At 47.3% G+C, this 67,146-nt stretch overlaps 7 protein-coding genes and 1 long non-coding RNA gene across 19 annotated transcripts in view; 3 read left to right on the top strand and 5 right to left on the bottom strand.

Annotated features, from left to right (window-relative positions):
• Positions 1 to 26,844: 26,844 nt before the first annotated feature.
• Positions 26,845 to 46,395, bottom strand: LOC119135412. Its single transcript, XR_005100554.1, has 2 exons — positions 46,308 to 46,395; positions 26,845 to 27,049 (listed from the first exon to the last, which is right to left on the bottom strand). It is a non-coding gene; the product is annotated as an uncharacterized LOC119135412 (long non-coding RNA).
• On the bottom strand, positions 27,065 to 31,111 carry LOC119135402 (tRNA (guanine(10)-N2)-methyltransferase homolog). Of its 3 annotated transcripts, none has more exons than XM_037272947.1 (13): positions 30,995 to 31,111; positions 30,496 to 30,561; positions 30,322 to 30,395; positions 30,132 to 30,213; positions 29,963 to 30,055; positions 29,567 to 29,701; positions 29,305 to 29,461; positions 29,125 to 29,205; positions 28,842 to 29,006; positions 28,622 to 28,694; positions 28,415 to 28,549; positions 27,458 to 27,578; positions 27,065 to 27,376 (listed from the first exon to the last, which is right to left on the bottom strand). In XM_037272947.1, exons 1-13 carry the CDS (start codon positions 31,070 to 31,072, stop codon positions 27,251 to 27,253), a joined length of 1,386 nt encoding a protein of 461 aa, XP_037128842.1. In that variant the 5' UTR covers positions 31,073 to 31,111; the 3' UTR covers positions 27,065 to 27,250. The 3 variants fall into 3 exon arrangements, with proteins under 3 accessions (XP_037128842.1, XP_037128843.1, XP_037128844.1); XM_037272948.1 differs by lacking the exon at positions 30,995 to 31,111 and adding an exon at positions 30,871 to 30,959; XM_037272949.1 differs by lacking the exons at positions 29,963 to 30,055; positions 30,132 to 30,213; positions 30,322 to 30,395; positions 30,496 to 30,561; positions 30,995 to 31,111 and adding an exon at positions 29,789 to 29,887.
• Positions 32,017 to 34,365, bottom strand: hint3 (histidine triad nucleotide binding protein 3). The gene is made up of 5 exons (XM_037272957.1): positions 34,192 to 34,365; positions 33,667 to 33,784; positions 33,532 to 33,601; positions 33,064 to 33,190; positions 32,017 to 32,889 (listed from the first exon to the last, which is right to left on the bottom strand). The coding sequence occupies exons 1-5, from the start codon at positions 34,315 to 34,317 to the stop codon at positions 32,842 to 32,844; spliced, it is 489 nt and encodes a 162-aa protein (XP_037128852.1). The 5' UTR covers positions 34,318 to 34,365; the 3' UTR covers positions 32,017 to 32,841.
• Positions 36,963 to 46,238, top strand: LOC119135397 (pleckstrin homology-like domain family B member 3). Of its 5 annotated transcripts, XM_037272937.1 has the most exons (17): positions 36,963 to 37,097; positions 37,215 to 37,270; positions 40,519 to 40,661; positions 40,773 to 40,883; positions 41,025 to 41,168; positions 41,609 to 41,740; positions 42,284 to 42,457; positions 43,041 to 43,151; positions 44,084 to 44,185; positions 44,251 to 44,344; positions 44,623 to 44,773; positions 44,857 to 44,938; positions 45,025 to 45,123; positions 45,250 to 45,454; positions 45,538 to 45,623; positions 46,006 to 46,140; positions 46,174 to 46,238. In XM_037272937.1, exons 3-16 carry the CDS (start codon positions 40,521 to 40,523, stop codon positions 46,138 to 46,140), a joined length of 1,767 nt encoding a protein of 588 aa, XP_037128832.1. In that variant the 5' UTR covers positions 36,963 to 37,097; positions 37,215 to 37,270; positions 40,519 to 40,520; the 3' UTR covers positions 46,174 to 46,238. The 5 variants fall into 5 exon arrangements, with proteins under 5 accessions (XP_037128832.1, XP_037128833.1, XP_037128834.1 ...); XM_037272938.1 differs by having other exon boundaries at positions 41,612 to 41,740; positions 46,006 to 46,210; XM_037272939.1 differs by having other exon boundaries at positions 44,263 to 44,344; positions 46,006 to 46,210.
• LOC119135391 (B-cell receptor CD22-like) lies at positions 46,264 to 54,533 on the top strand. Of its 3 annotated transcripts, XM_037272928.1 has the most exons (12): positions 46,264 to 47,039; positions 47,122 to 47,185; positions 47,582 to 47,826; positions 48,100 to 48,226; positions 48,730 to 49,044; positions 49,817 to 50,074; positions 50,202 to 50,462; positions 50,585 to 50,851; positions 50,959 to 51,261; positions 51,342 to 51,423; positions 51,486 to 51,558; positions 51,768 to 52,417. In XM_037272928.1, exons 2-12 carry the CDS (start codon positions 47,137 to 47,139, stop codon positions 52,074 to 52,076), a joined length of 2,289 nt encoding a protein of 762 aa, XP_037128823.1. In that variant the 5' UTR covers positions 46,264 to 47,039; positions 47,122 to 47,136; the 3' UTR covers positions 52,077 to 52,417. The 3 variants fall into 3 exon arrangements, with proteins under 3 accessions (XP_037128823.1, XP_037128824.1, XP_037128822.1); XM_037272929.1 differs by lacking the exon at positions 51,768 to 52,417 and adding an exon at positions 54,507 to 54,533 and having other exon boundaries at positions 46,264 to 47,185; XM_037272927.1 differs by having other exon boundaries at positions 46,264 to 47,185.
• Positions 54,534 to 56,361: 1,828 nt separating this feature from the next.
• On the bottom strand, positions 56,362 to 61,178 carry LOC119135396 (sialic acid-binding Ig-like lectin 16). The gene is made up of 9 exons (XM_037272934.1): positions 61,089 to 61,178; positions 60,579 to 60,677; positions 59,758 to 60,165; positions 59,349 to 59,648; positions 58,798 to 59,058; positions 58,026 to 58,307; positions 57,820 to 57,931; positions 57,698 to 57,752; positions 56,362 to 57,306 (listed from the first exon to the last, which is right to left on the bottom strand). The coding sequence occupies exons 2-9, from the start codon at positions 60,631 to 60,633 to the stop codon at positions 57,019 to 57,021; spliced, it is 1,761 nt and encodes a 586-aa protein (XP_037128829.1). The 5' UTR covers positions 60,634 to 60,677; positions 61,089 to 61,178; the 3' UTR covers positions 56,362 to 57,018.
• Positions 61,179 to 62,625: 1,447 nt separating this feature from the next.
• Positions 62,626 to 67,035, top strand: LOC119135394 (nucleolar GTP-binding protein 2-like). The gene is made up of 16 exons (XM_037272931.1): positions 62,626 to 62,864; positions 63,093 to 63,174; positions 63,287 to 63,381; positions 63,565 to 63,704; positions 63,814 to 63,998; positions 64,155 to 64,221; positions 64,299 to 64,457; positions 64,550 to 64,663; positions 64,741 to 64,869; positions 65,033 to 65,137; positions 65,236 to 65,394; positions 65,662 to 65,769; positions 65,835 to 66,283; positions 66,389 to 66,453; positions 66,628 to 66,719; positions 66,857 to 67,035. The coding sequence occupies exons 1-16, from the start codon at positions 62,801 to 62,803 to the stop codon at positions 67,004 to 67,006; spliced, it is 2,163 nt and encodes a 720-aa protein (XP_037128826.1). The 5' UTR covers positions 62,626 to 62,800; the 3' UTR covers positions 67,007 to 67,035.
• Positions 66,511 to 67,146, bottom strand: part of LOC119135405 (axonemal dynein light intermediate polypeptide 1-like) — a 2,401-nt gene continuing 1,765 nt past the window's right edge. For 2 of the 4 annotated variants that reach the window (XM_037272952.1, XM_037272954.1), the window contains one exon: positions 66,511 to 67,146. This exon is cut by the window's right edge and continues 168 nt beyond it. In XM_037272952.1, coding sequence (XP_037128847.1) covers positions 67,111 to 67,146 — 36 coding nt within the window. In that variant the 3' untranslated portion in view covers positions 66,511 to 67,110. The other 2 variants (XM_037272953.1, XM_037272955.1) reach the window with 1 other exon arrangement.

Here is a 67,146-nt window from a genome sequence, read left to right as displayed (position 1 = left end):
TTTCCTTAACTTGGAGAAAGTGGCCAAAGCAAACCATGCCCTTTCTTACTCAAGACTACTTTGTAACGCCTTTTGGTGTGTTTCTGATGGATGTGACAAGACCGGAAGTGGTCGCCAGCCAGTCGCAGAGTCGAGACCAACAAGCAGTCAGTCAAACATCCTGAGGTGGAATCCGTCTCACACAAGTTAGGTGAGTGTGCGTGCCCTAGTCATGTTTTTAGATTCCTTTGCTAGCACTATTCACAAGGAATTCCCAAATCCCAGTCTTCTTTACATGTGAGCTAAGAATGGGATTTGATTGTCAGGATCAGACAGCTGCTTAGAGAAGAGCTGCTTTCTTTGTTTGAGAACAAAAAAATGGATCTCTCATCAAAAAGACACAAGGTGCAAAAGCTGCATCGACATTCATTGGCCAGCTGAGCTTCAGGCTATGATTGAAGTCGTTTGGAGACAAGCTCAGCTTGAGCCCAGTACCGACTGTATGCTAGGGGATACGTAGGATTTGGAAGAAAGCGCTCACTTCACAGAGGAGATCTGTGACATCCAATGCTTGGAAAGCTGGACCCAACCAACCTGTCATGGCACCATTTGTTAGCAAAGAGCAGTGAGGAGAGGAGAGGAGAATGCTGAGGAAAGTTCAGCAGATGAGCATTATCAATCTGAGGGATAAACACAAAGTCAAGTTGAAATCCACTCCTCCATCTATCCAGAGCTGATAAGAGATGGGAGGTGAGGTGCTTATTATCATCAGCCGTTCTCAAATTAACTCCCTATTCAAGCAAACAAATCAGGATGGGAATTTGGAGGGTCCGTCCGTCCGTCCGTCCGTCCGTCCGGCCGCCCGCCCAACCGGCCGCCCGCCCGCCCGCCTCTGATAATGAGGCAAGGCGCGCTGTGCAAACGTTTTGCAACACTGCTCCCATGCTGACACACTGGGCATTTACATTTTCTTCCACGTCATGCTGCAAACATTGAGGCCTTTTTATTTCCAGCAGCTGTAGAAGCACACATTCACTTCCTCAGCCAAGGCGGTATGAGCTGGCAGCTTATCTCTATTTCCATCAGGTTAGCCATCCACCCAGTCTGATCAATCTTCACACTGGAGGAGTGCCGAGGCATGTCTGCATCGACGTATATACGTTTACACTTTCCACCAAGGCATGTCTGCATCGACGTATATACGTTTACACTTTCCACCAACCTACAAAGGGCAGCTTTTGTTTTTTTTCTTCTTCTCACGCACTTTCAAAAATGGAGTAAAAAGCTGGCGACATCAAAGTGAGCAGTGTTACCTGAACATCCTATGGCAGTAGATTGATTATCTGGGGGGGGTAAAATGATGACAGCATACTGGAAAAAGATCTGGCTAGAGTGTTGTGTATGCTTGAAAGGCAGCACAATGCAACATTTTTGAGGACATGTCATTGGTTTGTGCTTGCGTGTGACCTTGAATACGTGGGTGTGTTTATCTTTCGACCGCGTTTCCTGCAGTCCATTCACAATAGAGAAAAAAAAAAAACCTGCACCCATCCAGGAGTTGCTGTGTAACAACATGATGCTGCAGGAATTAAATCATTCCTGACATTCTTCTCAATGTCCTGTGCATGCATGCGTGCGTGTGTGTGTGTGTGTGTGTGTGTGTGTGTGTGTGTGTGTGTGTGTGTGTGTGTGTGTGTGTGCGTGCAGATTTTCAAACTAAAGTTAAAAGTTAAAGTTAAAGTCCCAATGATCGTCACACACACACATCTGGGTGTGGGGAAATTGGTCCTCTGCGTTGAACCCATCCCCGTGTGATTTGGATCCATCCCCTGGGGGAGAGGGGAGCAGTGAGCAGCAGCAGCGGTGCCGCCGCCGCTGCCGCCGCCACGCTCGGGAATCATTTGGTGATCTAACCCCCCAATTCCAACCCTTCATGCTGAGTGCCAATCAGACTAGATCAGACTAATAATTAGAAAAATATTGCTAATGCAAATGCACGCTAGGTACTGCTAGTCATTATTAGAAGACCAATACAGGCGATGGCAATTTCACAGTCAGGCTGCAAGATTTGTGTGGAGAAGCAAGCATGAAGACATCAAGTCATATTTTCTTTTGCCAAAAAATGTGACAATTTCCTAAGCGTCGAAATCCAAAGTAATGAGCAATTTGTGTTTCCAGGAGCAGAATGAAAGGTTTGCCAAGTGTGCTCTTCCGGATGATCCCTAATTCGGAGCTGGACAGAGAGAGGAAGCTGTCATCTGGATTCAATGAGCTGTCCCGGAAAGTCTCTGTCTCTCTCTCTCTCTCTCTCTCTCTCTCTCTCTCTCTCTCTCTCTCTCCCTCTCTCTCTCAAATTTCACTCTTCAGCCCTTGTCTTTTTTTGTGCGCCGCTTTTCCTTTCAGTCCATCGTCAACATAATAGGGTCAAGATGGTTTGAATCAAACACGGAGCCAGTCTTTTTTGGCGAGTGGCTTCGAAAACACTTGATGAAGAAGACCGTCTTAAGTCATTAGTGTTAATGTGACGCTGGCTGGCTGGCTGGCTGGCTGGCTGGCTGGCTGGCTGGCTGGCTGGCTGGCTGGCTGGCTGGCTGGCTGGCTGGCTGGCTGGCTGGCTGAATGGCTGGATGGCTGGCTGGCTGGCTGGCTGGATGGCTGGCTGGCTGGCTGGCTGGCTGGCTGGCTGGCTGGCTGGCTGGCTGGCTGGCTGGCTGGCTGGCTGGCTGGCTGGCTGGCTGGCTGGCTGTCTGGCTGGCTGGCTGGCTGGCTGGCTGAATGGCTGGATGGATGGCTGGCTGGATGGATGGCTGGCTGGATGGATGGATGGCTGGATGGATGGCACGCTGATACATCCACTCTGGCGTGGCATTTGGAGTGGTGCGGTCTGAAAATCATCTCAACGAAAAAGGCAAAAGGGACTCAAATTGACCTGTTGCCCAACTTCCAAACCACACATACTACATGAGGAGCGAGGCAAGAAAATACACAATACGTTCTGCGGCTGCTGTGAGGACAACTAATTGGCGGCCGGGGACATGATTCATTCTTAAGTTGCCTTCGTGTTTGGCTGGAGAGATCAATTTTCCTGCTTTTCAACTATTTGACGTAACAAACATTTTTCTGTTCCAAGCCTCCATGTTGAAATGCATCTGGTGTTTTGTCAACACCTCATCCACAAGTTGGGAAATAAATCAGCCAAGGTTAGTAAATGATGGTCAAAGAAAGAAAGACAACAAGAAAAGACAAATCATCTGAAACTCTGTCAATTTGTTTTTCTCTTTGCTTCCATTTGTTTCAGAGGCGAAAGAAAAGTGATTTACAGTCAGGGTGTCAAAATGCCCAGTGTGTTGTGTTGTGTTGTGTTGTGTTGTGTTGTGTTGTGTTGTGTTTGGAAAGCCGGCCGCTGCCGCACTGATAGACTTGCATTGTTAATGCTTGGCCAAAGGTGATGATGGCTGGAGAAACGAATGGGAACCATTTTGTCTGATATCATTATTATAATTATTATATTCCCTCCTTAATTCTTTTCTCATCCTTCTCTTCTAGAGGATGTTTTTCCACCTCCTCTTGACTGCTTCTTCATCCTACCTGCACTCACTGACTGTGTCTGTGTGTGTGTGTGTGTTTGTGTGTGTGTGTGTGTGTGTGTGTGTTTGTGTGTGTGTGTCTGTCTGTCTGTGCAAGCCCCAGCAGCCTCGTTAAGACCTAATCTGTCTGTCTGTCAGTGTCTGGTAATTGGAGCTGTTGGGGGGCCATCCGACCAGGTGGGCGGGCGGGCGGGTTAATGCGATGTGTGTGTGTGTCCTTGTGTGTTTGTGCCGTTGCGTTTGCGCTGGACAGGAATGCAGGAATCAGTGGTTGGTTCCCACGACGCTGCCACCACCCATGAGAAAGACATGAGTACTTCAAGACATTTCACAGGTGCAGTAAAACCATTTGTAAATAAAAGTGCAACATATTAGAATATATATTTATTTCTCTGCAGTTGTTCAGTGTAAGTGACTTTTAAGAGAGGGAGGTGGGCGGATGGGGTCAATTTTGCCGCTCCGTCATTGGCCAGCAGCCGTCCGTCATTGTCAAGCGTTCCTGTTCTATGTTTGTTGCCACGCTGATCTTGTGTCTTCACAAGCACAAAATGGAAGCACTGGGCTTCAAAACCTCATTGAATCTTTAGCAATAGATAATGTGGGATTTAGCGTTGAAGCAGCCAAACTTTGACAAATGTGTTAAACCCTGATACAAATTGCGATTGTTAGGTTAGGGGGAAGCTTTTTTTTTCTTTTCTTTTATGGCACTGTTACTGTTGCTTGTCATTACTATATCAATCTTTTTGTCTGAGAACCTCCTAAAGGTTGTTGACCAAAAGGTCTGGTTACATCCTAACTTTGCAGTTGTGTGATTTAAGATGTCTGTAACCATCAAGCATATTGTTTTTCATTTTAAAGATGACTCCTCATGCTTGAGTTATGATGCGGATTGCAGACTCTTTAATTCAAACAACATTTGCCCATACCCTACCACAATCTTTTATTTCGTTTTACTCACTGATTATTTTCTCTCTCTCTCTCTCCCTCTCTCTCTCTCTCTCTCTCTCTCTCTCTCTCTTTTGCCCTCTGTTTGGGATCTCCAATAATTTATTGTGACTCACGCGACGCAGTTGCGGTGGCTTGCTAGTTATGTGACTGTTTATCTCCTGTGTACACCACAGTGGGACACAAATGGGAGTGTTGCAAAAATGCAATCAGATCATCATAATTGATAGCAGCAAATCATTTTCCAGATAAAAGTCAGCAGGGATAGAGTCAACCATCAACATCCATTTTTGCACCCAATCCAAATGTCAAGAATAATGGCCTATTGCCGCCAAAATCCCTGGAACAGGCACGCACACGCTGGAACGCTCCAAAATACCCAGGGACAGGTATGTAACGTTGTGATTGAAGCGCCACGTTTTGTCTTACGCCTTGTGGTGACTTTCATTGTCCCGTTTGCTCTCATTTGAGGTGCTTTGATTTTGGAGCTGTGGACTTCCCTTTTCTCTAAGCAAGCGTTTGGCCTCCTGACTAGGTTTCCTGCCTTGGGACAGCCTTCTGCGCATGTCTGCCGATGTGGATCTTTTAAGACAGCAACTTTTGGAGATGCGACAGCTTTGAAAGTCATGTACTTGGCTACCAGACTTTTGAGGACAGGGCTTCTAGTCTTCATCTCATGTGGTGTGTGTGTGTGTGTGTGCTTCAATGCATCCTTTGTCACACACAAAGTGATTGGCTCGCTCCATGGGAATTTTCGCAGAACACAATAAGAGCACACTAGCGGACGGCTATCCATGCAGGGGCCATCCGGGCGGGCGGGCGGGCGGGGCCTATCGTACTAGTCGAGCAAAGAAGAGGCCTTGGCTAGAGCAGATCATATATTCATTCCACTAGTATTGACTTACACAGGTGAAGCGAAGCCAAATAAATAGCAGCTTTGGAAAACTTGCAATTGTTGTTTTTACAGGCACATTTGTGATGAATGTCCATTGATTTAGGTGATAGCGTTCATGACTTTCTGCTCCTATAATGTTTTTTGGAGCCTTTTTGGTGGAAAATCCCAGCGAGTGAAAAGGACAACCTATGCATGTGTGCTGTGCTGTGCTGTGCTGTGCTGTGCTGTGCTGTGCTGTGCTGTGCTGTGCTGTGCTGTGCTGTGCTGTGCTGTGCTGTGCTGTGCTGTGCTGTGCTGTGCTGTGCTGTGCTGTGCTGTGCTGTGCTGTGCTGTGCTGGTACAGTACACGCACATTCTGGGTGTGTCACGTGTGATTTGATGGGCAGATAAATCAAGGAAATTGGCATCACGATCACGCATGGAACAAACCGAGTCCACAGTAAATAAAGTCAAGATGGAATAATAAACAGTTGGCGGCGGCAGCAGCGCTGAGACAGATGGAGGAGAACACCATCTCCTTTGAATTCACATTGAACAAACTGTTGCGTGTCAGTCAGCACTACATGCAAGTTGATAGCCGGAGCTACTGTAATGGAGCTGGGACAATGGCGCACATAGGACGGATGACGTGCATGTAGGGGCTCACCATCGGCCGTCACTTCGTCAACATGTGAAAAAAAGCCAAATAAAAAAAAAAATCTTAAATGTCAGATTCCACCACAGGTCAAAAACCTATACATCACGACTATCTTCTTGGCTAACTGATGTGGGAGCAGCCATCTTTACCTGATCAGGAGCCCAAGGTGTGTGACCAAAGGCTGTGTGTGTCAAAATAAAAGTCCAGGGCCCAAGGCCAGCAAATTTCAACCAAAGTTCAAAATGAAGCTTCATTGATGCATTTGGATGTGTCTGGTTGAGTAATGTATGCGTGTGTGTGTGTACCTGTGCGCTTGAGGAAGAAAGGTATCGATGATTGCCATCAATCATCCACTTCCTGCATGGCTGCCTGCATGGCTGCCTGCATGGCTGCCTGCATGGCTGCCTGCCTGCCTGCCTGCCTGCCTGCCTGCCTGCCTGCCTGCCTGCCTGCCTGCCTGCCTGCGTGCCTGCCTGCCTGCCTGCCTGCCTGCCTGGCTGGTTGGCTCAGTCAACAGCTGGTATGCAGGAAAGCTGTGAGATTCATTCATTAGACAAGCTCATGCACTACATCATTACTGTCAACAGCTGCTGAGCAGGCCATTGGAGCACCCAAATAACATCATTATCGCAAGGATTCTTCAACAATGTGCCCCCCCCCCCCCCCCACACTTTCAGTCCTCTCCCCTCAACAACTTCTTGCCCTGGTCCCACCACCCGCACCACAGGCCCACCACCTTTCTTCACACTACCGAGGTGGCCTTTGACCTTCGGGGACGTGTCAGGGAGAAGTCAGGGGGAGCGCCTGTCAGTCGACGCTGGCTCAGGGGGGTAAGAGAGCGCCGGGTAATGAGTGAGAAGCGTGCGTCAACCTCTGTTTATGTGCGCCTTTAAGGGGAGGGCTTTTTTTCTTCTCATTGTTTGGTGTTTACAGTCTGTGTACGCCATGTAAAGCGGTGCAGATGTATGCCTTTGGAGGCGAGATACAGCTCATTTAGGGGTGAAAGTGTGTGACCCTCTCGTTAATCACCGCTGTCAAAGTGGAAGAGTCAGTTTGAGATTGAATTTTCTCTCAGCTCATAAATCAGAAGCTGAGCGCACACACGCACGCAGGCACGCACGCACGCAGGCACGCACACACTCCACCCATTGTTGTCGCTTGCTCGGGACTGACATCCAATATCGGGTGTCCTGCGTGCGTGTTGACAGTGTTTGTATGCTGGAGGTAGAGCCCTCATTTGACATCCATGGCCAGTTCATCTGGTGACTGATGGTGCTATGTGGGTTGACACGCGTAAACAATTCAATCCACTTACGTACAAGCGAATCCCAGCCGCCGTGTTGTCTCAAAGGCTATTCACGATGTTGACATGCGTCAATCTCGGGTTGAAGGTACACATTTGGGTTTGTGAGACAATAAGCCGCTTACGCGCCTGAAGGACAGCCAAAGCAGCAACAGAAAGTCACTGTACCTGTTTGCCAATTGAAACAAAACGTGGTAGCGTTTCGACCACGTGACTTACGGCAACTGAACGGATGTGGAATCAAGCTTTCTTTGCCATGTCCAGCTGGGGATGTTACTGAGGTCCAGGGGTCAAAGCCAATCAGGTTGTTAACTTACTCGTTTCCCAAGAGAGATGGGAGAAAGTGAGCAGATCAGATTCTGCCCTTGGAAACCAAAACAATACATTCCCCTTTTCCTCAGTAGGTGCTGAGAAGTTCAAATCTTGCCTTTGAAACTGACAACATCAGTATGATTCGGATGCTTCTAGTTTGTTTGTTTGTTTGTTTGGTGGCATCAAATGTGCCCTTTCCAGGTTCAGCTTATTCTCAGCCAATTCCAGTTGCCCCAATGTTTGTTTTATTTCCAAGGAGTCATAAAAAAAGGACATGGAAAGCACTCAGCCAGAACAGTCAAGCATCCATCCCCCTGAAATCCTAGCTGGCCATTAAACGAATGGGCCCAGCTGCTGGTATCATTTGCTTCACAGGCAACATGGGACATTGGAGTGTTTTGGTGGAGCGCTGCGCAATGAGCCGGTCGGCTTGGCAGATCATTCAGGTCGTTGGAATGGCAGAGCGTCACATAAACACGATCAAACCGAGGGGTCGCTCGCCGTTATGGCTTTTTGCCAGAACCATTTGCCACCTTTGAATTGATAAAGCGCTCGACAGACAGCGAGCGACACAGTTCAAACTCGTGTGGTTTTCAAAGTAGGACCTTTGCCGCTTGCAGCCCCAATGTTTTGCTCTCAGAGCTCGAGACTTTCTCCTCGTGAGAAAGGGCAGGTTAACTGCAGCTTTGTACACTCAAAACCATTTACTGTGTTTATTCATGGTTAGCAGGCCACATGCACACACACACACACACACTGACTTCAGGTGCTAGGAGATGGTTTACTCCCACTCTCTCATTCCGTGTGTTTGTTTGAACAGGAGGAGGCAGGGAGGGTGGTCATGGGCTGGGGGGGGATCCCATCCTCAATTACTGGGGAAGAGCTTTTTTACGAGCCTCTCTGGCTATGCACGCAGAGACGCAATGTGAGTGTGAACTAATGAATTTGGAAAAGTCTTTACTGACTCATTTACAACCGACTCCCCATGTTGGCTGGAGCTGATACGTTGAAAGTTGCCCCTCCATCATTTTGCCCTGTCTTATGGAGCATGCCAACTTGAGAAAGTTGTGTGCATGTAGTTTGCGTGTTGCAATCGATCTGGTGCCAAACGCACCAAACGCCTTTGACACGACATCAGCAGCAGAAACGGACTGGCTGAAGTACTTGCAAGAGCAAGACGCACGCAAAAAATGCCTGAAGATGGCACACGGTCTTGCACCCCCATTGTTGGTGCGTGTGTGTGTGTTTGTGTGCGTGTGTGACACCCCCACTCGGCGGCTGAGCTGTAGCACAAGGAGTTTCAAAAAATCTTAAAAGGAATATTTCAATTCATTGATTTGGACAATGATTCCAAGGCTTTTATGCACACGGTTGGGTGTCATGGTATTTATGAGTGGAATATCCTGATCTCCACCACAAATATCAGCGGCGTGCACAATCTGCCACGGCACACCGCAACTTTGACGTGCTCTGTGCTGGTCGAAAGTCTTCTCTACTTTCAGCCAACAAATTGCTATCGTGCGCGAAAACAAAAAGGTCTTTGGTTGGCCGGCCGGCCGGCCGGCATTGCACGGCGCAGTCTGCCAAAGTACCAAAAATGGTCAACTAAACTTGCCCTGGCATGAAAATAATGATGATGATGCGCCAGCAGGCAGTTTTTACGCCACGCTCAGAGCACACAAAGTCGAGCCCTGGAAGGGAAAAGTCTTGTAAAATGCTGATGTTTCTTTCTTTCTTTTTTTTGTGGTCATTGCGATGTAGGGTTGCGACTCATTGTGTGTGTGTGTGTCTGTCTTGTGTATTTAGCCCTTGAAATTGATAATAGATAAGAAATAGCTCAATAACATAGGCCCCTTTTTACTTTCCAAAAACAATGCATTTGAATCAGTTTGCTCATTTGAAAGCTATCCCTTTCAAGGCACTTAAGATGATGTTTCACACACTGCATCCATAAAAAGGCATTGGGAGTAATATTGGGCTAACATGCTGGTCTCCAAGGGTGGGCTCTGCTCTGCTCTGCTTTGCAGTGTCAGGTGGGCAGCACTAAGTGTATTCAATGACTGCAGCGCAAGTTTACAAGCCTCGTCAACTGCTCCAGACATCCTCCCAAAACATACACAGGGTGCTTTGCTTGTCAAACAGACGTCATGCTGTATATGTGCTGCTGTTTCCTATGCACAATGGCAACTGCCAGGCCCACAGAGCCGGCCGGCCGGCCGGCCACAAAACAGCAAGACATTGACTACGAGAGATCCTTTACGCCTATCCGATGAGGCAAAACAGCAAGACGTTGACTCTGACATCGTTTACGCCGCGCTGCCTGCCTGGGGGGGGGGGGGGGGACATGGTGGAAGATACTGTGGCAATAGTGCATACAAAACCTTGCACTTTCTATACTGCAGCTATTTCAAATGGGTTTGACGCTCCAAAATATGCCTGAGACTAGAGACTCGCCTCTGGGAGCTGTGGAGCAGGAAAAAAAAAAAAAAAAAGTGATCTCAGCGAACCCTTGTACATACTTGTCATAAAATGCTGCACATCAGGATGATAGTAAATTCCTGTACACTTTATATGTCATCGGGAGAGTCTTACCGAAAATTCCTGCAAGGAAAGAAAGCAGAAGAAAAAAAAATCAGCAGGTTTGAGTTGAGTTTTTGAGCCTTGGTCACATTGGGCACCATGAACAGGATGACGGGAAAGTGACACACACACACACACACACACACACGCACACACACACACACACACACACACACAAACACACACACACACACACACACACACACACACACACACACACACACACACACACACACACGACTTGTGAATGTGCTTTGGTGACCACACATTTGGCCCAGGCAGTTTCCACCAGGTCTTGGCAAGACTTTCATGTTTTCGTGCACAAACTGGCCATGTTATGAAATCGAATCTTCCCATTCTAAACACGTTTGATCATAATTGAGATGCTTTTCAGACTACCGAACCACAAGTGCTGTGCTCCGAGGTGAACATGCCAATATGATGCTTTTAGCTTGTATTTTTGATTTTATGCACTGATCGGTTGGCACTTTTTAAATTTCGTTGTACATGTGTGACAATGACAATAAAGATCGATTCGATTCGATTCTATGCGTTTGTTCTTGTAAGCCAAAAACAAAGTCCAATACATTTTCTGCTATACTGTGGACCAAGTTGGCCCGCCAATCATGAAAGTCTGCGTGTAGTTGAAGCCCATTTAACGACATTGATGGGGCATTCTATAGGTTTTATAATAATCAGCCAGTAGATTGCTCATCCCAAAATCGGCATCAGCCTCCAAAAACCCCATAACGGTGTGGCCCTCATCGGATGAGCACAATTCGCATGCATGCTTTCAGCCTTGTGTTTGAGATCATCGCTGGCTGTCCAAATTGTACATTAACATGCCCATCTATTTCTCCATTGGCTTGAAGCTTCACATGATCTTTTTCAGCGTGTCGCAATGGTAATGCTATGTGCCGTGCTATGAGGATGTGTTGAAATGCAAAGTTATGAAGATCAACAATGATTTCTATCAATGGCTTAGCGAAGAGTCCATCCAATAAAGTGAAAGTGCCATTTTAGGGTGCAAGAATTTCCATGTTGCCTGCCCATTTAAGGTGTTCCTTGGGCAAAACTTTCCTCCGTTTGTGTGGTTTCTCAGTGTCTTGGAAATACGTATCACCGGTGAATTCATAGTTTGGCTAAATCCAGGATCTGCAATCGGGTGGGTCTAAAAGAGCCTTGGATATTAGGGCTGCTTTATAAAAAAGGACATTTCTTCTTCTGCTGCCTTGATGCCAACAAAGGCCAACGTTGAGAGGGACGTCTTTTCATTGACGTCCTATGTGAATGAATGTATTTTGAAACTGGCTGTATTCGATGCGGCAGTAACATCGGGGCTGCGCTGATATGGCTCTTTGCACGTTTAGAAACACACTAGCTTGACTTGGAATTGAGAAAAAAAAATCTGGAGGGAGGGCAAAGGAATGCGAGAGGAGGCTGCAGCTGGCAAAGAACCTTTGAAAGTCCCAGCCGTCCGTCCCAGCCGCCCGTCCCAGCCGTCCGTCCGTCCGTCCGTCCGTCCGTGACCATACAAGGCGCTGATGACAAGGCCGAGATGGCATTTGCTGATAGGGGCTGCTCATCAGCACCTTGATTTCAAGGTGCACAGGTGGGCCGGGGGAGAGACAAGTGGCTGCAAATAGGCAGAGCCATTGTAAAGTCAATGCCCTTTATGGCTGACTGACTGGACATTTTATGCCACCAATCAAATTGTCGACAAAAAGTCATACAGGTGATTGGAAAACGACACATGAGTGATCAAAGCCTCACCAAAATACAGAGAAACACATTCAACAAAACCCAGTAGGCATCACGCATGCCATTTGACAGTTGATGGACGGGTGAGACTTGGGTGCGCATCCATCCGTCGGACCTGACCAATGCTGTCTTTGTTCAGCTGCAGTACGACATCTTCTGACCTCAGAGCATTTAGTCCCTTGTTTGTCATCATTAAATAGCACCGAGGTATACGAACCTCTGACGTTGAGAAATACAGCCCTGCCACAGGTGGAGGTCACTTTGGTTCCCAATGCTGACAAGGTCCAAATAAAGCCTCACTGCCTCACTTGCTCGGTCGGAGTGGGCCCAAAGCGGATTCCCAGACTGTGACAGACTTTGACTCTCCTCCTCTAAAGTAGCAGGAATAAACAACAATGGTAATTGCGCTTCATGTGCTACATATACAGTATGCCAGCCAAACAAAATGCCTGCATACGTGTGTGACTTGATGAAATCCACAAATGCAGCAGCAGCAGCAGCGCCGCTGACGGACGTCTTTGTTTCCTGCCTGCTCCACTTTCTCTTGCTCTCTCTCTCTAAAAAGAGGTTTTTAAACAAGTGGTTCTCTCACACGGCCAACATCAACATCTAATAAAGCCCAAAGATAAACATGTCCGGACCTGTGTCTACGGCAGAGTTGATTTCATCCCAAACAGCAGCACTGGCCAACTCCTGTCCGTCCGTCCGTCTGCCTGAAAACAAACCTGCTGTATCAGAGCTACACGGACGGATGGCTTTTACTTTAGCGCCTCAGGAAAATGATGATGTCTGTTGTTATCACAGATCACCACTGCATCACCGAGTAATAGTAAGTAGTACAGTATCAAGTGAGGCCCAAAAAAGTGCAAAGAAATAAAGAATCCTAAAAAAAAAGGAGGCAGTGAAAGCAATATAACAGTAGTAGTTATATTGTGAGGAATACACAATAGTGAGGAATTTCTTTTGAGCTATTCTATTCTATTCTATTCTATTCTAGTGAGGAATTTCTTTTTTCTTTGTTGGAATGGATTTTAGCACAGTGCAAAAAATGCAGGTGTTCCATGTCTTCCCAAGCAGTTTAAAAGTTCATCATTTGAAGAAAAACATGAGGTGGTGAGCTTCATAACGTCTGACAGTTAACTACTGCAGACATCTGGCTCCTTCTTCATTGAAAGACACACACACACACACACACAAATCAATCTTTCTTTTGAGTATGACATTATTGGGGCTTTGTGAATGAATGCATGTTTGAGGCTATTTTGGCAACTCCAAAATGAAGGACTGTTCATTTGAAAAAAGTGGACAAGCACTTGAAGTCTGTACTGTACTTTATACTTGTGGTGCAAATGACTGGCGTTGATCATTCTGCCAGTAGGTGGGAAGATTAGGAGTCATAGTTGTGGAAACGCAAATCCACGGACAGAGAGCCTTGGTGATGTCCAGGGTAGAGTCAAGTATGTCATGGCGGTCACATTCCCACTCCCTTCCCTTCCCGTCCTTCCCACTTTCTCATTGCCCCTCTCAGTGTGAAACACATAGTTGTTGTGGAGCCACGCAGTGCCGCGGGACCAACCGGCTTTTGTGCTCAAAGCCCCACGTCCAATTTTAATCATCCAGCTCCTTCCACTATCGGCCTTTATCTAATTAAATCTGCACTCGGTGGGTCCTGGCCTATGGAAACGGACGGCATTGTGGGCTCTCTGGACAAGCAAAACAAATGGAGAGCCCAGCATGGAGAGATTAGAAGCAGACCTTCCATGCGGCTTTATTGTGCGCTGTGGAAGAAAAAACACAGCCAGAAAATGCGCAGGATGACCGATGGACCCAAAGCAGGTGGGGGGGGGGGGGGGGGAGTGTAGAATGTGGAGCATGAGCCAAGAGATGAGAGAGCATAAAGACAACACATGATGGGTCCTGTGCTAAAATAATGCGATGTGCCTAGTTCATATCAAGCTGTGTAAACATCCAGATGTTTTAAATGAAGCAAAAGTGGATGAGGGCCGGCGGGCGGGCAGGCAGGCAGGCAGGCAGGCAGCCAGGCAGGCAGGCAGGCAGCCAGACAGCCAGGCAGCCACGCAGGCAGCCACGCAGGCAGCCGGCTGGGCGGGCATCTTCGAGGCAAACAAATAAACACGCACGCTACCCTCATAACCTGACTGAACACATGCATGCATGCATGTCTGCATGCATGCTTGCATGCAGACTACACCAACAACTACTAGCAGCTACACGCACACACACACACACATGCATTGTGTGTTGTGCACGTGTAACTAGATCAGGCGTGACTGATTTCTGCGCTCGTCTTTCTCTTGGAGCATTACCTGCTAAAACAATCGTTCTCTGTCAAGAATAAGATGCATTGAACACAGTCATATATGGCAAAATGGATTACAATGAATGGATTTGCAATTGTGACCGATAAGTAATCATCTTATCTAGCCTTTATAATGACAGAGGAATATTCTTAATTGTCAAAAAGAATATTGTCTAAAAATAGAGCAATCCCTGTCAGAATGGCCTTTTGCCACATTTGGCTGATCAGAAAGTCCATGATTCACTTGACGAATAATAGCCAAATGCAACTTTGCAAAAAGATGGAAATGCAGTGAGATCCATTCCAGCAACATAATATGGATCCGACGATGTGAAATCTCCTCCATAGGGTGCCTCCTTTGGACAGAGGCGGAGAAGCGCCATCATCCGGGAGTGGAGCCGCTCGCTGCTCAAATGCAGAGAGAAATGAGTACGTTCATGCATCTCTGATAGAAATTCCTAGATACACTGCAAACAATCCCCGAGGGAGGGCCTATTCAATAATTAGATATTCCGAGACGATCTGCCCGTGCCTGTGTAAACAATAGAAGCAGAACTATGCAAGCGCGGCCCTCCCTCGCTGGCTGGCTGGCTGGCTGGCTGGCTGGCTGGCTGGCTGGCCGGTCGGCCGGCCGGCCGGCCGGCCGGCTGGCTGTGGCCGGCTGGCTCGCTGGCCCGCTGGCTCGCTGGTCCGCTGGCTCGCTGGCTCGCTGGCTGGCTCGCTGGCTGGCTCGCTGGCTCTCTGGCAAATGTGCACTGCATTACGCTCTGTTATGATTACATGTTGTCAAAATCAGGCTACCACAGTGCCTCACATCTTACATTCATTTGGCTTTGAAATAAATATCTAAATCTTGACTTGAGTGAATTGCTTGAAGAAGAGACTCGCATTGTCTTAGCTCATGGGAAGCTCATTGAACAAAACCATGTGAGTGAGCTGCATCTGACAGAATAATGCACAGAAAACAGCTTTGTATTGATATGTTGACTTCCATTAGGTCATATTCATTTGCTTTGTAAAAAGGATTCTTTTACCTCACAGTAATTGTGCCAGTGTCTGTTTTTGCTCCCTGGTGAATCTACTTAGAGAGTAAATCATAAACAAACTAAGGCTAAAGGATCATGTTTTAGCTCGGGGTTCATCAAGTAGACTGTCTTGTGTGACTGACTGACTGACTGACTGACTGACCGACTAACATTGTTGTGCTCTTGCCAAAACTTCCACACAGAGTAAAGGCTTCGAAAAGGCGAGCAGTTCAACCATATGTGGTGGAGTTGTTGTTTTGATCCATTTCTTTGGTGAGCCACAGTGCCAAGTCTGGTTAGTTTCACCCAGCTGCTCAGGCTTGTGCCAATTTGTCTATTTTTCAGCTCCTTGCATTGAAGAGCCATAACTCAGGCAGCAAGTGAAGCTCACGCAGATGAATGGTGATGCTCTCAAGCACAATTCTGAATTCCATGGACCAGCGGCTCATGATTTACTGCAGTTACAAGACACATCATTTGTTCAAGACAAATATATGTCTTCCCTGAAAGCAACTCTTTTAACCCTCCTGAAACAACAGAGATAGAGAGAGAGAGAGAGAGAGAGAGAGAGAGAGAGAGAGAGAGAGAGAGAGAGAGAGAGAGAGAGAGAGAGAGAGAGAGAGAGAGAGAGTGGGTGATTTGTGCCTTTCAAGGGGAGCTGTCACTCTAGACTCAACGATACTGCCCTCTACTGGTCAAGAGACTCCAGGTAACAGAAGCCTCACTCACTCTCGGGTCGTGTGAATCCAATAGAGTTTTGGGGCAGAATAATTGACATTAACAATAACATCTCCATATACAATTGCATTGTAATTATAGTGGAAAGATGGAGAGCACCGGACGTGCCGAGCCTTCAGCTGAGCGTGGCTGGCGCCTCCTTTTCGGATAGGCCACGGAGGTAGGGAGGTGGCACCCCCCCCCCCCCCCCCCCCATAAGTCAAATGAAACCTTGCCAATTTCAACGAAGAATTCAGCTGGCATCCAGCCTCTTTACACGGGCGAGCGACGGAACGGAAGGGAACGGAACGGAGCGGTGCACCTCTGAACTGCGAGGCGTACGTGCTTACTAGTACGCCCGCCACCTTGTCCCAGAGGGCTTTCTCCAAAGTTCTCTGGACACCTGCGCACACGGAAAATCAGCCTGCATGTGCCAGATGTCAAATTGAGCTTCAAAAAAAGACGTGGTGGAGATTTACTTGCACACTTTCCACATTTCAACACTTTGCGAGTGAAAATGTCTGAAGCGCGTCCAAGGACTGCTAATGATTTGGATGGAAAGAAAAAAACAAACAGCTTTTCTGGTGTGCCTGCGTGATAGCCATTTGGGTGCAATTTGAAGCTATTAATAGTTCATTTTTGTAATGGGGGGGTCATCCCAGGGCTTTGGGATATTTCACCAGCAGCTGCTCCAAAGCCCAGCTCAGTCTGGCATGAGCGATAACAATCTGCTTCGAGAAATAAAAGGTCATTTCTTTGGTGAAGAGCGATGGCTACGATGGGGATGGCAAGGGATGTTGTCGGAGTTCAACCCTAAGCCGCTAAAGATGGACACCTTGATGAAAAGAAAAGAAAAGAAAAGAAAAGAAGCGAAGCTCTTTTGCATTTTTGGATGCCAAGCCCAGTGCTAGCAAGTGTGGCATTCTTGTCAGGGTTGGTCCATGCTCATAAATGTTTTCCAAACGCTCGGTAGACGTTCGTCAGCCTGTACTTTTCTTGTCTCAATGGAATTTTGAACAAAGGGGAGAAAATGGTTTGAATGCAGTCCAATCTCCAATAAATTGCCAACTGTGCACTTCTTTCTAGCCAAGGCTTGCTGATGACATTGAAGTGAAAAAATGCCAGAAGGTTGAAGTTCTTGTGAGGGTCAGATTCCTCAGCGCCCCACAATTAATTCAAAAGTATATTTCTTTAGGGGGCCACAGAGCTTCTTTTCCCCAACGTGATTATGCTTGTAGAAATTCTTTGCTGGCAGCAATTGGACGCCATGCCAGCCATCCATCCAGCCATCCAGCCAGCCATCCAGCCAGCCAGCCAGCCAGCCAGCCAGCCAGCCAGCCAGCCAGCCAGCCAGCCAGCCAGCCAGCCAGCCAGCCAGCCAGCCAGCCAGACAGCCAGCCAGCCAGACAGCCAGCCAGCCAGCCAGCCATCCAGCCAGCCAGCCATCCAGCCAGCCAGCCATCCATCCATCCAGCCAGCCATCCAGCCATCCAGCCAGCCAGCCAGCCAGCCAGCCAGCCAGCCAGCATCCTGGCTACGCATAGCAATCGTAGATGCAAAAGTGCAAGTGTCAACTTGACAAGCTCCACTGTAAGAAGTGTCATTTGGGGAAAGTCAAACATGTACGCAATGTTAAATCTTGGGATTTGGAATGCTCCAAATGTTCATTTTGGCTGTATTCCTTAAGTGGCTGAAACTGCTTTGGGTCAGCTCTGTGCATGTTCAGCTTCTAGACTGCTTGTACATGTGATGCATGTCAGTGTGGAAAGCAGAGAAAATGGCAAGTTCCAGTAAGCCACATGTTCTACATATAGAGTGAGAACAAAAGCCACAGTAACCACATTAGAAGCAGATCTAATCAATTCCCTTCAGCTATATCTCTCATCTATCTGAAGGCCATTGATTTTCTGCACCAAAATGTAGTGGATTGTCCAAGCACCTGACGCTGTCTGTGTGTGTGTGTGTGTGTGTGTGTGTGTGTGTGTGTGTGTGTGTGTGTGTGTGTGTGTGTGTGTGTGTGTGTGTGTGTGTGTGTGTGTGTGCGCGCGCGTGCGTGTGTGTGTGTGTGTGTACTCCATCTGGCCTGACTTTCCATAGCAGTACCACACTGTACTACTGTGATGCCAAGTGAGCATAAAAAAAGCACACGTTCGATTCCCTCACTAGTGATTGAGGACTTGAACGAGCGTGCAGTCTTCTGCTTTGGTGGAGGAGGAGGAAAGACGATAGAGCCTCGAAACACTTGTGCTTTACATTATGGTTAGCTCCACTGACACTAATCATGTGCTTCTTGTGATCATAGAATGAAGCTAGGCCACTTTGTGAAAACCATACTGTACTGTAGATGGAATATTTCACCACTCAATGGTTGCAATTTGATTTCCCAATCCATGTGACCCTGAACTCCCTGAACAATGTTCACTGAATGATGCTTCTTTGGGGGTTGCGAACGCATTTCCAAGATTGGGATGGTCGCTGGCTGTGTCCGAAGCCCTGACCGGAGAATGGCCATCCGTATCCCCCCTTTGCTTTCCGCTCTTCTCTGCTTTGAAGAAAGGCCATTTATTTATGACAAGGAAAGCTTCTGGAAATGTCGTTTGCCAGCTTGCTTTGTGATAGGAGCAGCTCGGTTGGCAGCAGCTGCTCGGACTCTTTCATATGTAGTAATTAATGTAAGTTAACATACAGCTATGGTTGTAAAATGAACAAAGAACTTGATTTACATGTTGTTCTTTTTTGGCCCTGTTTGCATTCCTTCATGTTGTTAGCCATCGAGCCAGCTACTGCATTTTAAAAGCATCGAGTCGATAACTGCTCTTTCAGATAGTTGTCAAGTCATTTACGGCTCGGCCTTAACACATTTTTCCACTTTCTGCTCTGCTCTGCTCTGCTTTGCGGTGGTGGTGGTGGTGGCTACAGCCTCTGCAAGTCGATCAAAGACTATTCATAGACCATTAAGCGGGAAAAGTTGCCGTCATGCGCTTGCCAAATTGAACACCCTTCCGATAATGGCTGGCATATTTGCCTTCAAGCTGAATAAATGGAGCCAACTTTTTGCATTTTGGTGTGGTGAAGTTCCGTCTTTTTGGACAGGATTGCAGGATGTCCTCAAAAACAGGATTGATTGAGAAAAATGGCAAATTATTGATCAGCCACTAGGAATAGCTATAGCACAGATCCGTCCGTCCGTCCGTCCCCCTCATTTATCATGTTTGGCCGTGTAAAGGCAAAAACAGAAAGCGTTCCAGCGCTTCCAACTACCCATACGTTAGGCACACAAAAATGGAGCCATTTGTACTTTTCCTCCAACTCAACAAGGCACTTTTTTTTCTTTTTTTTTGCTTGGCATTGCAAGCGAGGGAGGGAGCAGACACGTTTTATGCAAGTAAGTTGGAGAGAACGGAGACAAAGTGAAAGCAAAAGTGGAGAAAAAAATAAGCAAGCATTTGCGCTGGCACCAAAAGCAGTACCATGTTGCGCACCATCCAAACTAAACTAAGCATTGCAAAAAGAAATGGCAACTGTTCTTTTTTCCTCAGGTGAACCGTGTTTGAACAAGAATAAATCTCCCTTAACTACACGTCTAGAACAACACAGCTGCAATAGCAAAAGGCAGCCAGTCCATTCCTGGTGTGTCCAGGACCGTTCCAGGTCAAGGCCCTGGCCCAGGCCCGGGCCCAGGCCCGCGCCCGGGCCCAGGCAAGGCAAGGGTGTCAAGAGAGCTGACCCTCACACATAGCAAATAAAAGTGATTTAGTGCCGCTTCACCGCTTGCACCACACTTTATAAAACTGTCCCGGACAGAGTTATGACACCAGCTAACGCATCGGTAGACACACATTCGCACAACAAACACAGATGCAGACACACACGCTCGCACACACACACACACACACACACACACACATGCGCTCACACACGCAAGAGTCCTGACTCAAAGATCCATTGATAAATGAAGAGGCTGAATAGGAATTTGATTGCCCGGTAAGATATTTTCACATGACAATGTGTCCTTTTAAGGCAAAGAAAGTGATGCTCATGAAATGATTGAGGACATTCAACAGCCTACAATTATTTCTAGATGACAGTGTACTTTTGTCATCTGTTGTTTGTGTGAATGTTCAGTAAGTACAACAAATTTGTTCTTTGTTTTGTTTTTTTGTGCCCAAACTACAAATGGGTAGGCTGCCAGATTCAACTTTTAGGTGACTAAAATGATAATGAGCAGCAAACAAAATGGATCCAGGATTGGGGTCAGAAGTGGGCCTGCCTTTTCATCAGAATCCATTTTTTCCTAGTTTGATGCATCATCATGTTAAAAAGTGAGCTTGGAATCTCTGTGCAGAACAACCAAGTGTTAGGGATTCATTCCGGAGCTCTCTGAGCGCGACGTTGTTACGGCCGGAACGCGGTGTTCCGGATATTCCGTGGAAAAATCAATCAATCAATGAATAAAAAATCACGGTGACCAGCAAAGACAAACATTGCATCAGCGGTCATTCTCTGAGAAGTTGAGCCATAACCTTCAAAGCGTTTCAGCGCATTTGCAGATTCGGCACATTTCATAGCGGATGGCTTCGTTAACTCGGTCTACCAAAGCGGAGCAGCTTTAATGCAGCTTGAAATTGCTCAGTCACCATGGTGGTGTAGCAATATTCCTTCTGAATGAATAAAAAAACATTTTGAAATCGATAGAATTGGAAGAAAAGATACATTAGCAATCAACTGTTGAACTTGGCTTTATCAGCGGTGCTCATTACACTTTGCAAACTATGTTCATCAATTTCATTCAACAACTTCAAGCAATAAGGACAGCAGCAGCAGCAGCAGCAGCAGCAGCAGCAGCAGCAGCAGCAGCAGCATTTGCTGCCGGCGTGGCCCGTAAAAGGCTGCAATCGGCCGGCGCACATCCGCTTCCCAAGCTCTCTTCACGTGTTACCAGTTGAGCGTAGCCAGAGCGTTATACGACATTTTATCCAGCAATGCAGAGGTGAAGCAAATGTGCTATGTGTTATCTTGACATGCAACAGAGATAGCAAAGTTGAGCCAGCCAGCCAGCCAGCCAGCCAGCCAGCCAGCCAGCCCTGGTTGCCTGCTGCCTGCTGCCTGCTGCCTGCCGTGAGGCTTCCAAAAGTCATCGTTTGACCAACGGCAGCTGTTTGGGCAACGGAAAGTTTCCAGGTAGCATGTCGTCACACAAAGTGCATCTTGTCAACACTCAAATGTGGCCGAGGAACGTTGCCATGTCCCAAAAGAAAATGTCAACGAGGGTTCTCAGACACTTTTCTTGAATGGAATGAAACTTGTTGAGGCTAAACAATGGCTTTTTGCTTGTCTGATTTGCCTGTGATGGCTGGCACACAAACACATTTGGAAGAGGAGCAAGCAGGTGACGCACGTGAAGCCCTTTCACTTGGCTTGTGAAGCGGACATTTGGGCTGAAGCGGACAAACTGAAAAAGTAAGAGCATTATTTGTGGTGACTCCACTAGACGCATCCACAGTCTGTTGGTGATAGTGGCTGCAGACATAGGGACATTAGAAGGGGGACGCCTGTGCTGTGCTGTGCTGTGCTGGGCTGGGGCTGGGCTGGGCTGGGCTGGGCTGGGCTGGGCTGCGCTGTGCTTGGCTGGCGCATAAACCACAAGAGCCAGACAGAAAAAATGGCCAAAACCCTATCTGGAATCAACTGTACAATAAATGCCTCTTGTGTTGCATTGGGAAAAAAAGAGGAAACAAATTGGTATTTATGCAGGATAATAGCTTTGTCTGTGACGGTATGTCAAAAATGCATCTCTGATGCATGGTCCCTCCTCCTGATTCTTGTTTGAAACGCCAGATACTTTAGCAGTGACTTCATGATGACTGTGGAGCTGGAGGAAATACAAAACAGACTTGGGAATGGAAACCATCAGGGCAAACATTTCTGGCACAACTTCACCCACTTCCAAGGAGGATGGACTTGGAATGCAAGAGACAGAAAAATTGTCAAACGCTTTAGTACGTAGAAAGAATCCAATTGATGGTGGCAGTAGCAAAGGAAAAGTACGAAACCACCAGTCATTCCGTATAGCGCCTTTAAAAAACAACAACAACAACAAGATGAGGTCAAAAAGGAGGGGAGGCTGGAATCAGCAAGAATGCAAATTTGCCGCAAATATGCATCAAGTGGAGTTTGAAACTGTATTGTAATCACCATGATAGCGGACATGGCTTGGCTGCGGCAACCACCAGGTCTTTTGCTCAATGTTGCAACATGAGTAAGCTTGATATACAACCTTTTGTTGTTGTTGTGTGCATTTGGAAGGATATGCTGGACTTGAATAGTCCCTGAGCTTGGATTCCCTCTCTCCTCAGGTGCAGCAGCTATTCTGTTTCACTTGGGTTAGGCTTAGGGCTTGCGCTGAAGACCAAAGCCATTGAAGCCACGAGTGAACAGGAGCTGCCAGCGACTCTTTGCTTTGACGATGGGACGACTTAGCTTGCTTAAACTGTGGCTTTTTGCTTTGAGGGGTGGGGTGGGGTGGGGTGGGGTGGGGAGAACACACACACACACCCACACACACACACACGCACACACACACACACACACGGATTGAGTGAACAACATTGAGCTTCCACACATGTGGCTGCATCGAGGAATGGATGACACTGACGGCAGTACTTTGATACCATGATTATTTCCTCTTGAAATGTATAACACACTGACTGGGCATCTCCTTAAATGAAAGCGACTGAGGAGAAACAGCCCTTTCACTCCCTCCAGTGGGCAAACACATTTGACCTGCAGTTAACCTTTCCTTGATTGCCATTCACGGGCTGATCCATCCATCAATGCTTTCGACTTGCATTGCACTTTCACCTCTCTCTTTTTGTAATAAAAGAGGTGTGTAGACATAGATGAGGTTAAGGATGTCGATGGCACGATGGGAGACTAAGCTAAATGGAAGTGTCACGACTGGCCCATTACGTGGAGGTTGTCATTAGTTCTGTCAGTGTCAGTGTCTGTGTGCTCGCCCCTCCCTCCCTGTGTCTCCTCTCAATCCATGTACTAATGACAGTCACCTGCCTCTCTCTCTCTCTCTCTCTCCCCCTCTCTCTCTCGTTACCTGTCGCGTATAGAAGTCGTGTCTGCGTGTCACACCCCTGTCGGATTGTTCTCGTCTCTAGTCTTGTCTGTCTGTCTGTCGTCCTTGTCTTTATCTTGTCTTTATCTTGTCTTTTTGTTCAGTTCTTCTCGTCCCTCGTCGAGCTTCTTTTAGTCTGTTTTTTGAGTTCTCCAATAAACCAAGCTGGTCCAAGCGTCGATGACAGGAAGTGATCCGTTTTACTATTGGAAGGTACAAGTGCATCCATGATATGTGAGAGCACAAAAGGATTTTTTTTTTCTTTCCCCTTCCATGTCTCCTTTGGTTGGAGTTGTTAGGCTAGAGTTGTTCTCGAATGCCTGCCTGGTGATGAGTGTAAAAGATGTCGTTCACCTTTACATGACACCCATCCAACCCATCCATCCATCCTGCATTGTGTGCGGGTGAGTGTGGATGACAGAGACGGCCACAATTTGGACTACTTAGTCTGTCCTATCATCAAAGCTCAGAGGTGAGAGCACCATTGTGCCAAATGTGACTTCTCACATTTCCCTTTCAACTGGAGAAGGACGGGAGGCAGATCAAAGCCAAAACACACACACACACACACACACACTTAGAGAATGGGCACACATTTCCTACCCTTACAGGCGGAGACCATCATGGATCTTCTTCTCAATGAAGAAATACCAAGTTGGTCAGGATTGCAATCGGACCTCTTTTGAACCCACTTGATCTTTTGCGCTAGACTTCTCCGAATGTCTTGAAACAACTTGGTCTCTCTGACCTTCCCCTGACATCCAGTGTCCATCTCTGGCGATACATCTGTATGTCATAAACTTCCAAGGAATATAGCATGGACATCTCCTTCCTGACTCAAATGTGAATGCAGAAGGCTTAGCTATTCCTGCTTCGCTTTGGCCATTACTCATCTGTGGGCATCCTGTGGAGATATCAGTCATGACCTGCCAACTCTTTAGGCCCATCTTTGAGCGTTTTCCTCTTCTGGACTTGCATGAAGCAAAGCTGTCAAAGCTTGTTAGCAAGACACCTGGGGTTGGCCAGGTGCTTCATGGCAGAAGCCAGAGCGGGCTTTCAGGGGCTACAGAGGTGCTAGGCAAGCAGGCGAGCAGGCGGGCTGTGGAGCTTTCTCCAATGCAACTCCATACTTCAATCGCCCTTTGTTTCATCTCCAGTTAACTTAAGGTGTGCCTTTGCATTTTAGAGCCTTCCCAATAATACGCCCCCCTCCGTCTTCATGAAAGTTTGCGGTCAACATTTCGACTTGATGTGCTGTAATCGAGCAAAGTAGTAGTGGTAATGTTTTCCAGTTGTAGAAGTTGCTCTTGTCAGCTTTTGGTGCCGGGCCGGGCCGGGCCGGGCCGGGCCGGGCCGTGCCAGGGCGTGCTACTTTGAAGTCAGATACTTCATCTGACTGATCGGGTGTCTACTTTGACCTGCTTCCGAGTAAGAGAAAGTGAACAATACTTGGAGCAAATAGTATTTTGATTGAATGCATCACTCACTGAACTGCAGTCTTGAGAAAAGCTGGCCAAATCTGCTGAGCTTTGGAAGCAGTTCTAGACATCAGCTGGGCACTGTTATTGCTTCAGTTATTGGGTCATCAACTTAGCAGCTGCTACCATTCCATTGAAGCGCTTTTAATTCAGCACTAACTTCAAGCGGAAAACTACACGCAGATGGGAGTCATCTTGACTCTGCATGTCCTCCCCTTTGCTTGCTTTTGTGGCTTTTCTCCAGGTACGTATATGTTCTGTTGGCTTCCTCCCACATTCCCAAAACACGCATGTTAGGTTTATTGAATGCTCCATCAATGTGTTGCTGCCCTTGAACCGGTTGGCCATCAGTCCAGAGTGTACTTTATGTCAAGGGCTAGGCTTCCTTCCGCTCAGCAGCTAAAGAACAGGGAAGTCGTAGGGCTTAGTGGACGGATCAAATAAGTAGTCAAGCCTTGGATCATCTATCGGTCATGTCCTGAACTTGCTCTGACTAAAGCGGCCATATTTCTTTGCATGAATCAAAGCTGCGAGGAAGGGATGCCATGACGTCCCAGCAGAACTGCAAAGGCTTTGGCTGAATCCAAGCGCATGCATGCATGCATGCATGCATACATACCATACATTCAGTTTACGTTGCGCACATGTGGGCAGTATATTTGAGTCTAATAAGCAGAACCTCGACCTGTGCACATTCAGTGCCCTCTGCAAAGACAACAAATGAAGGTGTGGGTGGATTGCAATAAATTACTTGAAGGAAGAAGCCACCCATCTTTCATTTCTGGAACGTTCCCAAAATGATTGATGTTGAAGGATGGCAGATGACACTTTTTGCATCAGTATTTTTGCATTCGACGCGCTCTCTCACTTCCCACAACATTGGCTGCAATTGCACAAGCAGAAAGTCAACACATTATATATATATATGATATTAAAAGCTGGACAAGGGTGTACATATTTGCCCTCTACGGTCTGTTCTCAGGCTAAAAGTCAACTGACAAAATGCCGTCAATCTTCTCATTTGTGTTTTAAATCTGGCCAAACTACAGACATTGGTCGCTTATGATTCCATTGCCACTATTTGTCGTCATAGTTGGGCTTCCTTTGATAAACAACAGCACTGAGTCATGAGCAGTGAGCACATGCACCATGCGCTACCCATGCAAATTGAGCACAGTAGCAAACCAAAAAAGCCAGTGGATGGAAAATGTATGGGCTTATTTAAACAAAAGCATGAGTGGTGACTGGAGTAGCTTCCTGCCATAACACGCACGCACGCACGCTGACATAAGAGTCACAATTGGCCATTGAGGGAAAGAAAGAAAGAAAGAAAGCAAGAAAGCAAGAAAGAAAGAAAGAAAGAAAAGGAAGTTGGCTGACAGGACGTTCAGTAACCCTAACCCTTCTCTTCTCTTCCGGGCTAACAACCTTCTTTGCGAGAGAGGATGTTGTGTGCTCTGCACTGGCTCAAGTGCAGCTCTCTCCATCACTTCAAAAGCAGCAGGGCCTCTCAAGTGTTTGTTTACAAGCTGCACAGCACTGATTACAAATGCTCCGAATGCTCTGTAGCCTGGACCACGGACAGACAGCATGCGTATACAAGCCGCCGCCGCCCCCAATCGCTTGAAGGCTTCAACTCTGACATCTAGTGGCACTTGCATTCACGTTCCGATAGTTTCCTTTCAATGGAATGAAGACTCAAGAACAGTTCTCAGTCTACCTTGAAGAGCAAGCAATAAGAGCCAGCAATCAAACGCAAAGCAGGGCTACACCAATGGAGCATTGGTCGGCCATCATCTTGACGCCGGTGTGGCTTCGGACTTCCTCTCCAATCTGTGGCAACCCCAAAACCTTTGCCCTCCTCACCTCTGGAATTTCCAAACAAACGCCGTGAACCACAATCCAAAATGAAGAAAGTTTTTGGCCTAATGAAGTGACTACGTAGTCGCTTGCTGGCCGAGGCGGACAGATAAACACGCTGTTAGTTAGGACACAGTGTGCCTTGCACTTGGACTTCTGTTGTTGGGGAAGATGTGAAGAATACTTGCAAAGAAGTGTTAGCTGCGGTGCCAGCACTCAGGTGGCACGGGGGTAAATGACAACAATCCAAAAATAAAGCAAAAGGACAAAAATGGCTCCTACAGCCTACTTGCTAAAGAACAGCGTGTTTTGCAAAAAGTATTGAAACATGTTTTATTGAACCACAAATGCAGGCCATGAAATAAAACAATCGACAGAAAAGTCTGCTGGCTTATGCAGAAACAGGGGACAGACACATTGCAGGCATCAATGGCTAAATGGGAGGGACACTTTGTAAAGCACCACGGTGTCTGTCGACACACACACACACACACACACACGGGCACGGGCAGAGAGACAGACAACTTGCATGTGTCATACTCATTGAACAACACGTTTATTTCTGTGGCCTACTGCTAAAACACCTCTCTGTGTAATGTTCATATGTCTGGAATGGTGTCAATCCAAACTAAAAATCTTTCAAACTTTTTGAATGACTTGGCTTATGTTCCTTTCGGGTTGGATCCCGCCAACAGTCAATATCAGCCTTACTGAGTTGGAACGATTCAATCCGATTTGTTCTCTTTGTGAAGCCTCTTGTTGAGCCCACTGAAGTACTTCTCTCGGAAGGCGTTGTGTCCCTGGTAGGCGCTGAAGCAAGAGTCCGACACGTGAGCCAGGCTGTCCAGCTCCTTTGGAAAGACAGACAAAGGTGATATATACGTCCGTAGGTTGCCTGAATCCAGGAACAAAAGGACCATTTGATGTCGTACCTCTGGTTCTCGGACTTTCTCCACGGTGATTAGGCGACGAGCTGTGTGGCTTGAAAGGATCTGTTCACAGTTGCTAATGAGACGCAGACACGGATGGAGGGGAACCATCTCCTCGCAGTATCTGCAAACATGTCGAGTTGGTCGCCGTGATTCATAAAAAGAAGGATTCACGTCATTTCCGTTCATCAAATAATCCTTCCCATTCCAATTCAATCACCAGCTTCTGCTTTAGGCCAACTTTCACCCTGGCAAGATGTGCGTGCAAAAGCAGCCGCAACGGAGACAGAAGCAGACCATTGTTCTGATCATCCCGTCGCGGCTGCAAATTGGGGGGTGGCCTCGGTTTCGCAGAAACCTGATCGCTGCCGTCCGTGTCCAGCGGCCGGCAGATTAGGCCCAAGAGACGGAGCGCGTTTGGGCTTCCGCACGGCCTGCGCCGCACTGCGCAGTCGACATACGTACATGCCATGCATGGGCCTGGCCCGAGACGTTTATTTTGGCAGACGTGGAGTCGAGCATTAGTAGACGAGTAGGAAAGGGAACATCATGACGCACGCACGCACGCAGGTGCTGGTCGAGGCGGCCACACTCATACATCCGTGCATTGCATTTCATTTCATTGACGTACTTACAGGACAATGATCTCGAAAAGTGGCTGGCAATGCTGTTTTTGGGTCAAAAGATGCCCCCTCGTGGTAGGTAATTGCATGACCTCACAGTGAATGGCGGAGGATAACCTCTACGTACGTACCAATCACAGGGGAAGGAAGTTGAGCGCTCGACCGAGTGAAATGCAAGACTTCCTTCGGTAGAAGAAGCAGGAATGCATTTCATTTGTCATTTCTCACCGCCAGTCTCGGAGACATTGCTGGTCCACCGTGACTGCGGCCGTTAACAATGGTTCAACACTCACGTAGAAAATAGTTCATCGATTGAAGAAGAATCATGTTTACTCACTCTGGCCTATAAACAGGCAGCCAGTAGACCAGCCTCCCTCCCATGACCAGGCGATGTGCGGAGAAGTTTAGCATGTCAGCTAATATTTGACTCATGTGGTAGGACTGGGAAACAGGCACGTGCGACTCAGCGTAGCTAGAATGAAGAAAATATTGGCCATGTATCATTTCCTCCACCTTTTGCTGCTAGACTACGAAACAGACTTACACGCACTCCACAGCTTTTGCACTTTCCCTCTGGGAGCCTGTTCGCCTTGTGGACTCGCGTATCCCGTACGGAGCTGACCGCACCAGACAAACATGGGACACACACACACCCCCGAAAAAGAAAAAAAAAAAAGAAAAAAAAATAGTCATACAAAAGTGAAAACGATTTCTGCCCGTTACAGCTACGGAGACTTGAAACGGTCGAATGTGGCGCAACGTACGATCTGTAATGATGGCATCGAAGAGAGCGTTTTCCCTCCACACGGGCTTGGAGGCATCAGACACCATCACGTCCACATACAATTTCTCGCTTCCGTACTGTCGTAGGTTGGCTCGGATGTTCTCGTCCGGTCCTCGCCACTTCTGGTCTTTGCGACTCGACCTTCCTGGCGCAAAAAAAATAAAGAATAATCATATCATGCTGGGTGATGGATGCAGTTGAATGAGATCCTAAATTCAGTCTGCTACATTTCCACGTCGAGAAAATAATAAAAGCATGATTACCTTTGCCATGGATAGTGTTGTAATCGATATCGGATCCACACACATAGGCTCCAAAATGGGAACAAGCAACCAAAAGGCTTCCTTGAACAAACCCGAAGAGAGAGCACAATTTCATTCCAAACTGGAATCTTGGCAATTTTCGGTCCTGCGTGAGAGAAACACAGTAGCTCACAAACTCACCGGTGCCGACAAACGGGTCAAAGACCAGATCGTGCTCTTTGACCTTGGCGTGGTTGGCCATGATGAAGGAGAGACCTGCATCCATGCTGGTGTTTCCAATGAAGTGTCGCTTTTTCACACTGTGAGAACGAATCAATTCACGCTGGCCATCCGCAATCTGCGGGACGGGACGGGACGGGACGGGACGGGACGGGACGGGAGCTTCGTCAGTAATAAGCGCCACGGATGTACATTATTTGGGCACGTTCCTCCAGATTCTCACCCAACGGCCAAAGTAAATGTAATATGGATGCTGAGGGATGTTGTTTGGGTCAGTGCCGTAATCTTCCAGCAAGCAGAAGACATGCTGAGGGTTCTTTAGACTAACAAGACCCTCAAATGGAAGGTAATCCATTGCCTGCAGAGAGAAGACGCAAGACGTGGTGGACCTTTGTCAGTGTCATAAAACAGCAACAAAGCAAAACTAAAAGATGTCCATCCGCACCTCGGAGGAGATCCGATAAAAATGATCTTTAACGCCACAGCACCGACTGTCTATTACCGTGTGTATCGGCACTGTTCTTGTATTTTTGTTGCTATCTTGGGTGAATGGCTGGCTGCACAAGTTGATTGAAATGCAAATCGTTTGATTTCAACGCACATTCTTATTCACACTCACATCGATTCGTTTCACTCGCTCGGTGAAGTCCAGGCTTTTGTTGAAGGTGTAAACGTTTATTCTGTAGGTTGAGTCCTTACGCAAGAACGGCAACTGCAAGCGGAAAAGGAATGTTTTAGTAGAAGCATAAAGTGGATTGAACACACAGCAAAACGTGCGTGTCACTCACCATCTTTTCGACCGGGTAGCTCAGTAAGGATGTTCTGAGCTCATTGTGGTTTCTTCCATGGCCCCACAGCTCAAACGCAGACCTCCACGTATGCACAACACATTAGAGAATAGATAGCTCAGGAATGGCAAACGGTGAAAACATTGTCATCAGTGTAAGCACACAGCAATGCAAGACTAAAAAGGCGTACTTTGCACAAACGGATCGAGCCATGACGCAGCAGACGTCATCTTCGGTCAAATCCTCCAGACACCAGAAAGGACACTTGGAAAGAGTTCAAATGATGTTAACTTGATATCTAACTTCAAATGGAACCATTTGCACTGTCACCCATCCTTATTAGAAAATCGGTTGTTACGGATACCTTTTCCTTAAAGTTTGTCCAAGGACTGAAACGTTTTCCTCTGAGAGCCAGCAGAGCCTCGATTTCCTGGAGACATTATATTCACTCATACATCTATATTTTTACACTAATAACACACGCCTTTTAGCAGTACTCTATTATTGCACCAGTAGTGATAGACGAATGATGAGTGACACCGAAGTAAATGGTGAGGAAGAAAAGAAAAGAAAAGAAAAAAAACATCCATTGTTGTCTCACCGCCAGGTCTACCCTTAAATCCTGCTTCATGGGGATAACCTAGGTTATTGTTATTGTTATAGTATTCAGATACACAAAGTCCGTCCCACAGTAGGCAAAGGTTGACACACTTAAATGACAAAAACGAGGGCTTCGCACCGATTGCAGAAGACAGCAAACGCACGACTGCAGACTGATCTCGTCTGTAGCTCCGCTAAAAGAACACATATGCATTCTTATCAAAACAGCAGGACGGACTTCATGTCACTTTCTACCAATTTACCGGTAACCTGAAGTCCAAGTTGTCTTGAGCAAGATGAAATAAGTATGGAAGGCATGCACGTCGACAGGGGGCTGCCATGTTTGTTGTGACTCAAAATACGCCCGACTAGAAACAAAGCTGGGGAGAGGAGAGGAGAGGAGAGGAGAGGAGAGGAGAGGAGAGGAGAGGACCCACCGAGTGGTAATTGCGCGTACGGGCATCAGCAGAGAGGTCCGGTTGTGTGGAGTTGTGTGAGGTGGTGCAGGGCCGCAACCATGGCATCTCGGTCGGTAGGTAGATTTTGGCAAGCTGTTTGAGCATTATGTGACTATCTCCAACAAACTGGTGGTGGGGATTCTTCGAAGGGCCCGCAAGCACAAGCTGCTTGACTTTAGAATCGAATCGAATCGAATAGATCTTTATTGTCATTGTCACACATGTACAACGAAATTTAAAAAGTGCCAACCGATCAGTGCATGAAATTAAAAAAAAAATTAAAAAAAAGAATAAAAAGATAAAAAAATACAAGCTAAAAACCCACAGAAGAACATACACAGACATAATCATTTTCTTTGAGCGGCATTCAATGTGACTACCGCTGTAGGGTAAAAACTGTTGGCGAATCTGCTAGTCCTTGACCTAATTGATGTGTAGCGTCTGCCTGATGGCAACAGTTCGAAAAGGGAGTGGCCAGGGTGGGAAGTGTCCTTCAGAATGTTCTGTGTAGGTACTTTGAGGGGGAGATGCTGTGGCAAGGGAAGGATGACATGACCACCTTGGGATTACTTTGTTGCAACGACCATAACGGGGGTCAAGGAGCATGCTTTGGTTTGGAAGTCAACACTTATTGTCATCACTTGGCTGAAATGAATGGTGTGAGATAAGGATGCAAAACTGTCGTTTGGCTGTCTGTTATCATCAAAACAAATGTACGTAGTTGATGGCAAATGCAAGCATAGCTAGCAACTTTGGCGCAATACGTATCCAGAAGAAACAAATGACAGTCTGGTTGGTGATTGTAAAGTCATGAATGACCAGTGAAATACAGTTTAATACAGAGTTTATTCAGAATATATCAAGGCCTCTTAAAGTGCATCCATTTTACAATTCCTCACAATTTCATTCCATTAACATGCAGCGCTCAACATAAATGAGTAGGCTACACCGCTGAAATTGACATTTCTTTTCGGACTTGGTCTTTTCGATGGCATGCTATAATATGCCACAAACTTGCTATATCAATGAGATATTCCAATGCAAGCGCAAGAGTCATTTTCTAATTTCACGACTCCACCGCAGATAGAAAAAAAAAAAATCAATCAATTAATATTTTTAAAATAGTTTTGTGTTCCCTGGAAAATTGTTCAGTTTACTGTTTAATGTTGGCCAACGTATAATACAATTCATCACCACACCACTAACTTACAGACAGAGAATGTAATCAAGTTTCCCACGTGAACATGAACAAGACAATTTGCTTGTAAGCGTTAATATACCATACTTAACCTGAAGTGACTTCCTTGTTTCCACACAAAAGGCGCCTTCTAAATAGTTGATGCGACTTGATGCCCCAACTCTGGTTTCCGATGTTACAAAATACCCAGCATGTCAAATAGCTGTCATTTGTTTGATCCTGTATGTCATGATAAAGTGATGATGGAAGTTTCTTTTTGCAAAACAACTCAAAGATGGGTCTACCTGGGTCGGCGGTTTTAAGGGTCGGGTGTATGAATTGGTCTAAAATCCTGAGTTGGTATCACTTCAACTTAGCTTATTTGGGGAGGGGACAAATAAAGAAGATGCATAATGTCTCATCAGTTGTCTCAATTTAAACACGGACATGGACGCAAAGTGGGACGGTACATTTTTCAGCTGCTTTCTTCTTTAGAGTTGAGAAGCTCGATCAGTTGCTCCACCTGAAAACCATTGAAATGTTTGCAAAGGTGCTATTTCTTAACAATAATTCGGAGCAATTGACAGAGTCTTCAACTCACGTGCATGCTTTAGGAATGGAAGGGAAATGTTGCGTAACCAGAGAAGCACTTCAACAAGCACACATCGTTAAATGTTCAACAAGTAGCACGGCTTACCGTAATGAACCAGTAAGAATTGAGTCTGTAGAACAAGCGCGACATGAAGCTCATCTGGCTGGCGGGAGCCAGCACGTGAAGGTGGAGATGTGCCACTGAACAGAATGGGGGCCAATGGAAGCCAAATCTACAGGCAAAGGGACATTTCATTGAGAACCACAAACCAACTCTGAGTTTGGGCCACACGCAAATATGATGATGTCACATTGTCACGATTTTTTTTTTCTCACGCCTGGCTTGAAAGAATCGTTTTGTGGCAATTAGCTAGGCGACTAGTGAGGACACAAGACATTCCAAACAGCTTACGAGAGAGAGAGAGAGAGAGAAGAGAGAGAGAGAGAGAGCACAAGTTGTGTAGTGAAACGTTTGCTACTATGCTGTTTTGATAGGGTTTCCCCTGTATCGATTTTGAAGCTCCAAGCATTCTAAAATGTACTGTATTGTATTGGATGCGTTTATGTTGCTTACCTGACATCACTAAGATCAGTCACGTTATTTTTCCGCAGGATTTCCTTCCCTATCTCCACCATCTGTTTCACTGTCACAATGATTTGTTATCAGGCAACTGGTCATTCAAACATCTCTCACGAAATGTGGCTTTACCCAGGGGCACGTGTTGTTTGCGGAGTGATTTACAGTTTCCGACATGCTTGGTCGGGACAACCAGGTAATGGTGCGGGGCTCCAGGCTTGATGTCTCTGAAACACGAGATGTCCTCATCCTGAAGTCAACAATGGACAAGTTCGCTTAACGTACGTGTTGCTGCAGCACAAACAAGCAATTAAGTGTATGGAAACGAGACGGCCACAATGTGCCTTCTCGTAAATGAAAGGCACTTCTTAAAGAAGGGCAGAATCGAGGCAGACATTGTTTGGAACCGAACCGTTGAATGAAGGGAGGGGGGGAATAGGAATGACTATGTGGAGGAAGGGAGGGAGGGAGGGTACTGGATGGAGGGAGGGAGGGTACTGGATGGATGGGTACTGGATGGAGGGAGGGAGGGTACTGGATGGAGGGAGGGTACTGGATGGAGGGAGGGAGGGACGTGACTCGACTAGATCGACATATTTCGCTAGCGAGTACAGTACGTACGACTATTAGAGCCTAGGTATATTCAAATAGTCTCACACAATGGAGAAGGTCCGTGTCCATTTCATGATTAACAATCTTGCAAAAAATACATTTTTTCTCATATCCGTCGGTCTTGGAAACATCCTGCACAGGTTGTGTCAAGTTAACATCGGCCGCCTCCATCTTTGAGCGTCACATAAGACCAATAGAGATGATCCCAGAGATCGTCCAACTGCTAAACTCAGGGGAAGCATATCGATAGTCGAAATCGGATGGGATTTCAATACATCAGCGCCACCGCCAGAGGGTGCAAACTACAAGCCTTTTGAATAAGGAAGCCGCTGTTGGTCGGGGGCGGGCGCAGTGCCAAGAGCGCGGCCACAGGCATGTGCCAAGTGGACAGGTAGATCTATAGATGTATGGAGACCTAGGCATCAGTCGGAAGTTCGGCCAGCGAAATGTCGCATCCTACCTGTCCTTCTGACACGTCACGCTTTGAATGACAATCAATGGGGGGAAAGACATTGACTCATTATTCCCCGTATACCCTGTTCATCGCAAAATACGGATGTTTTTTGGAAATATTTCTATTTCACAAACAATATTTGTATTTTCTTTTGTCTTCAGGGAAAGTCGAGTGGTGACCAACCCAAGGGAGTGCCAGCTGCCAATGAAGTCCAGAGCTCAGAAATCAAAAGCTTTGAGCGACACGCTATACAGTACGTGTTGATGTGATTGGTATCTTTCATAACAATCATGGTAATATGAAATTTGATCACTGCATTTGTATTGTCGGTGTGTTATGTGACAATGCCAGTTGAGTTCAATCGATGCAAAAATGCGGTCGCTCGCTCATCGGCTAGTTGATTCAGTGTCAGCAGTAAAGACATTGCTTTGACAGATGAAACACTGGCAGTGCCAGCAGCACCACCAGGCACTTCAAAAAAGAACGCTGGCTTTCACTTTGAACGGTTCTACTCGCTGGAGCCTTTGTTGTTGTTGTTGTAGTACTTACATACAGACACAAGAGAGCAGTGTTGAGTTGTTCAATTGCTTCTGCCTGATCAGGTTGCTCTGAACGGCTGGACACTTGCGTTCACCAGAAGATCTTTACCCTACCCGACCGACCGACCGACCCAGTGCCTCATCTCCCCGGCTCATGACTGCTTAGGTGGGCCGTCCCCGCAATGTTTGCATGGCACTCAAGTAACTTAAGCGCGCACTGACCACCGATCGTTGACTTCCCAGCTAGTCAGACAGTGTCTACTGTCGGTGAGGAACGCACATGAAACCCTCGCTTGACCAAGAGCCTGGACGAGGATGTGACCATCATGAAAAACCGGAATCTTCCAAAGCCTTCTAAAATCGCTACGAGACCACCAATGATCTCAGCCAATCACAACCGGATATTAGGCAAAAAAACGATGTTTGAAATGTGAGGGACACAACACATGATGATGGGGAAAATAATCCTGTCACTGTTGAGCCAAAACACATCTTACAAATGCGTTGATTTGTTCCGGCCGGCCTCGATATATCACCGTCGTGGACTCCGCTGCGATGCGATCGTAACAGTTGAACTGGTTTAGCATGTACGATGGTTTAGAAAAAGCAAATGTTTTACACTCATCAAATAACTCCAGTGCTCTTCTTTCTACTTGCAGATGTTTCAGCGCCTGCAAATCTGGTTTGTGGACTTCAGTAGGTTTGAGCGCCGAGTGGACACGAGTGGACTTGAATCAAAGGTATTGCATATTGTTGATCATTTTTGTAAATACTCTAGCATCTTATTTGACTTCAATTGAAAACATAGCCACACAATCCCTGCACTTGAACTCAATGACTGTAGGTCATGTTCCTACAGCAGACATTGAAAACATTGACTAAAGTATGAGTCAACGGCCTCAATAACTTGCTTGCGCTGCCAGTAAGACAGGTTTGTGTGTGTGTGCATGTAGAAGAGGAGCGGAAGCCCCTACCTGACACACCTACCACCTACTTGTTGAATGAACTTTAAGCAAAGTGGCTCCATATTTGCTTGCTACTCTACTAGCTGATCAAATCAAATGACTGGACTGAACTGTCAGAATAAGAAGAATACATTTCGGCCATAGAAAAATGGCTGAACAATGGCCCATATCTCAAAGTTGACAAATTCAACTCAGCTGTCAAAACACTCAAACCAAACAAAGTACACTGATCTTATTGAAGGTGTTCAATGCGATAGGTTCCATTTGTGTCTCTGTGGTGACACAAAGGCATTATTATTGTGCGTAACAGATACATATCTGTCCTTTTCAACACTCCAGACAACTTTACAGCACAGAACAGCCCCTGCCTGTCTCCTATTCCAAGCCATAAGCTGAATTTAGCAAGATATACAGCATGTCTGTGTGTCCTATGAACCTGGACAGTAGGTGCCAGCTGTCTGTCTGTCTACCTGTCTGTCCATCTGCATGTCTGTCTGTCTGTCCCCTCAGCCATCTGCCAGCCTTCTTTCAGCTGATTTGGAGAATGAAGCAAAAGTAAGACTTTATTCATATACATGCAGTTATGCAAAGCGTCGTGAGTCAATCTTGTTAATGGTATACATTTGTCACCTATTCGCCTGACAGGAGCAATAAAGCAATTGGAAAATGTTTCACATCATTGTGGCAACGCAGGCTGTCCCAAATGACATAAGGGTGTCACCTCCCACAATAGAAAATCACATTTAACGACAGGATATTAGAACGTAGCCGCTAAACGTTACGATCGAAACTTAAAAAAAAAAAAAAAAAAAAAAGTTTGCTCGGAACTGCTCTGCCTCTTTCAGTTGGTCGAACTCTCGGTCAGCCCCCGCCTCCTCCCCCGGGCCTCCGCCTCCTCGGTCGTGCGGCTCCCGGCTGCAGTGCAGTGCAGTGCAGTGCAGTGCCGTGCCGAAAGCTCACCTGTTGACTGCAAAACGATCAAGCGAGCGAACCGTAAGCCGACGTGCCTCCTCTTGTCTTGTTTGAATCAAACCGCGGCAGGCGGCAGGCGAAAAAACGCGTCCGTTGTCGAGCGCGTGAAAGTGAAAGCAAAGTGTTGCTTGTTTGCAGGTTGGAGGGAGCAACGATGAACTTGTCCACATCGGAGTGAAACATACCTTTAACCGGTAGGTTGCTTGGATTCTTTTCAAACAATGACAATTGGACTGTTGAAGTCATGTTGTGTTCAAGGCAGTTGGCGAGCTGCAACGTGGAGCAATGGTGGCTTGTTGACATGTTGAAGGGGAGGCGGGAGGGAGGGAGGACGGACGTGCTTAGCTTCAGTCATGCACAAGAAATCAATGAATTTACTCTTAAAGTCATTGTAAAGCAACTAAGTCTAACGGAGGGAAAAGCAAATCCCCGTTAGTGTACATTGCTGTGATGTTTCCATCTCCATAATGAGCGGCTGTATGCATCTTCAAGTTGAGGTTCAAATCGTCCAGCTTTGTTTTGTGTCTGCCCTGAAGTGATTGTCTGTGTCTGAGCCTTTCATCCTAGCCAAGTCTGCTCACTCATGGCTTTCTCTTTGTTATTGCATCTCAATGATGCTGGAAGGGTGAAATGAAGGACCTGCCGCCACCGCCGCTTCCTCCCAAGTTGAAAAGAATCGGTTTGGCTCGCCAACAAACTGTTCACGGAAATCGTATCCATCTGTCAGGAATTGCGACTTTCCCCACCGAGTGTGACTAAAAGGCAGGCAGCCAACGTTTTGGTCCTTGAGACTTCTTTGTCGATCCCCATATGATGGACGGGTCCACCGAATTTCGCGTTAACTGGTAAAACCTGTTTCCAGGACTGATTATTTCCTAACCTTGCTCTCATCCTTGAAATGGTTGTTAGACACAGACGCCATGCCATGCCATGCCATGCCATGCTCTGCTCTGCTCTGCTCTGCCCACAATAGATGGCCAAGTGACTCGAGGTAACAAACTCCAATGATGAAAAGTATTTCAGGAGCGTATGATGAAAGTCATAAGTGGAGAATTGCCCTGCTATTAAATGCATGCCCCTTTGTTGAGTGCTCCTGGGTGTCTTGCTTTGGTCAGCATTGACTCTTTTAGCGTAGGTTAGCATTTAACTCTTACACTCTGGTCTGTAATTGTGGCCCGCGCAAAGTATATTTAACTTGTCCCGCTCATTGTCGATAGCCAGGAAGCTATTTACAGACTCGAGCAAAGTTAGCGTTCTGTTCTTTGGAATGGGAAGATCCGTTTGACGGCTGCCGAGAGAGAAACATTTTGAAAAAATTCATAATAGGCCAGGAGCAGAAAGGCAAATCCCTTTTCCTTCCATCAACTTGGGGTCACCCCAACGCTTTAGTTTGGCTTTGCTCGTTTGTGCTGAGGCGGCAAATGAAGTTGAGCAAGGATGGAAACGGAGCCAATGGGCTAGCTAACACTCTGGGCTTTGTACGAGGGCCTTTCAAAACAACAAGCTTGAGCCTTTTAAGTAACCTACACTGGCAGCGGCCGAGGAGCGGTTGACCGGGTTCAAGACGAGGTGAGAGTTTAACAACCCGAGCACACCCTTCATGTGTTTACTAGCGCTTCTGCTGTTTTGTTTTGTTTCTCTCCGTCACTGTGAGCGTGTGCTCGAATCAGATGTTGTTTTGGTTTGCGAGTGAGCAGAGAGCGAGGTCGCCAGGCCTCTGTGGATTGTTCCACATTGTGCCTCACTCACTCACTCACTCTCATTTGTTTGTTTTCTTTGCTGCTTTGAATGCATAGTGACAAGCTTTAATCAGCATTCACGCCCACACGCCCGCCCGCCCGCACGCCACCGACGCTGCTCCTTTGTCCCTCCCGGTGGAATACCGGCTTTGTTTACTTTTTTGCTACACCATGCCTGGGAAAAAAAAAAGTAGCAGTAGTGGAATCATCATAGTCGATTGTGTACGTGACAGTGCTGTTGGCGCCCACGTCACTCACCAGGCCAGGCCAGGCCAGGTCCATGAATGAAAGTAGCTTGAGTATCTGCGGACTGATGTTGCACGTTTGCGCTCTTCAACGTGCAGCAACCTCGTTGACCAGTTTGGAACTGTGTCACCGTGGCCGCTTATTGCCGACCTGCCGTCGATAATTAGCATTAGTGTCGCACTGGCTCATGCTATCAGTGTGTGGGTCAAGTCCTGCTTGTGTAACACACACACACACACACACACACATGGTCGGTGTGGTACTGTGTCCCCATTCATTCCTTCCTTATCATGTTTTTCAGGCCTCCCCTGCAATCAAGCGTCATTATTTTCCCAACAAAGCATTTTCTCCGCTCTTTTGGACTGACTCATCTTTTCTTTCTCAGCAATTTTTTATCCAAAGTCTTGTTGAGTTAGCGCACTGACACAACGCGTGGACTTTACTCCCCAAATTCCACTGGTGGCGGGCGATGAGTCGCTCGCTATCTGACTGGACTTTTGTAGGAGGTCAGCTGATGTTTGTTTGAGTGCAACCGTCAACGAATCTGTAGAGACTGCTGCTTATGTTTCATGATAAAATGATCTTTTTGTGAGTAGCAAGAGTACAGTAGAGTACTTGCAATACTACAAATATGAAATATTGACTTTTGTACCACTGCAAACTTGGTGTGAAATGAATACGTCCCATGAGAGTATGTCAACACCATTGTGGTTTGAGTGCAGGGTGACTCCTGTGATTTTGGCGGCTGGTTAAATTTGGAATTGCGCAGCTGGGATTTCTGGCCCAACCGGCCGGTGAGGTTTCTGCGGCTGAAGACGGCAAAGAGCCGGAATAAAAATACAGCCCCGCCCGGTGAGAAATGTTTCTCCACGACACAATCGTCGGAAGCTCCTCGCGACCCGCTTTCTGCCGGCGCCGTACCCTCATGTCTTCATCTGTGTTGTATATTGATCCTGCAACCTAATAAGGGCTGCGGTGATGATGCGTGCGGGCATGGAGGGCGCACGTGGGGGTGGGGGCGTATTTGGATAATACTAGCCAGTCCAAAAGAACTTTGCCACCAGCTGTGCACATGTTGTTTTGTGAGAGGCCTTTCTTAATGTATGTTGTACCACATCAAAAGAGTAAATGGCAACATGTGTGCACAGAGAGCGTGCAGCTGAACCATTTACTCGCAGGCTGATTACAAATGGTATTTAAATAACGTAACGCTGCTCAAATTTGAGATATTTGCAAAATATTTGCGGAACCCAAACATAGTCAACTAAACTGCTATTTACTTGTTTGTTTGTTTGTTTGTTTATTTATCTATCTATTTATGATTGACCTGGTTTTGAAAAAGTGCATTTTTCAGATAGATCTAGTGGCCCATCCTTCCAGGGAATAACCCATATAATATTCTTACTTCGTTTAAAAATGAGGTGTTTATTCGCGTACCATTTGAAATATCATTTTAGCAATGCCTCAAAGCAACACGGAGAGTCCCCGAAGTCAGCGGTGCGATGGGCCGCGTCCTCTGTGGATCACGCGTGTGGCCGGTAGCCCCGCCTCCTCGGGGGCGGAGTCAGACACTGAGAGCAGCAGCACAGAGAGCGAGAAGGTGGGCCAGCCGAAACGAGTGATGACCAACTTTACTCGACTTAATGCTGCTTTTCCTTGCTGTTTTTTTTTTTTATACGCCTCTGAATTAACTTGTATGTTTCTCCATCAGCCTTGCGTTAAAAGGATCGAGGTGGGCTCGCCCAGGGTGGTGTCGTCGCCCTCTAAGCTCCATCAGCGAATCGCAGAACTTGACCAACAGAAGGAAGAGCTCAAGATCGAGGTAAGCTAGCATTTAAATACAAAAGTAGAGTTCATTAGCATGATATATGGGAAGTATGGTGCCCATGAAGGCTCAAAAGGTATTTAGTGCCAAAGCTTCTTAAACAGGCACGTTTGCTAAAGATGCCGTCTTCTCTCCCAGCTGCAGCTGGAGATCGCCCTGCTGCGAGGCGAGCTGCGGACGGAGAAGACGCAGCTGCTCGGCCACACGCGCAAGCTGCAGGAGCTGCGGGAGCTGCGGGAGCCAGCTCGGACGAGGCCCGCCACCGCCCAAAGCCGGCAAACGGTAAGACGCCGTCGGCGGCCGCAGAGTAACGCTGGCTTCTTATCTGGGGGTAGATGATGAGTCAATCAGAGACACAGGGAGTGGGACACACACACACACACACACTTCTTAATCATTGAGTAAATCAGCGGCCGGTGTCGACTGGACTTCTCGGCAGAGCTAACGTACGCTTCCGAAAGGCGTCATTTGGATACAACTGTTTTTGATCTTGCGCCCACCCCGGGTGTATTTCTTCATATTTCCATTTCCTGTTAGTGTAACGGCTTCCCGTCCTAGTACTTTTGCCCATGTGTGTTTGGGGATGCGAGTACGATGACGCCACCCGCTAATGATCCACTGGCATAAACACGAGATGCTATCAACCAAGAACGGAGTCGCACACAAGGGATGTCTGGGGGGGGCTGGGTGCAGGCCCTCCAACGTCTTTGCCGGTCCAAAAGCAGGAGCGCCAGTGTCTGGAGGAGGAGAGGCTGCGGGTTCAGGAGCTGAGGAGGAAGTGCGAGGGGACGCTGGAGTTGATCCCGAGTCAGCCGGAGAGTCAGAGGGAGCGACTCGCGCTTCAGCTGCAGCACGTGAGAAACTGCTTGTGCCCTTTTGAACTCTGCGAGTTCATTTGGATTTTGGTACATTTTTTCTTATTATTACCGTGGCCAGTTTGTAACCCCAACTTCTCGAAATGAAAGGCAAAAAAGGCATCTTTCCAAACACTCTGCTGCTCTGATGTTGTGGTGTACCTGTTGAACCTGACTGATGTGCCAACACACACACACACACTCACACACAAAGGGTGCGGATTGTTGCATGTAAAAGTGACAAAGCTGAGAGGTGGAAAAGGCATCAGTGTGTTTTTATTTGAAAAGGTGGCTTCAGAACCGGGTTTGTCGCATTGCTTTGCAGACACACGCGCACACGCACACACAATGTGCACTTGCTGTCTCTAAACATGTGACTCGAAAAGCCGTAATCACGCTTGAGTTGTCAGGACGGTCACAGTCGGCCACTGCCAAACATTCCCAGTTTGCAAGCGAGACTCCAAACCCGACTTATTGGAATCCTCATTGAAATCCTCGTCATCTCTCCATCTTGAAACTTTAATTGGACCTTTGTCACCGCAGGACAAAGAGGCGATGGAGGCGGCCGTGCGGGCCTTCGAGGACTGGGAGTTTCGTGTTCTGGAGCAGGAAAGCGGCGTGGACGGGGGCCAGGAAGACGAGGGCAGCGATGAAGATGGAAGAGCCGCCTTGGAGAAGGACATCTCCTGCCAGCTGCTCGCCGTCAGCGCAGCACAGGTAAACTTGTTCAAACTTTTCACACCGAGTGGTCACGATACCGTGTACCGATACCAGAACTACTTAAGAAACGTCCGATTTCAGGTCATTTTACACATAGACCTTTCTGACGTACGTAACGATTCAGCGATATTTGTTTCTTTACGTATCGGAGGCTGCTATCGGTCGGCACTCTTCACGAGAATGGGTATCGGTATTCTCCTGTTCCGACTCGTCATATATTTAAAAAAAAACTGGAAGTTGAGTCCAAAGAGTTTGCGAAGCTCCGACGTGAAGAAGCATCCAAAACAGGCGCCTTAAATGATTTGCCCTCAACATTCTTTGCCGTCCGTCGCCAAGTCACACGATGAGGGTCACGCGTGGCCGTCTGTTACGAGAGCGGTGAAGGCTGAGCCGTGAACAGAAGGATTGTTCAGGGGGAGAGAGAAAGAAAAAAAAAAGATGCTGAGCCAGTGTGACCTGGCGGGCAAATCTCCAAACACACTTTGTCACTCTCGAACGTATAGAAAGAGGTTAACCGCTGCGACGAGGAAAACATTTGTGGGTTTTTTTTCCTCTCTTTCTGTCTTCCTTTCTTTCCCAGGAGCGAGTGCAGCTGCTGGAGACGCAGCTGAGGGACATGGAGGGCGAGAAGGAGCGAGAGCTGGAAGCCTTAACCAAGCAGAAGCGAGACCTCATGCACTCCAATCACATGGTCAGCACTATTGGCATAATTGAAGGCGTTACATTTTTAGAAGAACATACGTATATCTATTAAACCATCCGCCGGTCGAATCAATCACTTTCCTCCCCTTGAGTTCATAAAGAGTATTTCTTTCATCTATAATAATATGAAATAGTTGTGTGACTGTGGTTTGACAGTCAAATCATTCAGTGAGGGAGGGAGGGAGGGAGGAAGGGTGAGAGAGAGAGAGCGCAACCTGTCTATTAGGAAGAGGCGGAGGGACCAGAATGTGGCCGGCCAAGGGAGGGAGTAGCGCGTGCGAGAAAAAGGCAGAGACGGCCGGCGGGACGCCAGGCCAGGAGGTAAGCGCCGAAACCAGCTGGAAGCGACGGACGGACAGCTGGGGAGCAGATAGATGTTTGCAGACAGACGCCAATCAACTTGTCGCTGGCTCGGCTCCGTTTCCTGCAGGCGTGCCGGCGACGACGGTCGCTCGTGCGCTTGGGAGCCAAACTGCAATTAAGCAGTCCAAACGTGAGTCAGACGCGGGATGACGAGGCTTTGGCCTTTGTTGTCTAACCTTTAGGACTATTTGTACTCCTTCTGAGTCCACGCCAGCCCTTTTGGTGTGTGTTGGTATCGAAGAGCGGGACGACGTGATCAAGGGAACTGTAGCGCGCATTTGATTTGTCGTCATTTCACCAGCAATCTTTGGGAGTCATCTGTAAATATTTAACACCTCCATCAAAACAAGGCTTGTTACGATGTAGAGATGCCACAAGATGGCAGCAAAGCAATTAAAGCAGAGAAGACCATCAAGCATCAAAAGTACAAATATGAACACTTGAACTTAATACAAATGATACCAAATCAGTCTAATGCCGCGATATAAAAACTATTTTGAAATGAACTTTAGACATGTTTTTAAGAAGCATCAGAACAAGTGTTTGTTGTCCCCGCAGGTCGCCCAAGAGAAGAAATCCCTCGCCAATTGCTCGGACGTCACCGGCTCCGCCCCCTGCGTGATGTCGCTGTCACCTTTAAGCGTTCACAAGCCTTCTCAGGTATACCAAAAGAATGACTTGAGGCGTTTTGCCTTTGTCTTATTTCTTCATTTCCTTTGCGGTAGGAGCCGTGCAAGGATGCCGCCGGCACTCTTCCCCGTCGCCGGAGTTTGCACCGCAGCAGCGGCAGACTAAAGGATCGGCCTCTTTCGGCCCAGGGTGAGCCGTTCGTTTGTTGTGGTCTGTGCGATCAAACGGAAGGTGGGCGTGTCTGTTGGGGGGCACGAAAGCGAGAAGCCGGATCGACCTGCCCGGCCGGACCGGTCTGGGGTCGGCGCGTTCCTCTTCCTCAAAAAGAGGCGTTTGAATCTGGGAAATTGAAAATATCGGATATTTGGCAAAAAGTCAAGCCATGTGCCACAAATGTGACTTTTGTTTGTAAAAGTGGACGTAGATCTTCTGCTAAGAAGCTCCCAATATCCTTCCTTGTCTCGCAGGCCTGGTGAGGACGCTCCCGGGCAGCGGGCGTCCTCCGGAAGGGTACGCCTCCCCCCTGGCCTCTCCGCCCCACAACGGGCACCCGGTGGCGCAGCGAGCCGACAGCGGCTGCGAGCCTTGCGACGGCACGGCAAGCTCTCGTGCCGCCAGGTCAGCTTTGCGCTCGGCTCGGCGCGCTTGGCTCAATGGTGTTAACTTTCACCATGTGTTTTTGTGCACGTTGACTCTGGCAGTCCGTGTCTGACGGATCTGGTGGAGATGGAGCGCAAGTTGCGGGAAGCCAAAGCACAACGGGAGAGGCTGCTTAAAGAGAGAGTGAGCGGAGCGAGCACAAAACCTCCGATGGTGCCTCTCACATTGACAACATGGTGTTTTGTTTTCTTTTCTTTTGTTTTCCCCAGGAGGAGCGAAGACAGCGGGAGCTCAACTCGCCCAGACCCCAACCAGCAGAAGCAGAACCACAGGAGAACCAAATCCGATCTCAGCTGAACTCTCCCGAGGTGAGACAGGATGCATGATGATATTTGTTTGTAATGGTCAAACAATCTGAGACAACTAGCTTCGTCTTCATTTCCATTGGACTGCCTTGCCTTGCCTTGCCTTGCGTGGTGGCTCGGTCTATTTAGCGGCTGCCTCTGTCCCTGTCCCCGGACTTTGACCTGCGCGCCCACGTGGAGTCTTTGGGTCACGGGGTGTCGGCCTGCAACGACCTGCGCCTGACGTCTCGCCGCTGCGCCGGCTTCCTCACCAAGCGAGGCGGCCGCGTCAAGACCTGGAAGAAGAGGTGGTTCCTCTTTGACGTCGACCACCGGAGGCTGGCCTACTACACGGGTCGGCGGAGGCAAAATCGACGGCTGAATGAATCTCGGCCCTTCGGGTTCTCTTCAACTCGTCGGTGGCGATTTATGTTTCAGATTGTGACGAGAGGAAGCTGAAGGGCGTCATCTACTTCCAGGCCGTGGAGGAGGTTTACTACGACCACCTGCGCACGGCCGCCTCGGTGAGTTGCCGAGTATGCAAACTGGATCATTTGAATGCGAGGAAGGCAGAAGGACAGGCCAGATGACTTGTAATGCGCCAGCATGGCCACTAGGTGGGGCGAACGGTCGAAGTTTGGCAGACTGCAAAACGTGCACAAGGAAGCTGGAGTTTGCTCATGTCATGCTTTTTGTTGACTGGCATAAACGTCCAACGTTCAATTTGATTGTTTTTTGCATGAAGAGATCAAATAGCTTTTTGTTATTACAATTGTCTTTATAATGATTTTGTTTGAGCGCAAACAATCCTAAGTTTCATCAATTGCTTTTACGCTCGAGGAAATAAGACAAGAAGCATCCAAGTGACTTTTGTGTAACACAATCTAACCGCGCCGCGCCCGGCAGTCGCCTCGGCCCAGCCTGACGTTCTGCGTCAAGACGTACGACCGCCTCTTCTTCCTGGTGGCATCCGATGCGGTCGCCATGAGGATCTGGATGGACGTCATCGTCACGGCCACCGACGAGCACAGCCGCTATTGAGCGCAAAGAGGAGGAAGGAAGGAAGGAAGGAAGGAAGGAAGGAAGGAAGGAAGGAAGGAAGGAAGACTGTTAGCAGGTGCTTTGCCTTCCACCGCAGCAGGGCAGCTCTCAGTCAGGCATGGCAGCTCTCAGTCAGGCACGACAGCTCTGCGACACTACGGGGCCACCCACCAGTACAAACATGAACGAGCCAATCAAAACTGAGTTGGTTGAGCTCCAATTTAATAGCGTGTGTTTTTACAAAAATAACTTATTACGTGGCAACTTGTGGGCTTTGCAAATACATCAAGTCATACACTGTTTTTGATACACTATTATATACCGAAAGAAAGAATGCTCTTTGTGTTTCTTGTCTTCTTGGGCCACACATGAATGGAATGGAGAGGGAAAAAAAGACCCGATTTTTATTGTATTTTTCATATTTTTATGGCGAGGGAGTGATTTAGCATTCAAACAGGGGTGTTCAAACTGTTTCTATTCGCCGCAAAAGTGAGCACACCGTGTGCCCGTTGAAATGTTCGCAGTTGCGACAGCACTTTTGGGTGATTTCCAAACATCTTTGGAAACTGCTGTCAAAACCTTTCTGACCTCAGCGCAACTCCTGCTTTAGTCCCAACATTTAAAAGAGTCAAGTCCCGTTTGAACTCACGACCTCCTTTTGAAAGGAATTAAAGCGATGGTGACGACATTTTCCCTGCATACAGTGGATTTTCTATCATATTTTGTTTCAAGTGTTTCTGTGGGGGCGGCGGCGGCGGCAGCAGCTGGGGCCGGGGCCACCTTCCTCAAAGTTAACTGCTGGTGTATTGAAACACACAAACCTATTGTGACAGCACTGATGGACCACAAGCAGTTGAATTTAAAGGCGTCCTCGCCCAAGGCCTGTCGTCCGCTCTAAGGTGTGGAATAAATGTTTGCTTTAAACTTGATCTGATTTCAAAAATTTGCAACCAACCAGACTTTGGATTTTGGGTCACCAAGGAGAAGAAAACTAAAATGGCACACGTCATTGTAAAGCTTTTTCTACTTTGCGTTCTGCTTGAAGGTGAGTCGTTTGTCATTAGAAATGGATCGATGGATGTTTTTTCAGAGCTTTCTTCTGTTTTTATTACTCCTAAACGTTCAAATCCAGTCCTACTAGAATGTATAAAATTATTGTTATTGAAAACATGACCTGCTACAAAAAAAGGATTTCTCTGAAAAGTACTTTAGAGATAAAATGGTGATATTATTTTTTCCTTCATTCAGAAATACATGATGATGACATGACTGTACAATGTCATTTCTATCAGCTCATTTTCCATCTTTTTTTTCTTTATCTATCTGGGACAGGTTTAATTGTGTTAAAAAAAAAAAATTCTATATTCCAACATAATATTTCTTGTATTATTACAATGATTTGAATGCTAATGATGAAGAATGATTCTCATTTGTGTTTCAGGCAGCCTGTGTCAGGAATGGGCGACTATGTTGCCGTCGTCCGTGCAGGGCGTGAGTGGTTCATGCGTTCGAATTCCCTGCAGATTGACGTCACTTGGAGGTTATGATCTGGATTTGGACCGCACTTGCGCCGCCATTTGGAGGCGGGGCTCCAGCAGGGGGCGCTACGTGTTCGACTCCAGACGCACGAGGGAGGAGAGCGCCTCCCTGGACTACCTCCAGGGACACCTCACCGGAAATTTACAAGTACGAAGAAATGTAGAAACCATTAAAAAAAAAAGAAAAAGATATCATTCTCTACTGCGGGGCCCATGACAACCGGGGGGGGCTACAACTAGTTGGGTAAAAAAAAAAAAAAAAAAGATACTTGTTAGATGACAATAGCAATGTTTTTAAAACGTTCACAAATATTTCCTTTCAAATACAGGACCGAATAATTCGGGTGGAATCGGCATTGGGATATTTTCACGTTTGGAGCCTACAATGTCACTTTCTGAGACGCTTTTGTGTGATTGTCAGGAAAAGGACTGCAGCACCATCCTTGAGGACGTGACGTCCAACCACAACGACGATTACTACTTCAGGCTGGAATGTGACAACCGGCTCAAGTTCAACTTTGCCCAGAGCGTCCTGTTGGAAATTCAAGGTCGCTTTCAAGTCAGGCTTAGGGATTGGAGCTGAGTTTAGGCTGTCACTGAGCTTTCAAAGTCTTTGTCAAGCCTCGAGTGCGAGTTTTCGGGTTCGGGCTTTTTGCTAATGTTAGTTTTGAATGATGGTTTCAGGTCTGTCAAAGTATGCTTTCAAGCCTGCCTGTCTTATTGCTTTATATCCCAGTTTGAAGGCCAGCTTTCAAATTAGAGCTATGGTTTACGTTTTCAAGTCACGGTTAGGGTTTTACGGTTGGGCTTCAAGTCAAGTCAGTTGTGTTTCAAATGAGGTCTGACACTCAACCTAGGTTAGGATTTAAGGTTCGGCTTTCAAACCAAGGTTGGCTCTTGAAATAAGGGTCTGAAGCCTGAGTTAGGGCTACAAAATGGTTCAATCTTAGGTTATGAATTTGAAGCTTGAGTTACACTTTCCAAGTATGGCTTGAAGTTAGGGTTTCACATTTGAGTTTCAATTCCAAATGGCCGAATCTTCTTCTCGCAGACTCAGCACCCCGGCCCACGATCGCCCCCGCCAAGGGCGAGGTCAACGAGGGTACGCCGATGGCTCTCGAGTGCTGGGCCCCGGCTTCTTGCCCAACGCTGCCGCCGTTGCTGACGTGGACGCCGCAGCTGGGCGCCGTCTCGCAGGCACGCGTAGAGGCAGAGGGCCAGAGGCCGGCCAGGGTCACCGCAGTCATGAATTTCATCGCGACCTACCGACACAACAACCTGAAGGTCACCTGCAGCGCCGCCTACAGGAGACAACCGGGACGTACTGAGCTGCTCACAGAAAGAAGACGGATGCTTGAAGTTTTGCGTGAGTTTAAAAAAAAAAAGTAAAAAATGATATCAATGCCAACCATCAAATACATTAGAAAAAAAATAATCAGTACTGCCTGATTTCCTTCCTGTTTGGTTAACTTGAGCAAGCGTTACAAAATGCCTTGCGTCTCTGCGTTATGTGGTGACACATGAACGTGTAGAAAAAGGAAGTGAAATAGGAGGAAGTTGCGCATTATTTCATCACAAAGATGAACTACTTTTAGTTGTAGACTTGGGTCAAAGTGCAAGTATCGAAAGAGAAAATGGTCACGTCTCGTCCCCAGCCGTTCCACGAGGTGTCTGTTGTCATGGTTTCTGTGTGTGTGCTCGCCCCTCGCCTCCTTTCCCTCCCCTCCTGTGTCACCTCAATCAATGTAACCGCAGTCACCTGCCTCTTGTTACCTGTCGTGTATAGAAGTCCTGTCTGCCCCGTCAGACCATTGTGTGTTGTTGTCGTCTTGATGTCTTTTTGGTTCCTGTTGTCTTTTTGCTTCCTGTTGTCTTTTGTTTCATGTCCCTGTCGGTCGGTCGGTCCTCTTGTTGTTTTGTTAAGCCATGTCAGTTTGCCGAGTCTGTTAGTTTGTTTTCTCCAATAAACCAAGCTGGTCCAAGCTGGCCCAAGCTGCATTTGGTCGCCCTGCTCCATCCGATCCGTGACCAAAACGACTGCTAGAATGGACTTGTGGTTGACACGATGAATGTTCAAAATGGTCCCAAATCGAAACAAGTGTATGGGATGAAGTGAAAGAAATGATTGTTGTGTTCAGATGGCCCTAAGAACACATCAGTGAGCTACTCCAGCCCCGTGAGGGCGGGCACCTGGGTCACGTTGACCTGCGACACGCTCGCCAACCCTACTGTATCTGCCTACGCGTGGTACCAAGTGGACGCCGGTCAGGTGACGTTCTTGAGAAGAAGTAAGCGATACACTGTCGCCGCCACGGAAGACCCGCCCGGTTTCTTCTGCTGGGTGCGCAACACGTACGGAGAGCAAAATTCATCCGTCATCACCTTCGATGCACAATGTGAGTGGCCTTTAAGATATTCCCTTATTAGTCCCGCACGGTCAAAAATTCCAGGTACCATTTGACAGGAGAAATGTACAGTTAGAATTGGATGAAGTTTTGGAAAAGTCCTTTGCTGCGTGAACAGTCCCTCCCAAGGACACCACGGTGTCCGTGGAGCCGCCTGGCGCCATCCTGGAGGGCACCCCGCTGTTCCTGCTGTGCGAGAGCCGAGCCAATCCGCCCGTGTACAACTACAGCTGGTCCGTAAACGGCGGCGAGGACCTGGAGGTAGGGGACCTCGTGACCCTGGACGCCGCCCGGCCCGGACACAGCGGCGAGTACCGCTGCAAGGCCAAGAACTTGCTGGGCGAGCAAACGTCTGCCGGCGTTCAGTTAGACGTTCAATGTGAGTCTGTCGGATGGACGTGGCGAATGCTGGCCAAAATTGGACTCGTTTGGTTTCTCCACGTTTTTGACGAAAGCTACTCGACTCGGTGGTGGTGGTTGTTGTTTTTTTTCTTCTTTCAGATCCCCCTAAGAACACGACAGTGTCTGCGTGGCCACAAGGCTCTTTACCCGACGGCAGCGCTGTGACTTTAAGGTGCGCGAGCGTGGCCAACCCGCCAGCCGCTAACGTCACCTGGTACCGGGTGAACGGCGGGGAGAGGACGCTGATGGGCACGGGACAGGAAATGACCTTCAACGTCACCAAGCTGTCGCAGGACAAGTTCTATTGTGAAAATGTCAACGTTCACGGGGCCCAGTCGGCGCAGCCAATCGCCTTTGACGTCACGTGTGAGTCACAAGTAACCTGAAATTTGGTGTCTATCGTGAACAGATTTTCTCCTTCCATATTGCGTCATTCCAGAAAAGACATTGTGCCATTTTGCTGTCTTCTTCAGTCGCACCAGAGATCCTGAGATCCTCCTGTTGTCAGGACGTGTTAGCCCAGACCAGATGTTCCTGCGTCAGCCAGGCCAACCCGCCGCCCTCCCTGCACTGGGAATTGTCCGGTGTGCTCGTCAATCATTCCGACCGACAGCCCATCACGGAGGAAGCCCTGGACAACGCCACCCGGAGGAGCATCATCATCATGCAGCGCTTGAGCGGTGAAGAATTGGAGTCCTCGCTGGTTTGCTTCAGTTCCAACCCGCTGGGATTTGACAGTATCGCCTTCAACATGTCCTCCCCTGCCGCTCAGATAGGTCTATCTTATTCTGATTTGGTTATGATTGGTATAATCTGCAATCACCACTCATTGGGGTTTTTTTTTCTTTTCTTTCAGATGTGCCGGTTCTGGTTGGTTCTGCTGTGGGAGTGATTACCATGCTGATCTTGAGTCTCCTGCTGCTCTTGTACATTTGCAGGTGAGCATGCAGGTGAAGGTCAAAGAAGGTCAAAAATGTTCATTTTTGTTGTTGCTTTGAAGGAAAACCAAAGGCAGCTTCCCAGCCAGCGAGAGACGAGCAGACAACGCCGCAGACTATTTGGTCACCAATGAGGTGAGTCCAAAGTCAGATTTATCAGTCGACATAATGAAGGAGTGCCAACTTCAAGTTGAACACACACACACACACACACAAGCTAGCATGACAAAGTTCTTTTTATAAAGTCATCGATCTCATTAGTGTCTTAGTTGATATCCAACGTGTTGGCATCCATTCCCACTCAATGGCGCAAAATGAAAGCCTCTACTCACGGCTGCTTTCAGAGCAACACTTCCCATGTCAACGCCATTTACGCAAACGACTTGGCCAAGGAGGCGGACGACGAGCAGTTGCACTACGCCCACGTCAACGTGGTCAAACGGAAGTCGCTGGACCACGACGAGATCCGAGGACTTTCCTCCGTCACTGGAGAGTACGCGGAGATACGACTGCGCGCCGCTGGCGAAAGCGACCAAAAGACGCAACCGGAACCAGAGGAGGAAAAGGTGGCGGACGTTCCATCCGCGCAGGAAGTGGCGAGCGACGACGTCGCGGCCTCGACAGAGTCCAAGAGTGACGGAAATGCTCTCTAGACAACCTTTGTTTGGTTGGCTTTACAACTGTGGAAAGGCAAATAGTTGTAAAGATTCTTTTGTTCCTTTATAGAATTAGATTTGTCTCTTCTTTTTTTTTTTTTTTTTTTTATGCATTGCCAGTAACCAAATGTACACCTTTTGAAGTGTACAGGCTTTCAAAAGTAGCCATATAAACAAAGCTGGGAAAAATGTCATTTCCCATTTTTCTGGTTTTACACTTGGCAAATAGAAAGCTGAATTGGAGCTATTTTGCTATTCGTCTACTTTGCTCTCTTTGGAGAACTCGCCTTTCTCCAGATCTGTAGCAAAATGCCCTATAAAGTTCTTCAAGAAACAAACAACTCGGTGACGTTTATTGACACTCTGCTAACACGCAAGCCAAATGATGAAAGAAATGCTGTCAACAGAAGCCATTGGATTCAGGGCTGCTTTGCCACATGAACAGTACTGGCAGATTGAGAAGGCCAAACGGATGTTGGCTTTGTCGCTGCTGCTGTCGTCACCCCGCTTGTACGTGCGCACCTGAGAAGAACAAGTATCTACTGTGTCACATGACACTCAGGAGGGATACGTGGGTGTGTGTGTGTGCGCTTCACACACAGCTCTGTCACTTGACACTAATTCATCGCCATAAAGGTTTGGAACAAAATGGCCGCAGTGGCACGAACGGAGCGTGAAAGTCGACAACAAGCCAGGAACTAATTGCAAGTGTCTGTCAAGGAGCCCTTGTGCACTCGTGATTGACATAATGATGGCCTTCGCACACAAGTGAGCGTAAGCTACTTGATTGATCCCGTGGGATGTTAGCTAGCGGAGAGTGAGTGATGCAAGGATGGTGGAAAAACAAGGTGGCTCCGCAGGGGACAGCTGATGGTCAAAGTCTTGGGAGAATTGCGTCTGACAAAGACAACAACAGTAATCACTGGGCTGGGTCATCATTAGTTATTCCCTCAGGCTGAGATTGTTTTTCATGCGTTACACACACACAAACATACAGATGATCAGGCCTGGCGGCAGGATTTTGGGGGGTTTTTCACGTGTGTTTGTGTATGAAGGGCCTTACATGCACCTTGTGTGTTTAAAATCATAACCTAACTTTCATTTTCAATATAGTATTTCAATACAGATTGGAACTGGCGGAATCACCTTACACTGATTTTTTTCTCTCCAATATTTCGACATTTTCACATCATTGCGAATAGTGAAGCCAACTGTTTGTTGCAATGCTATAACCCCTCGAGCAATGGAGCAAACAGAAACAGTCATAGATTTACTATCGTCTGCAAAGAGCAACTCATAGTAGTGCCTGCCATATTGTCGTATGATGATTATTTAGGAATCATTTTGTCTTCTTCTTTTGTCTTACACTGCCTCGAGTTGGCCAAGGTGGGCCCAGCAGCGAGCACAGCCAGATGGCCATTCAATAAGTGCAGTGTGATCCATTGATTGATTTGTGCTATTACTGCATGCTTTTAGGAAACTTTCAAAAGCACATGAACGACAATGTCGATTGAGCAGAAGATTGCCTGCCGCAGCGCTCTTTGTAGAGTGGCACACTTTGGGGAAGGAAGGAAGGAAGGAAGGAAGGAAGGAAGGAAGGAAGGAAGGAAGGCAGGCAGGCAGGCAGGCAGGCAGGCAGGCAGGCAGGCAGGCAGGCAGGCAGGCAGGCAGGCAGGCAGGCAGGCAGGCAGGCAGGCAGGCAGGCAGGCAGGCAGGCAGGCAGGCAGGCAGGCAGCCACGCAGGCAGGCAGGCAGGCAGGCAGGCAGGCAGGCAGGCAGGCAGGCAGGCAGGCAGGCAGGCAGGCAGGCAGGCAGGCAGGCAGGCAGGCAGGCAGGCAGGCAGGCAGGCCCGACGACTTCAGCGGCTTCCGATTTTTGGGGTTCGGACTGAATGACGACTGTCGGTGACATCAGACAGGAACAAGTCAGCATATCTGTACTTGTCCACGTCTAAGATGCCATCAGGATGCCTAACCTTTGCATCACAACCAAATAATGAAGCAAGGTAACGACATGAGAAATATGGGAGCAGGCAAAGGCTTTTTCATATCAGTGTAACATTGGGCCACGACAAGGAGGTCAAAGTGGGATTGAGGAAGGGAAGGCCACAAAGGGAAGGAGCAGAACGCCTCCTGGACGAGACGGCCAATCGCAGGACGCCCCCACCCACCCACCCCGACCGACGACAATCTTCTTATTTGCGTCTCGGCAGACAAGCACAAGTGGACAGGATGCGAGTCGTCTCTTTCACTCGTCTCGTGATGTGTCTCGCGTCACGATGGAAGGGAACGGCACGCTGATGCTGAGCCTCGATGGCTTCATAGACGTGGACACGTACAGATCTGTTTATTTTCTGTTCTTGTTGGCAATGTATATTGTCATCCTCTGCTCTAACGGCACCATTATTTGTCTGGTCTGGATTCACAGGAACCTTCATGAGCCCATGTATGTTTGCGTTGCATGTTTGTCCCTCAACTCGCTTTTTCTCAGCACTACCGTCTATCCCAAACTCTTTGTGGACGTCTTGTCGAACCGTCAGAGCATTTCTTTGTCCTTTTGTCTGGTCCAGTTTTTTTTTTTTTTACACTTTAGGTATGTCTGACATCGCGTTGTTGTTGGTCATGTCTTATGACAGATACGTGTCCATCTGCAGGCCTCTTCAGTACGCCTCGGTCATGGGCGCGAGAAGGCTCAGCGTTTGCTTGGCTTTGGCCTGGTTTCTGCCAGCCTGTCCGCTGATGGTGACAATTTTCATGCAGTCCAAACAAAAAATCTGCAACTTGACTTCGGGTGGAATTTTTTGCAACGGTGTAGTGTTGAAGATTTACTGTATGATACCAATGCCAGTGATGGGGTGGACTTTTTTCGGTATCTCAACTGTGGTGCTCCTTCCCGTGTTGCTCATCCTCTTCACATACGTCAAGATATTCATAGTTAGCTATCATAGTCTAGCCTGGAAAAAAGCCGTGGATACGTGTTTACCGCATGTGATTGTTTTAATCGCAACTGTGGCTTTGGTCCTATGCGACGCCGTCATCGGGCTACTGGGGTCGGTACTTCCCAAAAGTGTGCAACTGATTACGACTGTACAAACAGTGGTGTACAATCCTCTGCTCAATCCAATCGTATACGGCTTGAAGCTGAAAGAAATCCGCAAGCACATCGAGAACCTCTTTCGTTCCAATCATGTTGGAGCTATGGCAAATCAGGTGGAATGAAATGTGCAAATACGTACATGCGTTGTTGTGCTGAGACCGGGTGCCTCTTTTGACTTGATTCCAATAACGGCCGTGCGTGCATGCACATGTCTCCACCTGACTTGCTGCTAATCAAGGAATTGCCAGCACCTGCTACAGCTCCTTAGGTCCCCTACTCGACCTGTGTGTATTGTGCCAGTGCTTGTCGCTTCGTCTGCTTACCCTGCCCGTGACAGACACCGCTGCTTTTGTGCCCTGAAGCGTCTCTGTCGCCGACCGCGCTTTGATCGCCGCCTGCCCCGACCACTTGCTCGGCGGCCTTTGGGCGCGCTTCCGATCGCCGCCTGCCCCGACTACTTCCTCGGCGATCGCCGCCTGCCTCCACCACCCACCTCGGCGGCCTTTGGGCACGCCTCCGATCGCCGCCTGCCTCCACCACCCACCTCGGCGGCCTTTGGGCACGCTTCTGATCGCCGCCTGCCTCCACCACCCACCCGCCTCCACCAAACAGCCAACCTGCCTGCCTCCGACTACGCGCTGTGCTCTAAATTGTAATCGAAAGTATGTTTTATTAAACACACCAAGGTTGTTATTTTTTTCCCCAATCCTGCTGCTGGAACCCGACCTACCAATTGAGAACGACTGATATCATTTATGAATCATAACTATATAGAACAGAAGCGTTTCCTTACCGTCACAGCGCAGCAGTCCACTTAGTAGTTGTGTTTAGGTGTGTCTGTCCTACTAGCAGAACCTCGTAATCCAAAGAAGCTTAATCTGTTTAAGAACACACAGTACATGCATGTGAGATCATGTTAGGAGGGAAGAAATGGAAAAACACACGTATGCACAGTTATCACAGTAGGAAGCGTCATTTTAATACAATGTTTACCTGTAAATGTTGGACGCTCACCTACACAGCCCTAACAGGAAACATCATTCTTGTAATCCAATAAAGTTTAATCACACTCACTCACTCACTCACTCACTCACTCACTCACTCACTCACTCACTCACTCACTCACTGTCATGTCTAAATGGAAGTATGTACGAGTGCAAGGTAGTGTTGCAGGAATTGAATGCAATTTGAACATAAAGTCGAGCTGTAAATGAGCAGCACAGGGGACACGCCATCAAATTGACCTGCATAATCTCATTAGATCCATGAGAAACATTTGGCAACTCAAAAATAAAACCTGTATTAAACGTTAAAACATTATTATTTTCATAAAACAAAATCAAAAGATAAAAAATGAAAAGAAATATACTGACGATTTTCCATCCAGTTTTCTTCAACCGCATTGTTTGAATATTATTTACACATTTAACCCACACATATTCATGTTATAGGACAGATTTCAAATATATATACATATACTATTGAATTCATACATTTTAATATATAATAATCCATCATTTTATATTTGGATGCATTTACTTTTGAAAAGCACATCTACTGATATAACTTCATCCAAAAAATCCATCCATTATCTGTACCACTTCTCTTGAAATACTATTGTCTGTAATCATTTCATGATATTTTTCTTTTTTTCAATATTGTCATACAAGTATCACACGGCTATCAAATGAAAACTAAAAAGTGTTTAGAAACACATGTAGATAAATTGTGCATTGTCACGATTGTCGTCTTCAATACACTTCAATGAACATTTTCCCTGTGACTTTTTGTTTTGTTGCTTTGGCACAGCGGAGATTGACCGACCGACCGACCGTTCATGACATCATCCCACGTTTGAGTACAAGGCCTCCTCGTTCTCATCCCTCTCTTGCTTGTCACTGATGCATTGTGTTCCATCCTCCACCATGATTCCCTCCTCTTCGTTATCGTCATTACGCTCGAGTAATTGGTCAGCATCCTCCTTGGTTTTGATCATGGCATACTCAGTGCCCTGGTGATTGGTTGTCACTTTCCTGGTGTCGTTTCTCCTCATTGCGGAAAAGTTGATGCTGGCGTAGGCCACATCCGCTTTGCTGTCCTCCTCGCATCCAACATTTTTGAGGTTGTATTGCTGACGAGAGAGAACGTCCACCTGAAATGTCATCACCCTCTTCTAAAGAATTGCGTTCTCAAGTATTCAGAGAACTAGGAACTAGTGTGAGCTACTCAATTAAAAGAGCCTTTGAAAGTATTTCGAGGCAACCGCTGATTGGAATTCTTTCTAGACACTGTCGCTAGATCTAGTTTGACACCGATGACGGTTAGGAATGGTTTTACTCTGGAAACCAAACCCCCGAGCGATATCATCTGCTAGCGTTAGCTGCTGGCTAATGAGCTATCTGATATCATCAATTTTCACTTTTGATGCTGCTTTTTTGGAAGATAGCAAAGCAAATTCGATTGCCATTCATTTCGACAGTAAAACCAAACTGTGAGTCTTAGCTGTTCAATGAATCGCGTACTTGCGAGGCCAACGGCTCCAGATCCAAACGCCCGCCGGGGCTTTTCTTTGCTTTACTGGAAGGAGACATGGACACAAATGTGAAGATGTGTCCAACTCAAAAAAAAAAAGAAGATTGTGTACCTGCAGCAGGTCCTGGCCAGCCAGCACAACAAAGCAGACACAAGCGCACCGCTGAAAAATGCAACAAAGACGTCCGGACGAAGCATGGATACCAACGTTTTCATCCCTTGGTCTGAATGAAAATGGGTGGATTACGATAACATCTGAAAAGGAGTGGATTTTTCCAAAGAAACCAATGACACATTCAACTTAAAAGCCATTCTTACCTTCTTGTTCCAATGTTATTTGAAGCTTGAGTATTTTCCTGTCCTCGCCATCTTTATGCACGCTCACACACTCCACGGCAGAGATGTTGAGATGGTCGCCGATTAGCGTGACGCTGCTGTTGACGCTGTCGTCGGAAACGGCAGTAACGGCGCCGCAGACCGTCCTGTTGGCCAGCGACGGCCATGCGATGGTGGGTGGCGGGACCCCGCCGCTGATGCACACGCAGGTCAACAGCTGACCCCGGAGCCAACAACCAGACCCGTTGACGATCCCTGCGAACCCTGCACAAGTACACAATTAGCATGAAACTACAGTGACAAAACCCCCAAAAATGCAAGTCGCTCAAATCCCCTGTAAAGATGTTGACAACTGGCTATATTAAGAATTCCGACATAAATAACATCACTTCATCCAAAATCAACCTGGAGTACACTATCTCCTCCAAATTGCAGCAACTGTCAAACAATTTGCTAGCTAGCTTGAGCTAGCTTTTCACTCTTTGGCCGCCAGCCCTTTTCCAAGCCGTCTGTCTGTCTGTCTGTCTGTCTCCCAGAGCGGACGCATTTTGACAGATCTCTCAAGACCGACTGAACACGGTAACATCTCGGAGCGGCTCAAACCTAGGGACTTGATTCTTGTTTATTATTTGTATCACATTTGATCTGTATTTTATATCGACTATGTATGCGCATGACCTGCCAAACTGATTTTCACACTGCGTTAAGAGTGACAATAAAGCAATTCAATCCAATTGAATTTCACTCTACTCACATGTCACCGTCACATCCACGTGCACCGTACGGTTTGTCGCGACGCACTCGTAGCGTCCGGAGTGGGCCGCCGTTACGTTGGGGATAACGAGAGCGGCGCTAGCTAAGCTTGGCTTCAGCTGTGATCCGAGCGGCGCATTTGTCACGTTGGAATAGTTCCACGTGATGGAAGAGGGCGGGAAACTGTCAGCGTTGCACAAAAGACTCAGGGTGTCACCTCTCTTCAATGTCGTCTGCCCCAAAATGGATGGAAGCTTGGCATCTGGGAGGAAAACAAAGGTCAACCGTGGCATGGATTGGATTGGATTGTTTTTGGATTGCATGATTAAGAATTTGTTGCTGTCCGTGTCACCATGGTGTTTACTTCCTGTTTCTCTTTGGAAAGCAGCCCCTTTCGTTAAGGTAGGAACGGCTGACTCTACTGGTCGCTGCCAAGGAGTGAAAGGGGCTGTCTATTTCAAGACCATGCAGCAAAATGACAGCTCAATGATCCCATCCATTGGATTCAATTGCAGAAACAAGTCCTGCAAGTTGTCAACGTGCGCTACTCACAGCTAACATTCAGCGTCACCGTCATCTCCGTGGTCACGTTGACTCTCCAGAAGGAGACTGCGCAAGTGACGCCGCGGCCGTGGTGTTCGGCGGTGGCGTTAAAGGTCAAAGTTGAATAGTATCTCTGAGCAGACATCCCCAAATCCGGGTCGGGGCGAGTGTCGTTGTCCGTGGCTCCACTCCACGCCCAATTGATGGTGGGGATGAAGGCGGCGGAGCAGAGGCCCGGGGCCACGCAGGTGAGCGTCGCTGCTTGACCGGCAGTCATCTTGGGGAGCAGCACAGTGGGTTTCCTGAGACCTGATCCAATTGAAGCGGATTGAATTTCATTGCAAAATGAAAACAAGGAAGTGATCTCATTTGGATCAGATGGTTTCCTCCTTATATGGGAGGTCACCTTGACACTTACGTGTTACGGTGACCGACACTCGTCGCCTGAAGGTAAATCCGTCCGGGTTGGACGACACAAAGCCGTTGACTCTCAGCTGATAGGATCCGGAGTCGGAGAATGTGAGGTCGTTGATCACGATGCTGCAGTTCCTGCGACGCACGTCGGGCTCCAACATTCCAACTCGACCCCGGAAGTGCTCTTGGATTTTGCCGCTGTTCTTGGAGTGGAAGATGATCTCCGTGTCGCTGCATCTGCTTTTGCTTTGGGGGCACTTGAACCACACCAAGCTGTGAGGCGTGAAGTCGGAGGCGGAGGAGAAGGAGCACGGGATGACCACGCAGAGTCCCACCTCGGACACAATTTGGCTTTTGCTGAGGCTGATGCAAAAGCCCTTCTCGCAGAAGTCGTCGCTGTGTGAGGCGACTGCTTCGAAATGAAACCAGCAAAAACATTTGAAAACACCAAACCATCTTATGCTGTCGAAATACGAAATAGCTGTAGCAAAAACGAAACCCTTTCAAATACAGGGGGAAAGGGATTTGCATTCGTTCTGTTATGATTTCATGAACATCCCAGTTGGAGCAAATTTGACTTCAGTCACTGTCGACATGAAGACTCATGGAGATACGTAGGTGAAAATGGCTTTTTGAAAAGTTGACTGATGGACAACTTTGACATCAAGACTCTGGCACAAAGCGTAGAAGGAAAAAAGCTTTCAAAGAGTTGCGTCGTCACTGCTCGCTCGGCTTCGCTGTCGCAAGCGCACGTCACTCGCTCACAATGGTGAGATTGGACTTTTTGCCATGTATTTATGAACGTATCGGTGATTGTTTTCATACCTGCTGTGTAGTCGCTCACATGGAAGAACAAAGCAGCCCAGGTGAGAAAGAACATCCTAAAGCCAGACTGTTGCGCCAACTTGAAGTTCTGCTATTTTCCTGACAAAGGTTGCACATATGAACGGACATACACTGCTCTCTCTCTCTCTCTCTCTCTCGCTCGCTCACACACATACATTTGGTCATTTTTGTTTGATGATTTGACATTGATGAGAAATTTTGGAATGAAGTCGTTCGATTTCAAATGAAAAGCTACAATACATATGAATTGATTTGGTTGAAATGTATTGCTCAACTTCACTTTTGAAAAGGACTACTAAAGGTTCAAACAATAAAAAGCAAGAAAGCAAGAAAGAAAGCAAGAAAGCAAGCAAGAAAGCAAGAAAGAAAGAAAAAGGTTCCAATCCTACATAATTGTCCGTGCCTGCTACAATGTTGAAGACAGACTATCACCTAAAGAAAAGAAGTTGAAGCTTGCTAACACCGAAAGATAAGGTTTTTGGAACATACCTCGCTCGGTCGGTATGCGTTTGTTCAGCTGTCGTCCGTCTCCTTGTAGCAGTTCTTCCCCTCACAACTTCTATTTTTACCCTCTTTGTGCAATAGCAGAAGTTTTCAGGATGTGTCAACGCAATACTAAAAGTTGTTCTCATGCTGACACTGTGGCCTTATGTTTTGTTTTAAACACTTATCTTACACTTCAGCTCTCTTGCTTTTATTCACAAATACCTATTTTTGTTACCCTCGATGTTTTAGATGTACTCGATATGACGCAATCGAGGTGTGCAAGGTGACTTGTAAAAACTTTTCTTATTAAAACGGTCTCTTGGAACTACTTTTTGTTTTCTACTCAGGGGAGACACATTTTCTCAAAAGTGCTGCCTTCAGGGGCGGCGGGGAACTGAGAGCACTCCGATGCTATCGTAATGAGATTGTTGAAAGGAGAAAAATATGACAGTTTGAAACTCTCTTGCTGCTGCGTCAGGGGAGTGAGTGGCTGATGGGGTAGGGCACTGGTGTCAAACTCAAGGCCCGGCCGGGGGCCAGATACGGCCCGCCGCATCATTTTAGGTGGCCCGCCAAGACAAATTGTGCATCAAATTCACGTGTCATGACTAGAATTGCAAATTGTCTTCACTTTTAATCATATCTTTTTTTTTCAAAGATTTCACCAGTTTTTACTCGTCTGATTTGAAAACCAGTTATTTGTCCGTTTGTTTTGCAGCTTTGACTGGATATAATATGAGGTGCTCATACATTGATTTGGGTTGACAGTCATAATGGCCCTCCGAAAGAAGCTATGACTACAATGCGGCCCGCCAAAAAAAGGACTTTGACACCCCTGCAGTGGAGGGGTACACTTGCCTGTCGACACCGTGATTTCGATTCCCGCGTATGACGGTGTGAATGCTTGTGTGTGAACGTGTGTGTGTGTGTGACCACAAAATGACAACAATAAAAAGAAAGATCTGCTGCGTCAGTGACAAGTCGAAACAAGGAACCTTGCAAAGCAAAAACTATTCTTCTATTTGAATTGAGCTTTCTCGTTTACCGTAGGCACCCCAGCTCACTGTAGTGATGTGCATTTGAAGTGAACTGACTCTTTAGAATCAGTTCACTCAAAATATTCGTTCAAAAGAATCGTTCACGGAATACGGAAAGAAATAAAAAGACACTCAAACAAAGACATTGGGCCATTGGGTGACTTGGTTACACAATCTGCCTACATTTGTTATTTCGGGGGACACCAACACATATTACACATAACGTAAAACACATACGCATATTGTCATATAAACCAATTAACCAAATGTCCGATCTTTCTGTTTTCATGCGCAAAAATAAAAACAAAACACTCAAACAACAGACAAGTTTGAAAATAAAAGTTGATTCAAATAAAAATAATAAAAGTACATTATATATATATATATATATAGAAGCATCATCTCCCCGCCGTTGCCGGTAGCTTGGAGAAAACGAGCAGGAAAAAAAAGTGGGCTCCCTCGTTCACTCACACATCCGTTCAGTCACTCACATTCACTGAAAAGATTCCTTCTTTTGAACGAATCGTTCACTCACGAGCCAACACGATTGTCGACACGTGTGCTGCGCGTCGTCGAACGAAAAAAGAAATAACAACGAACTTCACCTTTTGGCACATTTATTTGGAGCCGTTTTTTTAAATATATATCTGAGACGGCTTCGCCGGTTGAACGGTCAAGATGGTGAAACCTCAATTCAAGGGAAAAAGCTCGATAAATCGTTCGACGTCCAGCAGCAACCCTGGTAAGTAAGCTAACTTCGTTAGCCACACGGTTTGTTTACAGTCAGCCGACTGACATTTAGTGTAAGCTCAAGATCAGTACGAGAAACTTGCATCATTACAGCAGCAATAGTGGATACTGGAAATAGAAAATAGCATGCAAAGAAGACAGACTTGTGTTGGAGTGTAGCCCATCATCACAATAAATCACATGAAATATTTGTCAATGTAATTGTGTTGTTCCCCCCCAGATCGGGTCACGGGTGGGGGCAGCACCATGAGGGATCGCGCTACCATCAGACGTCTGAATATGTACCGACAAAAACAGAGATGGTAATTGATTTGTTTTTTTTGTGTGTGTTTAATTGCATAGAAACTGCTGCAATGTTGTGACACGTGTGCCTGACCTGAATCCGTTGTTTTGTTTTTGTTTTTTTTAAACCAGTAACAACAGAGGAAAAGTCGTCAAGCCCTTACAATACCAGTCTACTGTGACTCCCGGGACAGTGGCTCGAGTTGAACCCAACATCAAGTGGTTTAGTGAGTTCAATGGCAGATTTGCTATTGTTATGCGAGTGTATGTTGAAGACCTGTTGTGTCATCTGTTTAAAATGTAAACACCAAAGCAACATTTCAACCTGTATTTGTTTCGGACACATGTAGGACAGGTCAAATTGCCGCGCAAGTAACACAGGGGTTCATTTGCAACTTTTTGTCATGCAGCAAACACCCGGGTGATCAAGCAATCATCCCTGCAGAAGTTCCAAGAAGAGATGGGTGCTGTGAAGAAGGATCCGTACCGCGTTGTGATGAGACCGAGCAAAGTGCCTATGACGCTGCTGCACGACCGAGTCAAAGCGCACGTGAGTGAAAAATCAGGCTCATGTCCTACGACGCAACTTCAAACACAAGAGATCCATTTTTGTAGTCATGCCCCAACATGACAACAACCTCTCCTGCTTCTTTTGGCAGAACTCCAAAGTGCACATTTTAGACACGGAGGCTTTTCAGACCACGTTTGGACCCAAGGCACAGCGGAAGCGGCCCAGTCTTGTGGTGACCGACGTCAAGGACCTGTTGGAGCGAGCCGAAGCTTCGTCCTTGAGCTACAGTGCCGAAAAGGACAAAGACTTGGTGACGGAGGACACGGGGGTCCGGTAAGGCCCGGTGACGCAGAATTACTTTAGCGCAGCATCTTGCGGAGCTACAAAATACGAATTTCAAAGTCAAAGTCTGCTTTATTGTCAATTTCTTCACATGCCAAGACACACAAAGAAATCGAAATATACATATATATATTTGGTTTGCAACAGGGACGCGGTCCGCGAAGAGATTTTCAAAAAGGGTCAGTCCAAGAGGATTTGGGGAGAACTTTACAAGGTATGGTTGCACGCTAACATGGATCCTGTGCGCTCAATTGGGAAAGTCAACAAACGGGTGCTTTTTGCCCACTCCAGGTGATCGACTCGTCCGACGTCGTCATCCAAGTGCTGGACGCCCGCGACCCGATGGGCACCCGCTCGCAGAGTATCGAGGCTTACATCAAGAAGGAGAAGTCGTGGAAGCACTTGATCTTTGTGCTTAACAAGTGCGACCTCATCCCTACTTGGGTCACCGTAAGACTTCCCTTCCTCCAGCTTGGCCGGCCGGCATCTCTTGACTCTTGAGCAGCTTGACTGAAACACGGGCTGGCTCTGTGTTCAACCAGAAACGCTGGGTGGCGCTATTGTCCCAGGAGTACCCCACCCTGGCTTTCCACGCCAGTCTCACCAACTCGTTTGGTAAAGGCTCCCTCATTCAGCTCCTCAGGCAGTTTGGCAAGGTAGACTCGCTAAAGCTTTTCGAAAACAAAACCTATCAACTGAAAGGTAACTTCTTTTTTTCTTTCTTCCCTTGCAGCTCCACACAGATAAGAAACAGATCAGCGTGGGCTTCATCGGTTACCCCAACGTGGGCAAAAGCTCTGTCATCAACACACTGCGCTCCAAGAAAGTCTGCAATGTGGCGCCCATTGCTGGAGAAACCAAGGTACACTTTCTCAATGGCACATAAAAAAAAAAAGATCTACTACTAAGCAGTGGAGCAGATGATGAAAGCAAAGCATCCAAATGTGTTTTCTATCTATCTATCACATTTCTATCTAAATGTGTAATGATCTGAAGATATTTTTTTTTGTTGGGCTTGGTCCCAGGTGTGGCAGTATATCACTTTGATGCGACGCATCTTCCTCATTGATTGTCCCGGTGTGGTCTACCCTTCAGAGGACAGCGAAACGGATATTGTTCTTAAAGGAGTGGTACGTCGGACTTTTCTTTCCTATTTCTTGGAGTGTGTTACAAAACAAAAATACTTGAGGCTTAAAACCTGCTGCACTCCTATCCCTCTTCACGAAAGGTCCAAGTGGAGAAGATCAAGGACCCCGAGGAGCACATCGGTGCAGTGCTGGAGCGGGCCAAGCCGGAGTACATCCAGAAGACGTACCGCATCCCCACGTGGAGCTCGGCAGAGGATTTCCTCGAGAAGTTGGCCTTCCGCACCGGCAAACTTCTGAAAGTATGAGCGGGCGGTTGGAAAAGTCTGCGTGAGAGGAAACAATCTCTCTCTCTCTCTCTCTCTCTCTCTCTCTCTCTCGTGTAACGTCAGAGCTCAATGAGGAAACAGAGGAAACAATGATCACGTTTTTGTCTAACTTTTTAATCGATTATTCAGAGGGAAATATTTTTGCTAGTCTTTTTTTTTTTTGTACATTAGGATTCCCCCGTTTTTAATTCTATGAAGTATATGATAGTTATTAGACATTTTGTCTCGTCTCGTGTGCAGGGCGGAGAGCCAGATCTGCCCACGGTGTCCAAGATGGTGTTAAATGATTGGCAGAGGGGGCGGATACCTTTTTTTGTGAAGCCTCCCGGCCCCGACTTTGACCAAGAGGTAAATCAACAATTTGCTGCATATTACAGGATGTCACATGACCTTTTTTTCCTCCGTTTCACAAGGAAGTCGAAGCTCCCCCGTTGGCAGTAGCCGACGCGCAAGAAGTCCAGACGGAGGAGGCCGCTGCCGCGCCCGCCCCCGTCGGCGCTGAAGACGAAGAGCGGCAGAAACGGCGAAAGAAGGAGGAGCTTCACAAGATTTTGTCCAACGTGCGGCAGAACTTCGGCAAGATCAACGTGGCGCCCGAATTCAACGAGGAGGACCTGGTCCCCGTGGAGATGCCCGACCTGGACATCTCCGGCTCGGAGGCCGAGGAGGAGGAGGACGACAGTGAGGAAGAGGAGGAGGGTGGAAAGGAAGAAGAGAAAGCGGGAGGCAGCGAGCCGGCCGCCCAAGAGAGTCCCCTTGTCAAGAAGAATTCCAAGCAGGTGATCCGCGAGCTGGACGAGAAGATCGCCAAATACAAGCAGTTTCTGGACCGGGCCAAATCCAAACGCTTCTCTGCCATCAGGTCGGTGTGAGCGCTCAACCAAATGCTGAAGGAGGAGGATGGCACATTGTTTTGATCCAGTTGAAAACTAAACTCACCTTCTACTTGGACTTCTTTTTTGAACAGGATACCAAAAGCTGATTCGGACAAATTGTTATCTAACATCAAGACCAAACAAGCGCAGATGAAAGGTAACTAAGAATCACATCTTTTAACATTGATCAATATTGCGTTTTTTTTTTTTTTTTGTGCAATACATGTTAACTGAATCTTTTTCCCCTTCAACAAGCGTACATTGTTATTCTTGCGCTAGCCTCGCTGTCAACATCGTTTTTCACTGACACTCTCGTTTTCATTTATTTTAGTCACTGCTCAGAAAAACAGAAAGAGGAAAGCTGACAGCGCCGATGAGGAAGATGGCCCATCCGCCCGACGACCCAAACTCTCGTCCAAAGAGGTCAAGAAGAACATCAAATGCATTTGACTTGTTTCAATTCGTGTTTCCACACATTGAATCACTTTTGTAAACGTCTGTCACAAAAGTGAAAAAGGTAACGGGTCGTTTCAAATCTCTGTGTTTTCCCACTTGTACAGAGAAGAGCGATGGATCGCGCCCAGCGGTCCAAGAAAGTCGGCTCGCGCTACTACGAAACGCACAACGTCAAGAACAGGAACAAGGACAAGAAGATCGACAGCCAAGCGCCAACGTCGGAGGGCAGAAAAGCTAAGAGAGCTAAGCGCTAAAGGATAGCAATAAAGTCGGTTTGGAAAGACTTTGAATGATGTTCGGAAGTTACTTCTTTGGCGTGACAATTCCTTCCAGCTGGGCCTGAACGGGAATACAGATATTAGGAGAAGGGAAGTCGTGACGAGTCGCCGTGTTC

Source organism: Syngnathus acus, chromosome 16 (assembly GCF_901709675.1).
Source record: "Syngnathus acus chromosome 16, fSynAcu1.2, whole genome shotgun sequence".
Classification (NCBI taxonomy): domain Eukaryota; kingdom Metazoa; phylum Chordata; class Actinopteri; order Syngnathiformes; family Syngnathidae; genus Syngnathus; species Syngnathus acus.
The sequence above is the reverse complement of the archived record's forward strand: the minus strand, read 5'-3'. Positions and strand labels throughout refer to the sequence as shown.

Excerpts from the sequence above, each read along its gene's own strand:
- LOC119135402 (XM_037272947.1), bottom strand. The coding sequence starts at position 31,072 with ATGGCAGCCCCCTGTCGACGTGCATGCCTTCCATACTTATTTCATCTT. Across the intron at positions 30,396-30,495 it reads GGACAAACTTTAAGGAAAAG|TGTCCTTTCTGGTGTCTGGA; the intron begins GTATCCGTAACA and ends ACTCTTTCCAAG. Across the intron at positions 30,214-30,321 it reads GCTCGATCCGTTTGTGCAAA|GTCTGCGTTTGAGCTGTGGG; the intron begins GTACGCCTTTTT and ends GCATACGTGGAG.
- hint3 (XM_037272957.1), bottom strand. The coding sequence starts at position 34,317 with ATGGAGGCGGCCGATGTTAACTTGACACAACCTGTGCAGGATGTTTCC. Across the intron at positions 33,602-33,666 it reads CAAACAACACGTGCCCCTGG|TGAAACAGATGGTGGAGATA; the intron begins GTAAAGCCACAT and ends TCATTGTGACAG. Across the intron at positions 33,191-33,531 it reads ACTGATCTTAGTGATGTCAG|ATTTGGCTTCCATTGGCCCC; the intron begins GTAAGCAACATA and ends CTTTGCCTGTAG.
- LOC119135397 (XM_037272937.1), top strand. The coding sequence starts at position 40,521 with ATGCCTCAAAGCAACACGGAGAGTCCCCGAAGTCAGCGGTGCGATGGG. Across the intron at positions 41,741-42,283 it reads TCGCGCTTCAGCTGCAGCAC|GACAAAGAGGCGATGGAGGC; the intron begins GTGAGAAACTGC and ends TTGTCACCGCAG. Across the intron at positions 45,624-46,005 it reads ACCTGCGCACGGCCGCCTCG|TCGCCTCGGCCCAGCCTGAC; the intron begins GTGAGTTGCCGA and ends CGCGCCCGGCAG.
- LOC119135391 (XM_037272928.1), top strand. The coding sequence starts at position 47,137 with ATGGCACACGTCATTGTAAAGCTTTTTCTACTTTGCGTTCTGCTTGAA. Across the intron at positions 48,227-48,729 it reads CGTCCTGTTGGAAATTCAAG|ACTCAGCACCCCGGCCCACG; the intron begins GTCGCTTTCAAG and ends TTCTTCTCGCAG. Across the intron at positions 50,075-50,201 it reads CATCACCTTCGATGCACAAT|TCCCTCCCAAGGACACCACG; the intron begins GTGAGTGGCCTT and ends CTGCGTGAACAG.
- LOC119135396 (XM_037272934.1), bottom strand. The coding sequence starts at position 60,633 with ATGTTCTTTCTCACCTGGGCTGCTTTGTTCTTCCATGTGAGCGACTAC. Across the intron at positions 58,308-58,797 it reads CGTGGATGTGACGGTGACAT|GGTTCGCAGGGATCGTCAAC; the intron begins GTGAGTAGAGTG and ends GTACTTGTGCAG. Across the intron at positions 57,307-57,697 it reads TGGAGCCGTTGGCCTCGCAA|CAATACAACCTCAAAAATGT; the intron begins GTACGCGATTCA and ends CTCTCTCGTCAG.
- LOC119135394 (XM_037272931.1), top strand. The coding sequence starts at position 62,801 with ATGGTGAAACCTCAATTCAAGGGAAAAAGCTCGATAAATCGTTCGACG. Across the intron at positions 64,458-64,549 it reads TCATCCCTACTTGGGTCACC|AAACGCTGGGTGGCGCTATT; the intron begins GTAAGACTTCCC and ends GTGTTCAACCAG. Across the intron at positions 65,770-65,834 it reads GCCCCGACTTTGACCAAGAG|GAAGTCGAAGCTCCCCCGTT; the intron begins GTAAATCAACAA and ends CCGTTTCACAAG.